Raw genomic sequence first — 60,690 nt, 5'->3', positions numbered from 1 at the left:
TGTCTTCATTGTTTTCCAGTCACAGTTTTAAATACAGTTTGAGGAATACAAAAGGAGATGAATATTAACAGTTTGTGGAACTGTGGAAGCTCCCACAGAACATGGCTTAAAAACCCCTGAACTAGAAACTCCCTAAGAGATTTTCCAGCACTGACATTCTAGAATTCTATGAAAGCCCTGCCCCGTTCCATGAGCGAACAGTGGGCTTTCTCTCTGGGGACTGGCAGGGGACTTCTTGTTACCTTCAGGACTGAGAATTGTACTGTTTGTTTCTTCTGAGTCAGCATAGCTCCGGCCAAATATCTTGAAAAGCTCTCTGTCATTCAGTAGCCTTCCCTCTTGGGCTGGGAGTTCTCTAGAGGAGGTGTAGTTTACTGAGGCATTGATAACTCAGTGTTTCAAAGCCAGGGCAGCTTCTTAGCAGGGAATGGCTCAGACTTTCTGTCAGCTCTTTCATTATTTCAGAGAAGGAAGAACTGATCCAGAGAGGCTGAGAGATTTAGTGAAAGTCATCAGCATCTTGATAGCAGGGCTGGGTCACATACTGACTTGTCCTGATGCTTTCCATGAACTGTGATAGCTTGAATTTAATGTACACTTTCTATGTGCCAGGCTCTGAGCTAAGCACATTACTTGCTAATATAATATCCTCCGGCACCAGAGGCTTTTAATCCATTCCAGAGACACAGGAGGAAAGGGATGAGGTCACGGGACTGAAAGACTTGGTATCTTAGAAAAGGTTCTAGAAAAACCCAGGGACCAAGGTATTATTTCCTGACTCTGACCACATTTCTGAGAGGAATGTTGTGGGGTTTGGGATGGCTGGGCAGCCTGTTGCGAGGGTGGTGGGGCTGGAGCAATGAAAGGGGATCAAAATAGCTGACCTGCCTCTGTGCGAGCATAACCCTGGAAAATTCCAAAGCTTCGAGCAGCCTAGTCTGGGCAGAGCCACGATCGAAGAAAACAAAGTCCCACCACCACTAGTCATTTAAAAGCTCTATAATCTTTACTTTATATCTCTAAGAACATTATAAAGGATCTAGGTAATTAATCTAATTAACTAATCCATTCCTGTCCCCTTCAAATTCTCTCATCATCTCACTCCTACTGCTCGACTGCTAGGAAAATACAAAACCCTGCATCTGGCCTTGTAAATTTTTGTCTCTTTCTTCCTATTAATGAAAAAAAGAAGAATTTTTTTAGAACTTTAACTTTGAAATAATCATAGATTCAGAAGAAGCTGCAAGGTAGTAGCAAGAGTACTCAGAGGTCCCTGTACTCTCTACCCGGTTCCCCCAGTGGTTACTCCTCATGTAACACTTTCATGTTACATCTTCCCAGCTCATCTAACCCTTGCAACAACTCTATGAGATGACTCTTACAATGATCATTTACACAGGAAGAAACTGAGTCTCGAGAATTGAAATACATAGCTCAAGATCCCCAGCAATTTGATGCAGAATCAGGACTTCGATTCGGATTTTCTGACTGTAAAGTTGGCACATGCTCACATGAAGTCTTTTTCTCCCTCCAACTTCTCCCTGACCCTCCCCAGGAAAGAGAAAAAGTCCAGAACAGAGAGGCCCAGCCCCCAAAGAATGCAGTTCTTCACATGTCTCAGGAGTGGGAGGGCCAACTGCAGTTTGCTAAAAGTTGGAGGAGCCTCCCCTACATAGCTTGGCTGTAGAGTCATCAGAATTATGTGCATGACCCAGACAGTGGCCCCAGACGCTGTTTCAGTGCCTTTCCAAAGCTGGGACACGTTTTCTGCTCTCCTTCAGGCTGCTCTTTGCCCTCTCCCGGGACTTTCTTCCTCTCTCACCCTCCTGCTCCACTGTTCCTCTGAAACCACAGGGTGATTCTCCTCTGCCACGTAACAAATACCATCTCCTCTTGTCTTAAAGCTATGACTAGGGCTCACGTTGTCTCAGAGACGTGAGAAGAGGTTAGCCACCCACTTGAGTAAATACAAGATCTCCTCAGAGCCAGAAATCTGACTTTTTCTCCTGAAAGTGACAGAGCCCCCAAGCCAAAGCAGCATAAGCCCCAAAGGGACTTGACGGGCTCCTGTAAACAAAAAGGCCAGGAGCAGGGCTGTCTACCATGTAGGGATCGCAGGCTGCTGTGTGTCACAGATGTCTGCATCCAAACACGTTTATCTCACTCTGTAAAGCAACTCGTTCCTCTGGCAGCCTTCCTGGTGCCTCTCGCTCCTCTGCTGCTCCCCTTCTCATCTCATGCCTGCAATCTGAGAAGACAGGGACAAAGAGCAAAGGCTCCTTCCTATCACAAGTTTCCCCAGAAGCTTCCAGGCACAGACCTGCCTACAAGTCATTGACCAGCCCTGAGTCACATGCTCTCTCTCTTCATTGTAAGGAGGTCTAGGAAGCTTGGTGTGTTGGCTGGACATAGACAGAGAGCTCCCCGAGCGAAGCAGAGGGTCTTCAGATTAAGCAGAAGAGCAGACAAATAGCGACGGCTGCCCTGGGCTGGTTTAGGGACTCAGACCAATGTCCCAGGATGGGTCTCTGTCTCTCTCCTGTTGGCTTCATGTTCATATGGGCCTCCCAGTGTGAACTTGGAGAGGCTGTTTCTACTCTGGATCTCACATCCACTACTAGTCCAGCCCAGGAGGAAAACAGCCAGATCCTTTGCTTCAGACCAGCCTTCCACCTCATGCTCCTCTGTGAAACAGTCACTATTATCATGGAGCCTGCAATGCTAAGTAACTTAAGTAATTAAACCATTCCTGTCCCCATCAAATTCTCTCCTCTCCTCATTCCTACTGCCCTACTGCTAGGAATTAGCCTAGTTTAATTAGCCTCTTTCTCTAAGCTGGACTGAGAATGCAGGAGAGGGTGTCATTACCCAAGAGGGAAATCAAGGCATGGTGCCCAAAGAATGGAGAATGGGTAGCCCCCCAAAACCCCAACAACTATCTACTGCTGATTCTTAGGCATCATCCTGTTCTGAGATTCTTAAAGCACTGAAGGTATGTCCAGCTTCCCCAAATATTTGATTAAAATTTCATATTTTAGATCAGTGGTTCTCAAAGTGTGGCCCCAGTGTTCTGGGGGTCCCTTTAAGGGTCCACAAGTTCCAAACTATATGCTCATAATACACTAAGATGTTATTTGCCTCTTTCACTATCATTCTCTCCCAAGGATCCAGTGGAGTTTTCTAGAGGGTATGTGATGTGTTGGCTCCAGATGTTGTTTTGCTCTAATACCTAATGGGGTGTGTGTATATTCTTGTTCTTTAAAAAGGTCTTAGTGTTCACTTCTAACACAGTGAATATTGACAAATATAACTAAATAAAACATTTATTCAAAGTCACAACAATTTTTTTTTTTTTTGGCCATGCCACACATCTTATGGGATCTCAGTTCCCCAATTAGGGACTGAACCTGGGCCATGGCAGTGAGAGCCCAGAATCCTAACCACTAAGCCACCAGGAAACTTCCTCACAATAATTTTTAAGGCAATAAATGGGTTCGAGACCAAAAGTTTGAGAATCATCCTTCATATTTTGGAGTGGCATATTCTGCTCCCCATCAGCTGTTTTAGATATTAGACGCACTTGAACATCTTAAGGAACAACAGGCACACTTATTAGTGTTAGGTAACAAATTTTAACCCATTCAAGACCATTTTCAGTTTAATTTTCTGTGTCACAGTTTCAGCTATAAGTAACAAAAACCAAATGAAAAAATAGCAATGCCTTAAATAACACAGAAATATGTTCTGCCCTCAAACAAACAAAATTTGGAGGCAAGTTATCAAGGACTGGAGTTCTGGCTTCTGTCAGGGCAGCCCAAGTGTGGGCTGGAAAAGAATTTCCAGACACACAGTATTTCAGAAGGGAGTGAGTTTATTAAGAGCAGGGAGCAGAGATAATGAGGGTGCTGCAAATGCATCAGGCTGACTTCCTGACAGACCAGGGAGAGCCAACAGGATGCTGTTAGAACAGAGGGCTGGCTCAAGAGAGGGCTGAGGCTTTTCTCGTGGGTTGCATGCTCAGTCGCTTCAGTCCCCTCTGACTCTTTGTGACCCTATGGATTGTAGCCCACCAAGTTCCTCTGTCCACAGGATTCTTCAGGCAAGAATACTGGAGTGGGTTGCCATGCCCTCCTCCAGGAGATCTTCCTTCCCCAGGGATCGAACCCACATCTCTTATGTCTCCTGCATTGGCGGGCAGGTTCTCTACCACTAGTGCCACCTGGAAAGCCCTTTCACAGGTTAGCAGCCAATTTTTATAGTCTCAAGACATAGAAAATCCCTGCTGGAAGGGTGGCATTAGGTGATTTGTTAGGGCACTATAGGGTAAGTACCTAGGTAGGCATTTTGGCCCAATTTAGGGTCAGGAAGCTTGCTGGTGATGATCAAGGGGGCTTTTGGCAACAGTTACAAAGGGTTAGCTTCAGAGGTAACCTTGGTTGTGGTCTCCACCCTGGTGGCCTTGGTGCAAGGCCTTGCACCTCTCTCCTTGGGATAGGACTCCACAGCTTCATGATCATGCGAGACCTGGATTCACTCTATTTTGCTGCTCTGCCACACTCCACATGGGCTTTAAATGTTGTGTTCCAAAGTGGCTGCTTAAGCTCCACCCACCCCAATTGCATGCTGTCAGCAAGACATTTCCCCAGAGTTGCATACGACACTACTGGGTGCATTGTTAGGCCAGAACTTAGTTACATGACCACATCTATCTGCAAAGAACTTGAGGAAATTCAGTTTTTAAAAGTCTGTTCATCACACATGCAGTTAAATATCAGTGTTTGTATTTCTGAGAAAGAGAAGTCTACAAAATATCAGGGATTAACTACCAGGTTAAGTTTTTTGTGTGTGTGTAGACTTTGGAATCAAGCTTCTCCTTTATTCTCTGTTTGATGTTCAGTTACTAAGTCGTGTCTGACTCTTTGTGACCCCATGGACCGCAGTACGTTAGGCTTCCCTGTCCTTCACTATCTCCTGGAGTTTGCTCAAACTCATATCCATTGAGCCAGTGATGCCATTCAACCATTCATCCTCTGTCACCCCCTTTTCCTCCTGCTCTCAATCTTTCCCAGCATCAGGATCTTTTCAAGTAAGTTGGCTCTTCGAACCAGGTGTCCAAAATATTGGAGCTTCAGCTTCAGCATCAGTCCTTCCAGTAAATATTCAGGGTTGATTTCCTTTAGGATTGACTGGTTTGATCTCCTTGCTGTCCAAGGGACTCTCAAGAGTTATTCTCCGTTTAACTGCAAAATATTCTGTGTTTCAAAATGAGCTGTTTAAAAACTGTGCCCATTTTCAACTATATCTATAAATTGATATTCTCTCAATATTATGGCATAAAAAATATATTATTCAATGAATTGGCTGTGAGGCTGATTGAAGTCTATGATTGAAACCTAAATCCCAGTTTTAAGTTTTTGTGATCATCAGTGCCTGCTCTTCATGTTGACTGGCTTTCACAAACAGATAAGACAATGTTTGTTTAGCTATTTATTTATTTTGGCCAAGCCACTGAGAAGGTTGCAGATCTTAGTTCTTTGACCAGGGATTGAACCTGGGTCCTTGGCAGTGAAAGTCCAGAGTCATAACTACTGGACCTCTAGGAAATTCCCAAAACAATGTTTAAAATCAGAAAATAAATTTACACTGATAAAACACTACTGTTATGTGTTAATATATTGAAAGTCTGTGTATAATTTCATTTGGAATTGGGGATGTATTATTAAAGAACTGATAGCAATGATTTTCTGAAGGTCCTAGGCCAACAGATGTGTTTTGTTTGGTGACTACTTTGTTCATAGCATTTTAAATTTGAATATCTTTTATAGACCAGATACTCTCCAGTTCAGTAAGGCTCCATCCCTCCCTCTTGTGTTAAACTGGGCTATTTAACCAAATCTACACATATGCCTGGAGGCATCTGAAATTTCTAACAGATCATACAGAAAGGGAAAGGTTTTGTTTAAAGTCCAATAAGCATTTGTTGAACTTGGGAAAAACCAAGAAAGCAGGCGAGCAGTCTACAGAGAATAATCACTAAAGTATGAATTAAGTACAAGTTGCATAAAAGATGATGGCATATGTTGAGGTCAGATGTTGGAGAGTCTTGAAGGAGAGCTGAGAAGTCTGCCTTAACTACATGGGAGATGGGAAACCACTGGATGATAGATAAATTTTAAAGGGTCTAGGATTGTTATGGAGGTACTGGGACATGCCTCTTTAAACCAAGGGTAAAATGATCTATTCTGGAGATGAGATAGGGCACGTTAGAGCAAGGCACATAGAAATGGCCTCTCGCTTTTTTGTTCAGTTTCTAAATTGTGTCTGACTCTTTGCAACCCCCTGGACTGCAGCATGCCGAGCTTCCCTTTCCTTTACCATCTCCTGGAGTCTGTTCAAATTCCCCTCTATTGAGTCAGTGATGCACTTTGCCCCCTATTTGCTGTGAAGTGATGGGACTGGCCTGGGGTTAGTGTTAATAGAGACAGGAGCTGGGTGTGTCTACCAAGGGAATTTGGAAAAGTCTTTTAGGAAAAAAAAAAGGATCAGATCCATCCTAGCCTCCTGGCTGTTCTTAATGGTCATTAGTATTCCAATGAACACTCATAGAAAAGAATTTGATTGATTTCTTGAGTGTTCCAAGCATACCTGCTTCTGTCATTCAACCCAGGGGCCATAAATTGAATGACCAGGGTTCCAAAGTTGGGTTTTCTGGGTCCAAAGGGAGACTGAGAGCAAGGGTCACAGATAATCAACAAGAAGGTTACACTCCAAAATAAATAAAATAAAATAAACAAAAGACAGTTATACTCCAGGAAGGCTAGGCAAGCTAGGGAGTTGTTTCTGGGTCTGGTGAATGCATGGAGTGGACAAGAAGCAGTAAAATGTTCCAGTTCCTGTGCTAAGGATCTTAATTGCTTTATGGGCATAGATACATTTATCCCTAACCCACAGAGAAGACTGAGGCAGAAAGGTTAAAACAGTTCTTTGGATGGATTCCTATTCATGGATTCCCATCGATGGGTTAGTTAAAAAGTCGCGTAGTGACATTTTACATTATCTCCCTGCAGAGGAATAGGAAAGTGTGGTATCTTTATTCTAGCACTTGCAGTGAGGTAACGGAAGCAGCGGGCTGGTACCTTTTGTCCCTCTGCCTTCACTGACCCTTTCCCCATTTTATTGCACCCGAGTTTTCCCCTGGCCCATCCCTCTCCCCACTCTCAGCCCCCGTGTGGGGAGGGAAGACTCTTCAGGAGAGTGCCCACCCCCCCCCCAAGCTAGGCACTCAGAGGATTGCATCTCCTGGTCCCAGAGGCAGCAGTTGTTCTGAAATGCAGGCAGTTTGGGGAGGAAGAGTCAGGATTTGAGTGGACAGGAGATCTGGGAGAAAATGGTCAGGCGCCTTCCAAAATGTGCCAATACGCCACTGTCTATTTTTCAGAATAATTGACATTCTCTTGTAAATAGCCAATTACAGCTAGACTTTAAGCTCTATGAAGGCAGAGGCTATGTCCAGGCTCATCCCAGCATAAATACCATCAATAGCAGGTGTTGAAAAAATCGGTTGTTGAATGACTGAATGAGTTGTTAGACACGTTGATCATTTACTAAATCACAGCACGACATAATTGGAGGGATCCTTGAGATCTTTTAGCCTGATTTCTCCCATTTTACAGAGAAAGAACCCAAGACAAGGGAACTTCCTGTGAGACAGTACTGAGTGAGAATTAGATCCCAGGCCTCCTGCCCTGAATCCTGGGTTCACTTTATAATACCAGAGCTTCTCCAGGTGGGACACAGACCACTTTCTGTCCTGAAGATTATTTTTTGCATGAAACTACACTGAATCCACAGAGTAAATAAACTAAATTCCTTTAAATATTTTTCCAAGCCTTCTGATCATGCAGAGGAGAAAGTCATGGTTTGGAGCTAGTAAATTGCTAACACCACTCACTTGCTAATAATCTTTTTTATTTTTATTTTTTAACAACAAGGGAGCCCATGTTAGGATCAGAACCTTCACAAGAAACAGAAACAATTTAGTTTAATTCAATATTGTTATCTAAATGTTTTGTGGGAAGTTTCAAGCAGAATTCAAAACAAAGAGAATAATATTATTAACCTTCTAAGTACTCAGCATCCAGCTCTAATCATTATCAAGAGTTCGTCAAACTTGTTTACATACCCAGCTCCATCACACACTTTTTCTTATGAGTATTTAAAAACAAATCTTGTATTTACATTATACCATCACAACCATAAATATTTCAGTATGTAAAGCTAATAGATAAGAACTTTCTTTTTGGTGGAGCCACAATTCCCTCATCTCACCTAACACAATTGAAAGTAATTCCTTAGTATATATAGGAATAAAACTACCATATGACCCAGCAATCCCACTACTGGGCATATACCATTAGAAAACCATAATTGAAAAAAACACATGTACCCCAATGTTCATTGCAGCACTGTTTACAATAGCCAGGACACGGAAGGAACCTAGATGTACATCAACAGATGAATGGATAAAGAAGTTGTGGGTACATACAATGGAATTTGTGATATATACATTGGAATATCACTCAGCCATTAAAAGGAACAAATCTTAGTCAGTTCCAATCAGATGGATGAATCTAGAGCCTGTTATACAGAGTGAAGTAAGTCAGAAAGAGAAAAACAAATATATTAATGCATATATATGGAATCTAGAAAAATGGTACTGAGGAATCTGTTTGCAGGGCAGGAATAGAGACTCAGACATAGAGAACTGACCCACGACACAGCAGGGGCAGGAGAGAGTGCCCCAGGGCAGGAGAGAGTGCACCTGGGACGAACTGGGCTCTGGGATGAACTGAGAGAGCAGCACTGAAATACGTATATTACCATATGCTAAACAGAGAGCCAGTGGGAATGTGCTCTATAACACAAGGAGCTCGAAGCAGTGGTCTGTGACAACCTAGAGGGGTGGGATGCGATGGGAGGTGGGAGGGGGGATCAAGAGGGAGAGGACATATGTATACCTATGACTGATTCATACTGATGTATGGGAGAGACCAAAACAACAATTGTAAAGCAGTCCAAGTGAAAATAAATACAATTTTTTTTAAAAAGTAATTTCTTATTATCGTTCAATACCCAGTCTGTGTTCAAATTTTCCAGATTATCTTAAAAATCTTTATTTCTATTTGGCTGATTTGAATCAAGATACAAAGAAACCCACACCCTATACTCTTCATACGTCCCATTAATCTATTGTAGTTCCTACCCCCACCCACCTTTTTTTTACACCATTTATTGAAGAAACCATTTCATTTGTCCTGCAGAATTTCTCACATTCTGGATATGGCTGGTTGGATTCTCAGTGTTTCTAAATATTCTCCTCTAATCCTTCATTTCCTGTAAACCGGTGGTTTGATTCAGACACAGATTGATAAGAGAATGGCTCCTGAGGAACAGAATATTAAAAAGTTTTTTAAATTGGTTCTCTAGTCTGGCTGGATTTAAAGGCACTAATGACCTGTTTTCAGTCCTAAAGGGGATACTTGCAGTGCCTGGCAAATGGTGGTACTATTAGCTGGCACTTCCCTGCCAATGGAGGGAACACGGGTTCGATCCCTGGTTGGGGAAGATCCCACACGCCTTGGTGCAACTAGGGCCATGTGCTGAAACTGCCCACACTTTACGGCTGGCAAGTGGCAGCCTCTGAGCCCACATATTGCAACCACTGAAGCCCACACGTCTAGAGCCTGTGCACCGTAACAAGAGAAGCCAAAACAATGAGAAGCCCGAGCACCACAACAAAGAGAAAGCCCTGCTCACTGCCACTAGAGAAAGCCCTGACACAGCAACAAAGAACCAGGGCAGCCATAAACAAACAAACTATCAGCCACAGATTCTCATAACCAAGTACCCAGAGAAGCCAAAGCTCTAAGTGATCAAGTATTTGCTGTCATAGAGCATCTTAGTGAAATGAAGGGGGATGATGCAGCTGATTGGCTGCTTCTAAGGGTGCTGGCAAAGACAAGGAAAGAAAAGTGATGAGCTCAGGGCTCTGAATGCCCAGCATTTTCATTTTTTATTTTTAAAAAATTTATCTCTTAGGCTCCAAATGCTAAGTGCTAACGGTATCAATATGATTCCTCTACCACATATAATTTCTTTACCTACTGTATCCAGATAATAATATCTGGATAATATTAATACTAAAAGTAAGTCTGTGGAATACATCTTGCCCCCCTTCCAGATATAATGAATATATATCTCATTAAGGATGAACAGCCAAAATACTATTAAATTTACTTGAAATAATGATTCTTAGGATGGTTATGCCACCAACTTGATATACAATGAGGTTCAGTTGTTCCTGTATCTTTTTCTTTTTAGAATTTACTTATCTCTTTGATACAATTAAGCATTTTAAATTAGGGCTTCCCAGGTGGCACAGTGGTAAAGAATCCTTCTGCCAGTGCAAAAGACATAGGAGACACAGGTTTGATCCCTGGGTCGGGAAGATCCCCTGGAGAAGGAAATGGCAACCCACCCCAGTATTCTTGCTTGGAAATTCCATGGGCAGAGGAGCCTGGCAGAGTACAGTCCATAGGGTCGAAAAGAGCTGGATACGACTGAGCATGCATGCACAGCACATTTTAAATTATGTAAAACATTTCATAGTTCCAAAGGTAGAATTCTATAACAAGGTATATTCAGAAAGCTAGCTTTTGCCTTTTTCTCTCTCCTTAAGGAAAACATTTCTGTTAAGTTTTGGTTTATCTTTCATTCATTTCTCTTTGAAAATATAAGCAAACACATATACACATTTTTATTTGTCTTTTGCACTCTAAACACTGTTTAGCACCTTGTTGTGTTTGTTGTTGTTGTTGTTGTTTTAACCTAATATGTCCTGGAGCTTGTTTTAGAGCTGCTGCTGCTACTGCTGCTAAATCGCTTCAGTCGTGTCCGACTCTGTGCGACCCCATAGACAGCAGCCCAACAGGCTCCCCCGTCCCTGGGATTCTCCAGGCAAGAATAGTGGAGTGGGTTGCCATTTCCTTCTCCAATGCATGGAAGTGAAAAGTGAAAGTGAAGTTGCTCAGTTATGTCCGACTCTTAGCGAGCCCATGGACTGCAGCCTACCAGGCTCCTCCATCCATGGGATTCTCCAGGCAAGAGTACTGGAGTGGGGTGCCATTGCCTTCTCCGTGCTTTATAGCATTATATAGAAATTACCAGGGACTTTCCTGGTAGCCCACTGTTTAAGACTCTATGCTTCCAATGCAGGAGGCTCTGGCTTGATCCCTGGTCAGGGAACTACTGTCCCACATGCCAGGCAGCGTGGTCAAAAAAAAGAAAAAAAAAATGTTCCTCATTCCTTTTTAGACTGAGTTAGAGTTTGACATCATCATTTTCTTAGCACTGTGTCAATTGCTTTCTGTGTATGACAAGTTTGTCAGTCAGGTTCCTGGCAGGAAACAGATGGCACTTTCAAAATGGGTAATCTGAGAATTTAATCAAGGGGCTATTTATACAGATGTGGGCCCATGTAGGTAAGCCACAGAGACGGTGCAAGTCCCCAGGGCCAGCAATAGCTTGAGGCCTGAGGAGGTGACGGGAGAGATGGTTACAAGATCAAGAAGGGGGCCTTGGATGGGAGCTGGGCCCCTGGGTTGGGGGACAGAGTCAGTTTGCTGTGATCCCCCAGGGAAGGAGCTGGGGGGAATCAACACACCAACCTCATTCTTCTTCCTGCTCTTCCCAGTCTCCTACTGTGCTCCCCACTGGCCCCTGCCAAGTGGAAACAGGCCACTGAGGTGTGCAGATGCGGAAGGCTGGGGAGTGGATCCCAGGGGCAAGCAGGACACAGCTGGCACAGCCAGGGATACTTTTCCATTTAAGTTTTACAAGCTCTCATTTAAATGAAATGCATTTGGGACTTCCCTGGTGGTCCAGTGACTGAGACTCCCAAAGCAGGGGGCCTGGGTTCCATCCTTGGTCAGGGAACTAGATCCCACGTGCCATAACTAAGAGTTCGCATGCTGAAACTAAGGATCCTGCATGCAGGAACTAAGACCCGACACAGTCAAATAAATAAAAATATATATTAAAAAATTAAATGGATCTAAGCTTTAAGCTTAAAGCTCAACATTCAGAAAACGAATATCATGGCATCCAGTCCCATCGCTTCATGGGAAATAGATGGGAAACAGTGGAAACAGTGTCAGACTTTATTTTTCTGGGCTCCAAAATCACTGCAGATGGTGACTGCAGCCATGAACTTAAAAGATGCTTACTCCTTGGAAGGAAAGTTATGACCAATCTAGATAGAATATTCAAAAGCAGAGACATTACTTTGCCAACAAAGGTCTGTCTAGTCAAGGATATGGTTTTTCCTGTGGTCATGTATGGATGTGAGAGTTGGACTGTGAAGAAGGCTGAGCGCTGAAGAATTGATGCTTTTGAACTGTGGTGTTGGAGAAGACTCTTGAGAGTCCCTTGGACTGCAAGGAGATCCAACCAGTCCATTCTGAAGGAGATCAGCCCTGGGATTTCTTTGGAAGGAATGATGCTAAAGCTGAAACTCCAGTACTTTGGCCACCTCATGTGACGAGTTGACTCATTGGAAAAGACTCTGATGCTGGGAGGGATTGGGGGCAAGAGGAGAAGGGGATGACAGAGGATGAGATGGCTGGATGGCATCACTGACTTGATGGACGTGAGTCTCAGTGAACTCCGGGAACTGGTGATGGACAGGGAGGCCTGGCGTGCTACGATTCATGGGGTCGCAAAGAGTCGGACATGACTGAGCGACTGATCTGATCTGATCTGAAGCTTTAAAAAATAAGCTTAAATAAAGCAAATAAGAGGATAGGTTTCAGGAGGACACCACAAGGGTGGTGAAGGTGGTGCCTTATGCCTGAATCTGGAAAACCCTGGTCAGGATGACCCACTGTCCCCCTCTCCCTACCCACCATCCCCCATTCCCGTATTTTAAGAGATAACCTCCTCTCTCCTGGCCATCCCTGGCTGCCTCTCTCTGGACCTTTGAGAGTTGCTGAGAAACATTAGGGGAAATGATGCTTTTCATCAAAGAGGAGAGGCCCTGGGAGGTCACAGGTGAAGGGCTCTGAGAGCTCCTGAAGTGGATCCCTACCCCCCCACCCCCCCACCCAACTCTCGCCCATCCCCTCCCCCCTCCCCCTCGGCCTTCTCCACTTGCCCTGTCCTGTCCTATCCCCACCCCTACTCCAGATCCGCTCCCTTGGCTGCTCTCCCTGGGAGCACAGGGCCTTCTTTCTTATCCTCTGACCAGCTGAGCTGTTGAGGGAAGATGGATGCTGCGTGTCCTTGGGGCTGAAACTCTAGGTTGGAAACCAGAGAAGGACCAGAAGGGGTGGAAGAATCCCCACCTGTATTCAGTCCAAGCCCCACCTGGCTCGGGGTTACAGCCTGAGGGCTGAGTGTGGACCTCAGAGAAGACTTCTCTAAGGACAGGGAGCCAGAAAGCTGTATGAGTCTGGGGTGGACGAGACGTAAGAGACCATTGTAAATGGAGTCAGCTCTCTTGCTTTATCTTTACCCTCCTCTTGGTATAATCCCATTCACTCAAATGAGTAACGGAGCGCCCCCTCTGGGTGGGGCGCAGTGCAAACGCTGGGGCACAATGAACAAGGCGTCATTCCCTGGCCCAGGAAACAGCAGAGTGCGGAGGAGAGATGAAAAAACAACTACACAGCCTGTAGGGGAGGTACCTAACCCAGTTCTCTGGAATCAGAGAAGCTTTCCAGAGGAAGCCATGTCTAGGCTGAGCATTAATGGAGGGTAGGAATGAGCAGTTCAAGTCCATAGAGAACTTGGTGGGGAGAAGAGGATACACAAAGGCAGCCATAGGTTCAAGAGATCCTGGTGGCCCACAGCAGTTACTGTGGGTCAGTTTATTAGAATGTGTGTTGTGTTGGGTGCGGAGGAATGGTATAGGAAGTGTTGAGAGATGAGACTGGAGGGTAGGCAGGGTCCAGGCTATGCAGGGACTCAATCTGCCTTAAGGAGCTTGAAGGGTATTCTGTGGGGAACGAAGTGTTTATGTAGGGCAGTGACATCATCAGATTCGCGTTCAAGAGTCTCTTCATGGTACTTTAGAGCTAGCTCTCAACTGTGCTTCCACATTTCCATCCTCACTGTTAATCCCTGGACCCTTGCAACAGCATGCTCTCCTCCTGAATTCCCAGCACATTGTATCTCTACTCTAGACTTGAATCTAACAGAACATTCAATTTAAAAATGCATAGGGACTTCCCTGGTGGTCCAGTGGTATCCAGTGTCAGGGGTGTGGGTTTGATCCCTGGTCGGGGAACTAAGATTCCCACATGCCTCATAATGCAGCCAAAAAATAAATAAATAAAATTTAAAAAAAAAATCAAACCAAGTTTCAGTGAGCCTTAAGATTTATTAGTGTAAATTTCTTTAAAATTGTATCATTATTCCTTAAACCTAATCATTGCACCTACTAAGACTGATTTTCTAAAAACTGTGATTAAAAAAAACATAAAATTCCTATGGGGAGTTCTTGAAAAAGGAAAAACCATCTCTGTTGAAGAAATGTAGGCGTTGTGTGAAACACAAGTGCTGTACCAGTGACCAAGACATGCAAGAGCCCTGTTCATGCAACACTTAGATTCTGGGGGAGAGGGAGATAGAGAACAAGCCCATGAATAAGCACAGGTGAATTTATCTTGTGATAAGGAAGAAAATCCCCCCAGGGTGGATGACAGAGTGACTGGAGATCAGGGGTGGGTTGTTGCTGTTCAGTAGCTCAGTAGTGCGAGACTTTTTCAGCCCCATAGACTGCAGCACACCAGGCTTCCCTGACCTTCACTATTTCCTGGAGTTTGCTCAAACTCATGTCCATTGAGTCAATGATACCACCCATCCATGAGATTAGGTGGTTAGTGAAGGCTTCTCTCAGGAATTCACTGAGCTGAGATCAGATGGCTGGAGGTAGTGTGTCCAGAGTTGTTATGGCAGTTCTTTGGTCATCAGACCCCAGGCTCTTTTTTTCATCTCCATCCCCTTAGCTAATGGCTTCCATTCTTGAGGTAATTTTGTGGTCCAATATAGCTGCTGGTGCTCCGGCCATTATGCCTTCATTCCAGGCAGCAGGAAGAATGAAGGAAGAAAAGGTGAAAAGGTGGACTTCTGCATGCCAAATCTAAGTATGACTTCAAATAACAACTCTGTCCTTTGGAGTCCTTTTTCATCCCACCAAGAATGAGTGTCTACCTCATGATAGGACTTCACTACTTTGGGAAGGAGAAGGGATGAACAGGGCCAGCTAAGTCTACTCTACATGCCAGTAGGGATCTGAGGAGAGAGCCCATGTTAAGAGCCTGCTGAGGACATTATACATAAGACATTTGGATTGAGCCACAAGAAGAGCTGCCTCTAGGATGTACGTGGCCTTGGCCAAATCTGCAGTGGGCGGGCAGGGTAGAGCCCCTATCTGTATAATTTGATATTTTAAAAGAGAGATGGACTACCCAGCTGAGTCAGATTCCTGAAAGGATCCTTCTCAAGTGCCATACACCTCATTAGCTAGAAAATGGCACTGGGGGAGAGAATTCTGCAAGGGTTTCCAGCAGGGAAGGGACAGAGTGATGTGCATTTTAAGAGCCATTCTAGTTGCTGTGTGGAAAATGAAAAGTGGTGAGGCTAGAATGGAAAAAACATCAAAGAGGGAGTCATCGATTTGGCTCCTCCTCCTGATGATATTCAAATTAACCATGTGATCTTGAATAAGTCTCTCCTCCTGCCTGGGCCTGAGTTATCTCCTTTCATGAACGGGGTTGAATGTGACGGGCCCTCAGTCTGCTTCTCCTTATAAGGCTGATGTACCAGAGGTGGTTGCCTGTGGACCTGGCAGCTCTCAGGGCACATTCCATGCCCTGGAGAAGCTCTCTGGGAGGCTCCCCCATCCTCTATCTCCCGGACCCCCACAACGTCTCTGAAAGGTGCCTCCCTTCAGGCCTGGGTGCCCAGGTTCTGGGAGGAGGGAGGAGGCCTGGTCACAGCTCCTGATTGTCTCTCAACCGGCCCTGGATCTGTTTGTTCCTGCTCATCTCTCTCCTCCATGTCTGCCTCTTCTCTGCTTCTTCTGGCTCCCTGCCTGCCTCCCACACAGACTTCTGACAGCCCCACACCCAGCCCAAAAGGGCTCCAGGCTCAGTGAGCACAGGAGCAGGTGTGAACCGTTCTTGATCCTGCCTCCACGGCCTCCCATCAAGTCTCACTTGCCCTACCTGTGCTGCTCTTACTGCCAGCCATCTCTCTTTGGTGGTTCCTTTTTCTCTCTCAGTGTCTTTTGGCCTTGCCCTCTGTGTCTATTTTAAAAGCACCAAACAACAGGCAATTATATGTCCATAAAAAATGCACTAGGGAAGTAATAAGTTGGTATAAAGTACCACTCACCTCCGTTTCCGCTCAATCCATCCCCTCTCTTGAAGCTACCACTATTTATGGTTTTGTGCGTATGCATGGCTGACCCTGTGCTCTGCTATTAGCTCTCCTCTCTCTTTCCTTCTCTCTCTCTGACTTTGTGTATGGGTTTGACTGGGTCCCAGTTCCTCTGCCTTGATCTCTTTTTTCTTTTGGCCATGCCACGAGGCTTGCAGGATCTTGGTTTCCCAACCAGGGACTGAACCCGGGTCCTGGCAGAGAAAGCACTGAGTCCTAACCACTGGACCACCAGAGAAGTCTCATCTCTGCCTTTAGCTCTTTCTGCTTCTCTGTGTTGCTTTTTCCTGCTGATCTCTCAGTGCGTCTCTCTCTCTCTCTCCCTTTCTCTCTCTGCCTCTCACTCTTTCCTTATCTGCCTCATTCTATTTTTTGCTTCTCCTGTCAAAACCAGTTTTTTTTTTAAGTTAAAAACTTTCATAAAAATAAAAAATGGGCACATGTCAATGATTTATTTAACCTGTTCATGAGGGAATAGTAGGGTGGTAAAGCTGATTCCAGGAGAGTTCAAAGAGAGATCATGTCTACATGGGCACTGAAGGAAAGCTGGAGAGTCTGCTAGGTCATATACAAAACTGGTTAATGTCCTACAAGGCCTTAAAACTCCAGCCTCTGGGGTTCTTCCTTCAACTGGACAGAAATCTATGGATTAATATGTAACTTCAGAGCCAGGCCCCCTAATCAATAGTAAACAAGCCAAACAACAGTACATCTCCTAGAGAAGGTGGTCCCTGGATGGGTGTGTTAGTCCAGGCTCTAGTCTAACATCAAGAGGACATGCAGTCACCCTCTGGTCTTATTTCTGAGTTTTGGGTCGATTTCTCCACATTTGTTTATCTGTGGGTGACTTTTCCCCTCTCTTCTCACTTCTGCTTCTCTCTTGATCATGGCATGCTCGGTCAATGTCTTTCTCTTCTCTGTCTGAGCCTGTTTCTCTGTCTTTCTTGGACTCTGTCCCTCTGTCTGGATCTCACAAACTCATCTTAATCGCCTTGACCTGGGAGTTAGCCACGTTGTGCCAGCAGCCGCACAGGAGCTGCAGGGAAGGGACAGAGCAGCCATGCCCCTGCCACTCTGTCTGAATTTCTCTTTAGCCTTGGAAGGACATCAGATGGAAATTCTGAGCCCCTGGAGCAGAGGAGCTGAGGGTGTGGGACGTGGCAGGAGAAGGGAGGGCTGGCCAGCTGCTGTGGGCTGGAGCGAGCTCCTGGCTTCAGCTGGCTGGGGCGGGGATGATTTCACACCACAAAAATGTCTGAATCAGGAGAATAATCCAACTTGGGATAAGGCTGGGAAGTGGGCCATTTAGTGGGGGAAGGCAGGGGGTGGAGATCTTGGTGTTGGGACCAGGGGCCAAGATGGGTGGCTGGCTCTGACTACTCATAGCTCTGGGGTGGGGCCCTTACGGTTCTGGGGTTTCAGGAAAGAAATGATTCCTTCTCCCACATTGCAAGTCAAAGGGCAAAGTCTGGCCTCCTGAGAGATAGCAGGGCAGACTCAGAGTTGCCACCCTGGAGAATCACAAGGCTCCCCTAGAAAACCTGAGAATCTGGGGGAGGGAGAGACACAGGAAACAGTAGAGAAAGAGAAGAGGAAACACTGAACTGAAAGTCTTCAAGGCCTTGAATTAAATGACATAGTGCTTTTCAAGAGTTATTTAGCTGCAGAACCTGATTAAAATATCCCAACAACAGCTCTCTTGGTGGGGGGGAAGTGTCTAAGGAGAGAATCTGAGCCCCCTCACCTTGATCCTCATCTCCCACCATTTGGAAATTGTGACCTAACCCGACAGCCTCATTTTACAAATGAGCCAAGTGCCCAGAGAAGGGAGATGACTTGCCTAAGTTATTTATGGAGTGAGGAACTCGGGCCCCTTGATGCCTGGTCCACTACTCTCTTCAAAAAGATGGGAAGGGACTACCTGGTGGTCCAGTGGCAAAGCCTCTGCACTCCCAAAGCAGGGGAATGGGATCCCACATGCTGCAGCCAAGACTTGGTGCAGCCAAATAAAGAAAGAAAGAAAGAGATGGGAAGAACAGAAAAAGAAAGTCAGTTCAGTTACTCAGGTGTGTCCAACTCTTTGTGACCCCATGAACCACAGCACGCCAGGCCTCCCTGTCCATCACCAACTCCCGGAGTCCACCCAAACCCATGTCCATAGAGTCAGTGATACCATCCAACCATCTCATCCTCTGTCGTCCCCTTCCCCCCCTGCCCTCAATCTTTCCCAGCATCAGGGGCTTTTCAAATGAGTCAGCTCTTTGCATCAGGTGGCCAAAGTATTGGAGTTTCAGCTTCAACATCAGTCCTTCCAATGAACACCCAGGACTGATCTCCTTTAGGATGGACAGGTTGGATCTCCTTGCAGTCCAAGGGACTCTCAAGAGTCTTCTCCAACACCATGGTGCAAAAGCATCAATTCTTTGGCGCTCAGCTTTCTTCACAGTCCAACTCTCACATCCATACATGACCACTGGAAAAATCATAGCCAAGAAATGTCTCTGCTTTTTAATATGCTATCCAGGTTGGTCATAACTTTCCTTCCAAGGAGTAAATGTCTTTTAATTTCATGGCTGCAGTTACCATCTGCAGTGATTTTGGAGCCCCCAAAAATAAAGTCAGCCACTGTTTCCACTGTTTCCCCATCTATTTCCCATGAAGTGATGGGATCAGATGCCATGATCTTAGTTTTCCAAATGTTGAGCTTTAAGCCAATTTTTTCACTGTCCTCTTTCACTTTCATCAAGAGGCTCTTTAGTTCTTCTTCACTTTCTGCCATAAGGGTGGTGTCATCTGCATATCTGAGGTTATTGATATTTCTCCTGGCAATCTTGATTCCAGCTTGTGCTTCCTCCAGCCCAGCGTTTCTCATGATGTATTCTGCATATAAATCAAATAAGCAGGGTGACAATATACAGCCTTGACGTACTCCTTTCCCTATTTGGAACCAGTCTGTTGTTTCATGTCCAGTTTTAACTGTTGCTTCTGACCTGCATATAGGTTTCTCAAGAGGCAGGTCAGGTGTTCTGATATTCCCATCTCTTTCAGAATTTTCCACAGTTTCTTGTGATCCACACAGTCAAAGGCTTTGGCATAGTCAATAAAGCAGAAATAGATAATTCTTCTGGAACTCTCTTGCTTTTTCGATGATCCATCAGATGTTGGCAATTTGATCTCTGGCTCCTCTGTCTTTTCTAAAACCAGCTTGAACATCTGGAAGTTCATGGTTCATGTATTGCTGAAGCCTGGCTTGGAGAATTTTAAGCATTACTTTACTAGCATGTGAGATGAGTGCAATTGTGTGGTAGTTTGAACATTCTTTGGCATTGCCTTTCTTTGGGATTGGAAAGAAAACTGCCCTTTTCCAGTCCTGTGGCTTCTGCTGAGTTTTCCAAATTTGTTGGCATATTGAGGGCAGCACTTTCACAGCATCATCTTTCAGGATTTGAAATAGCTCAACTGGAATTCCATCACCTCCACTAGCTTTGTTCATAGTGATGCTTCCTAAGGCCCGCTTGACTTCACATTCCAGGATGTCTGGCTCTAGGTGAGTGATCACACCATCGTGATTATCTTGGTCGTGAAGATCTTTTTTGTACAGTTCTTCTGTGTATTCTTGCCACCTCTTCTTAATATCTTCTGCTTCTGTTAGGTCCATACCATTTCTGTCCTTTATTGAGCCCATCTTTGCATGAAATGTTCCCTTGGTATCTCTAATTTTCTTGAAGTGATCTGTAGTCTTTCCCATTCTATTGTTTTCCTCTATTTCTTTGCATTGATCACTGAGGAAGGCTTTCTTATCTCTCCTTGCTATTCTTTGGAACTCTGCATTCAAATGGGTATATCTTTCTTTTTCTCCTTTGCTTTTCGCTTCCCTTCTTTTCACAGCTATTTGTAAGGCCTCCTCAGACAGCCATTTTGCTTTTTTGCATTTCTTTTTCTTGGGGATAGTCTTGATTCCTATCTCCTGTGGAATGTCACGAACCTTCATCCATAGTTCATCAGGCACTCTGTCTATCAGATCTAGTCCGTTAAATCTATTTCTCACACCACTGTATAGTCATAAGGGATTTGAAAAAGAAAGGGTTCAGATAAAAAAAAGGAAGATGGGAAATGAGAAGATGGAGAAGAGGGAGAGAAAAGCAAAGAGAAGGAAGCACAAGGCTAGGTCTCTCTAAAGTTTTCATAACCAGAAAGTAAGACATTGGTCTTTCTCCCAGAAGGATACAGAAGAGGGACCTTTGAGAAAGGTGAACCAGCCTCAGCTCCCATCAATAAAGCTGCCAGACTGGTAGCTGATAAGAGATACCTCTAGCAGATGGATTTTGTTTGAAGGAGAAAATATTTAAAAAGGGGGTAAGGGATCTGAGAATGGCAACCCACTCCAGTACTCTTGCCTGAGTCGGACACGACTGAGCGACTTCACTTCTATTTTTAATTTCATGCATTGGAGAAGGCAATGGCAACCCACTCCAGTGTTCTTGCCTGGAGAATCCCAGGGACGGGGGAGCCTAGTGGGCTGCCGTCTATGGGGTCGCACAGAGTCGGACACAACTGAAGCGACTTAGCAGCAGCAGCAAGGGATCTGAGAGCCTCTGGGTGGGGCATGTTCTCTCCAAGTTGACCAAGCCCCTCCCCCAGCCCCGGCTAGATCAAGCACATTGTCTAGAGGAACTTCTCAAACCTGTCACCTGCCTGCTCCCAAAGATGATGACCCTGTCTCCCTGGTAACGCTGGTTTCTTCTCCAGGGATGTACCAGGCAGGTGGATGGAGCCCCTTCCTCATGGCTGCCTACCTGGGGTGAGGAGACTTCAAGCTTCCAGGGAGTGGGTCTGACATTGTCCGGGGCTCACATTTGGCCCATGGAGCTCTTTCCTTTCCCACGGGGCTGGGTACAGCTTGTGAGTTTGTGATACTCTGTGTCTTGGGACAGATTGCTCTCTCTCTCTCTCTCTCTGCTCATTTTTTTCTTCACCGGTAAAGCCAGTGGGCTAAAAATAAACTTGTGCATTTCAGTTTTTTTATTAAGTAATGAAATCTTAGGCAATAGCCTGATATGTCAGACAGGTAGAAGTAGTTCTGCTCTAGGTAGCTAATAAGGACCTGCTGTGTAGCACAAGGAACTCTACTCAGTACTCTATAACGGCCTATATGGGAAAAGAATCTAAAAAAAAAAAAAAAAATGGACATATGTTTATATACAACTGATTCACTTTGCTGTACACCTAAAACCAACACAACACTGTAAATCAACTATACTCCAATAATTTTTTTTTTAATGTAGTTCTGCTCTGGTTGAAGGCAGAAATGGACTGGGAATCTGGAGATCTGCCCTTTTGGCTTTCTTTCTGTCTCCTTAAGGCTCCTCTATGAAACTCCCATAGAAGCCTGTGTGAACGTCACTGGTGTGGAAAGTCTCGAAGATTCATTACAAGAAGTTGCTGTCTGAGAACTGAAGCCAGGAGTGGGGAGAGATGACCTACTGGATCAACCCCAGAAGAGAGTGAGTCTGCCAGGCAATGGTGGGGGAAAAGAGACTTGGAGACAGGGGTAAGGGGTTAATTGGTAATTGGTTAATCCAGATCTCCCTTCTGTGTCCCCATCTCCTGAGACCCAGAAAAGAAGGATGGAGGCTCTAGGCTGTCCCCCAGCTCAGATGAGTCATAGCACCAGTTGCCACGTCGCTGGACTGGCGGGGCTGTCATTACCCCTGGGTCCACAGCTGCTAAAACTGAAGAGAGGCTTGGTTTGCCGGCCACGTCAGGGAACATGTAAGATCTGCCACGTTGCCGGACTGGGTTATAGGGCTTTCCCCCTCCTTCAGAAAAGATTTCCAGGCGTGTGGGGTTTCAGGAGAAAATTGGTGCCTGCGTGTGAGTGTTCCCTGGACCCAGACCAGCAGCTGGAGTGTTACAGAGCCAGGGATGGGAGGAGGCAGAACTAATCCATCGTCGAGCTCCTCCAACCCCACCCAGGGCTACGGGGAGATAGCTCAGTCCGGAGGGAGCCTGGCACCTTCAGTCATGGATACAGGACCTCAAAGACAGAGTAAAAGTCTATGTACTCTGTACATGAATCTTTTGACATTTAGAGAGAATTTGTCTACATTTCTGGGCTTCCCTGGTGGTTCAAATGGTAATGAATCCACCTGCAATGCAGGCAGATCAAACCTAGGTTTGATCCCTGGGTCGGGAAGATCCCATGGAGAAGGAAATGGCCACCCAGTCCAGTATTCTTGCCTGGAGAATCCCATGGACAGAGGAGCCTGTCAGACCACGGGGTCACAGAGTTGGATACAAGTGAGCAACTTGATGATGATGTGTCTATACCTCTAGCAGGAGGCCTTTCCTCAGCATGCTTTAATAGAGCACTATGCCAAAGAATTCATGAGCTTGGGTCAAGCCCCGGGTCAAGCCCCGGGTCTACCATTCACTGGCCTCACGACCCACTCATGAACAAGTTACTTCACCTTCCTGGACAAGGACATTGGATCCAACAGACATCCCTCAAAGGCATTTTCATGGAAACAGAGTTCTCTGGGACATATTCAGAAGTTCACTGAAAAGAGGGACACATAAAGGTTTTCCCTGGTAGGGGAAATAAGATCCTGAATGCCGAATGGCGCAGCCTAAACAAACAAACAGACCGAAAAAGGGTTTCTTTCCTGCAGAACTTCTCAGAGGCTTTAACATTGTCTTGTGCCTCAGGAATAACCATGAGGAAGGTGGCTGATGCCATGCTTCCCAAACTCACTTGAACCCAGGGTCCCCCTTTTTATCTGAGGACTAAGAGTATGTGGACATGCTTTGGGAAATTTTTAATGCTCTAATGATAAGATAGCTCACATTTCTTGATAGTGCAGGATATGAAACAGTGAGCCAAACACACTACATATATAATTTCATTTAATCCTTACAAGATCCTCATAAAGGCAGGGGGCTGGGAAGGGGGTGGATTGTACCATTACATTTGAGTAAACTGAGGTTGGAGCTGAAATACTATGCCCCAAGTTTTATTGTTTGTTTGTTTGTTTTTTTCCCCTTAATTTTTGGCTGTACCTCGCAGTCTGCGGGATCTTAAATTCCCTGATCAGGGCTTGAACCTTCACCCCCTGCAGTGGAAATGCAGAGTCTTAACCACTAGACCACCAGGGGAGTCCCTGCCCAGAGTTTTAGAGTTAAGTCACTTGCCACAGGATCCAGGCCCAGAGATCTGACTCCAAAGTTGGGCCTTTCAACTTTGCTCTTGTTAACTCACTCTCTGAAACCTACTCTCTCTTGAATCTAACACTGACTTTGTACTCAGGAGGGTCAGATGTATAATCATGCTTATTAAATAAGACAAGAAAATCGAGGTGCAGAGAAAAGATACACCACTCGAGGATAGACTACAGGCAGGGTCCTACTAAAGGCAGAACCTAATTGCAACTCAAACGCTGTTCATTGGTGGGGGGTGGTGGTTTGTGTCAACTTGAGAAAGTGCAGCCAACACATGATGAATGCTTTGCCACCTCAGTGGGGAAGAGGATGCCTCGGTAAGTTCTCCCTTGACCCCAGGTAGAGGCAGCTGGTTAGTAGAAAGAGCCTCAGACCAGTTTGGAGTGGTCATTTCAGCTTCACTGGGCCATTTGGGTGACCATGAGCAGAACATTCTGTCTGCTCAAGCCCTGAATGTGCTGAGTGAATCCTTACTTTTCTACCTGAGGGACTGACTGTGCTGCTCCCTAAGATATGGGAAGAAAAGTCCTTTATGAACTGTAGAAAGCTGAGGGGGAATGTGAATTTGTTGGTGGGAGTGCTGAGAGTACAGTGAGTGCTGACATGAAATTCCACCCTCCTCTCCCTTTGGCCTTGCCCTGGTCATCAGCCACTCTGCCCAGGGGACCAACAACCAGAGAACAATGGGCTCTTTGTGCCCTTCAGCCAATGGGAGGGCCGGCCCAGGGAAAGATACAGTAACAGGAAGACAGGCTGAGTCAGTCTCCCTCTGCCCGGGCTGTCTTAGTTTGGCAGGCTTGACCTTCAGCCAGATGCACAAATGGTGCGTGTCAGAGTTTTGATACATAATCTTAAGCCCAAAGGGATCAGGTGGCCCAGTCCCTGCCTCCAGAGACTTGGAGCAGCCAGAGTTGGCCTCCACTTGGGCCTGGAGACCAGGGCTCTAAGCCTAGCTTTCTATACTGTGACCTTGGGCTGTACAATCCTCCATTTCCCCAGCCATACAAGGAGGAGTAGGCCTGGATAGAGCTGAAGGGCCCTATCAGCTTTAAACTTTGAAAGACTAACAAAGATTCAGCCTGAGCTCAAAGGATGGGTGGGCTTGGGGCAGATAGGGGAAGGGAGGGAGCCTCACATGGCACAGGCAGGGTTGTGATTAGGGAAGCAACAGAGAGCTGGGGTCTGGAGTTAAGCTACTTGTGTAGATTCCTAGCTTTACAACAGTGGGACTTTGAGCAAGCTATTTAATTCTCTGAACCTTTCTTTCCTCATCTCTGGAATGGGAACGGTAATTGCACCTCCATGCATGCATGTTAAGTCACTTCAGTCGTTTCTGACTCTTTGCAAGCCCATGGACTATAGTCTGCTAGGATCCTCAGTCCATGAGATTCTCCAGGTAAGAATACTGGAGTGGGTTGTCTTTTCCTCCTCCAGGGGATCGTCCCAGCCCAGGGACTGAACCTGAGTCTTCTGCATCTTCTACATTGGCAGGTGGGTTCTTTACCACTAATGCCACCTGGGAAGCAATTATACCTCCCTATGGTAGACAAAATAATGCCCACCCCCCTCCAAAAAGTCCATGTTCTTATTCCTGTAACTATAAATATGGCCAAAGGGACCAACTTTGCAGGTGAAGTTAGGCCTTGGAGATGGGAAGATTATCCTAGATTATCTGGGTGGGCTCAATGTAATCACAAGAGTCTCTATAAGAGGGAAGTGAGAGGGTCAAAGTCAGTAAAAGGAGATGCAACACAGGAAACAGAGGTTGGAAAGATGTGCTTGGAGGATGGAGAACAGGCCATAGGCCAAGCAAGGCAGCTGGCTTCTAGAAGCTGAAAAAGGCAAGGACACAGATTCTCCCCTCAGGCCTTCAGAAGGAACACAGCCCTGCCAAGACCTTGATTTTAGGACCTCTGATCTCCAGAAATGTAAAGTCATAAATGTGTGTTTTAAGTCACCAAGTTTGGGATAATTTATTATAGCAATAATGGAAAACTAATATCCTAGCTAAGTGTGTATATTAAGGGAAGTTTAAAAGAGATAATGAACATAAGTGTTTTGCCCAGTGTCTGCTGAGAAAGATTGGAAATTGTCATCTCTCTTTCTAGTTTACTCATAATTGTTCCAAGGGGACCTGGTCTGCCCAAGGCCCTCAAGTTCCCACATACAAAACTTTTTTTTTTTTTTGCTCGCAAGGCCCACTCAGGATTTACAGCCTTGGAGCTCTGAACCACTGAGACGCTGACACTGCTTCTGATGTGAGGCCTGAGGGGACGTTTCTTGGCACCGCTTCTATTTACTTAACTTTCTGCTTGGTTGCCTTCCTTCTTGCTAGAAGTCAAATTGACAGTCGCCCCGTCTGTTTCCAGAGCTTGGACCTCTCGCTTCCTCTCTACGTAGTTCTGCTCGTACGTGGTAACGCTGGTGGCCCACCCGGCGCTGGTTCAGCTCCCAGAGATGGTCCATCATGTGGTCCAGGTGACAGAAGCTCTGGAGTTACGAGCAGAAGGGTGAGCAGGCTCTCAGTGAGCCTGAGATTCGGTCTCTGAGCCAGGCTCAGGAGACCTGGTCTGGAGTCCCATCTCCACTGAGGGACTGGGGCCTCAGTTTCTCTATATCTACAACCTAGGTTCTAATTCCCTATTTCCCCGATTCCTTCACAGGATGGCTCTGTCATTCACTGAGAAAGGAGATGAAGAACAGGGATGAAGCAGAGGAAGAAGGAGAGGAGGATGAGGAAGGCCATGAGGAGAAGGGAAATCTCTGATCTATAATTTTAGCCACATTTTCAGTCACTTGAAGAAGTCAGGGTCTTGGCACTTATTCTCCCCTTGCCTGGAACACTCCTCCCCCAGCCCTTCTCACTGACTCATCATTCATTTTTTTCCCCAAAATTGACCTCCTCCAAAGGCCTACCCTGACCACCCTATCAGTAAATAATTCTCCCATTACCTTCTCAAGTCATCCTGTTTAGTTCATTCATAGGACTGATCACAACCTGAAACTTTATTTATCACCTGCCTCTAGCTGTTAGAATGTAAAAGGCATGAAGACAGCCTTTGCCCTACTTATGGATACAGCCTCTGTGGAGTGGAATCCATGAATGAGTGATGGAGGCAGCTGACGTTCTGGGAGGTATGGGAGCCTGGACACCATGCACTTATGGGCACTGTCCTAGTTCTAAAGCTGTGCTGGGTGCTATGTCAAGAAGGGAAGGATCAAGGGAGCAGGGGTGGTACCTAAAGGAGCACAGCGGGTGAGAAGCTGGACAAGGTGATGGGCAGCTGGTAGGGACCCCAAGGGGCTGACTTCTCATTCTGCAAGGTGAAAAGCTGATCCAATCTGATGTGGGGCCAGCAACACACCCGACTAGGGAGATGGGCACCCAATGGCGGTGCAGTCCAGAGCCCACAGATGGCAGAGATGGAGGGGAACTTAGGAGAAGTGGAGTGTAGTAGGTTAAGCACTTGGGCACTGGTGTCCCTTATACCTGGATTTGAATCTCTGATTCAATCATGTACTTGGTGCATGAGCTTGGGCAAATTATGGATCTGAAATTTCACTTTCCACATCTCTAAAATGGGGATAATAGTTCCTATCTCATAAAGGTTAGGTCAGAAAATATGCACCAAGCACTTAGCTCAGTGCTTGGCACATAGAAGGTATTTAACAAATATTGGCTCTTATGACTACTATGGGGCTTCCCTGGTGGTTCAGACAGTAAAGAATCTGCCTGCAATGCAGGAGACCTGGGTTCAATCCCTGGGTTGGGAAGATCCCCTGGAGAAGAGAATGGCTACCCACTCCAGTATTCTTGCCTGGAGAACCCCATGGACAGAGGAGCCTGGTGGGCTACAGCCCACAGGGTGGCAAAGAGTTGGACACAGCTGAAGCAGCTGAGCACACACAGGACTACTATCATGCTGTCCAGTATACTAACCAAGGAAAAGGCATAGCTCAGACAGGAGCAGGGATGAGCCTGTGTCACTCAGCGACACAGGGTCAGAGCAGGGCCTGGCACCCAGGACCAGCACCCCTGGCCCAAGCGCACTTCTCTCTCTTCCCTTGGTGGTGGCCAGAGGACCAGCCTTAGTCCTAATGGTCTCCCTCCCTAGGTCCAAGCCATCTTGCTTCAGAGGCTCCTGTCCCCCCAGGGTGCTAGGGAGGACCTAGACAGAAAACCTCCTAAGTTTTCCTCTGAGGAATCCAGGCTCAGGGTCCCCCCACAGAGAGCCCCCAGATGGGATCTTTGTCCCAGAGCTTTGGCCTAGCCCCAGTCAGCTTTCTAGCTCCTGAGCTGAAGGCCTCGTGAGAACTCCAGCCAAACACTGGGAATGGTTCCATCAGCTCACTTTCATCAGAATCATTATCTTAGTTTATGAAGAAAAACACAACGTTTAAGTTAATTTTAGTCTCCATGATCCCTGGGAGCTATAGCAACCAATCCTATAAAAGCACACATCTGTCCACAGTGCAAACAGATATCTGAGGAATCTGCCAGCACCCTGTACTAAACAGCTGAGGCAGAGCTCTTGATCTGTGCAACTGGGAGAGGTCTTGGTGGTCAGCTGGTGCAGAAATACTTTCATGGATTTCTGACTCGTCCCTTTCAAAACCTGAAGGAAGCCATGGGCCTTCTCTAATGAAAAATGCACAGACACCCAGACTTTCTCAGGTTCAAGAATCTCCCCCTTCCCTTTTTTTAACTTTGCATTTTATAATGGAGTACAGTTGATAACAATGTTGTGTCAGTTTCGGGTATACAGCAAAGTGATTCAGTTATACATGTAAGTGTATCTATTCTTTTTCAAATTCTTTTCCCATTTAGGTTGTTACAGAATATTGAGGAACATTCCCTGTGTTATACAGTAGGTCCTTGTTAGCTATCTGTTTTATATATAGTAGTGTGTCTATGGGAGAAGGCAATGGCACCCCACTCCAGTACTCTTGCCTGGAAAATCCCATGGACGGAGGAGCCCGGTGGGCTGCAGTCCATGGGGTCGCTGAGTCAGACACGACTGAGCGACTTTACTTTCACTTTTCACTTTCATGCACTGGAGAAGGCAATGGCAACCCACTCCAGTGTCCTTGCCTGGAGAATCCCAGGGACGGGGGAGCCTGGTGGGCTGCCATCTGTGGGGTCGCACAGAGTCGGACACGACTGAAGCGACTTAGCAGCAGCAGCAGCAGTGTGTCTATGTCAATTGCAATCTCCCAATTTATGCCCCCCCCAACCCTTCCCCACTGCTAACCATAAATTTGTTCTTTAAGTCTCTGAGTCTGTTTTGGTTTTGTATGTAAGGTCATTTGTATCATTCTTTTTAGATTTGCATATAAGCAATATCATATGCTATTTGTCTTTTTCTCCCTGACTTTACTGCACCTGAAGACCAGTGAAGACCAGCACTGGGCACTATTGCAGGCTGGAACCCTAGTAAAAGACAGCTTCCACTCTGACTGAGAACCAGCTTTGTGCTGGCCACTGCTCTAGACTTGGAGCATTGCAGCAGATAAGACACGTGAAGTGCCTGTTCTCAGGCAGTGTCTGTCCAGCACAGGTGGACAAACCACTCCTGATCATGACAAGTGCCAGGAAGGAAGCAAAGCAGGGCAAGGTGCTGAACTAAGCCTGTGAGAGCCTCTCTTAGGAGCTGACATTAGGACAGAGATCTGAAGGGCAAAAAAACTCCAGGCACAAGAAAATCAGATGGGAGAAAGTTCCCAACAGAGGTGAGAGCAAGTGCAAAGCCCCTGGGGTGGCAATAATGTTTCAGTCATTGAGGAACTGAAAGGAAGCCAGTGAGGATAGAGTAGAGTGAAAAAAGGAGGAGAGTGACAGGAGGAGAGGATGGCAGAGAAGGCAGAGCCCATATCGTGCAGAAGTTCATGAGAATGTTCTCTGCCTTCTCCCTTTTCATTTTATTCAAACCCAGTTCATGCTTTGAGAGCTACCTGTTGCAGGAAGCCTTCTCTGCCTGCTCCAACTTAGAAACCCTGCCACTCTAACCCCCCCCAGGATAAACCTCAGAGTCTGAACCACTCATGTGAGTGGGTGAATGCATAAGGCTTGGATCTCAGCAAGATCCAAACACCTTGACGACAAGGACCAGATATTAGTTCTTACACTTCTCCAGATGTGAGCTGTGCACTCATAAATATTCATACACTCACTGATATTCTCATAAATATTCAACTAAGACCTGTCATACCAAGAGTTCATCCACATCAAAGTGAACCAGGTTGGGACTTCCTGGTAGTCTAGAGTCTAATCTACTTGCTAATGCAGGGGACACAGGTTTAATCCCTCATCTGGGAAGGTCCTACATGCCGTGGAGCGGCTAAACCCGTGTGCCACAACTACTGAGCCCATGCACCTTGGATCCTGTGCTCCTCAGCTAGAGAAGCCACCACGATGAGAAGCAAAAGCACCACAATGATGAGCATGCCTCACTCATCGTCAGCCAGAGAAAGTCCACCTGCAGCAACAAAGACCCCGGGCAGCCAAAAATAAATACCTAATTTAAAAAAGAAGTGACCCGGACTGAATGTAGAATCCGCCTGCCTACCCCACTTCTAGACAGGTGATCTTGGGCAAGTAACAGCCTCTTAGCACCTCTGTTTCCTGATTAGTAAAATCAGCATAGTAACAGTATCTATGTCAAGGGTTTGCCGAGAAAATTCCAAGTCCCAAGTAAACCTTGGTCATTGTTATCTCTGTGATCGTAATATGTATCAGCAATCACCTTATCTATTCTATACTGATGACACAGATTTCCCCAGCTAGATGGCCAACCCCTTCTGTGTCTATCGGTGGCACAGCTAAGAGTTTGAGTGGTTATTTTTAGACAGTATCCCGAGCCATCAGTGATGACGCCATCAATGGCAGCTTCTTTAGTCTGTACAGAGGCAAGTCCTGGCCTTGCCTTTGCCACAGATACAACCCCCTCGCAGGGCTCTGCCCTCCTCAGCACTGCATGATGCCAGGAAGCTCTTGTAAAGATCATCGGTCAGATACTCCAGACACCTGGGCCTCGATATTCCTCTTGGGAACCCTGGGTGGGTGATCCCTTGCCTCCTCTAGGCCTCAGTTCCCCTCTGAATGAGGAGGGGACTGTTCTAGGTGATTCCCCCGGCCTTTCCAGTCCCAGCGCTCTGCTCGGTCAGTCTGTCTCGGCAAGAGCTCCAGAACCCATGTGGCGGGCGGGGTTGGGAGGCGGGTCAGGACAGCCCACCGCGAGGAGAGGAGGAAAGACTTGGAAGACAGAAACAGCTTTGGCTGTGAGGAGAAGGGGAGGGGTGGGGAGGGGAAGGAGGAGACACAGGAGGAGGAGGGACCGCGGGGTGGAGGGGGAGACAGACCCAGCCCAGAGCTCTGAGTGGTTTCCTGTTGCCAGGCTCTAAGCCCCTCACATTCCTGCAGACCTCCAGACTGCCCGGAGCTTGCCTGCTGCCTGCCTGCCTGCCACTGAGGTATGTCCGACCCCTGCCCTGCCTGTCCCTCCTCTAGGTCTGCACCCCCTGCACCCTGGCCCACTCCTCACTTTGTGTACAAGGAAAAGAAGCTGTGTTGGGAGGTCTCCGGGTGCAGGGACTCCATCCTTGCTCTCCCGAAGGGCAGGGGACACGGACTTGCTGCCTGTTAACTCCTCAGGTGAAACTGAGATCATGTGGTCTCCCCTTTGGGTTTGCAGAAAGTAATCCGAATGTCTCTGAGAGAGTATTTCCTCCCTGTCCCTCTCTGCGCCTGTCTCTTGGGTTTCAGAGGCTGCTTTTACAAATGGGGGCCACCTCTTCCTTTCCTGGGAATATGATCTGGTCACAGCTGCAAGAGGGATGGGCCACCAGAGTCTGCCCTGCTTCCCATTCCAGGAGGAGAAACTTTCTAAACTTGGTTCTTGCACTCTGTTTTCCCAAAGGGACTTGGCCTGGGTGATAAACTGATCTTTGGAGGGATAAGAGGGGGTCTTCACCTTTCATCAGCACCTCTGTGAAGGCTCCTGTTGCCCTGGAATTTCTCCGCTCTCAACCTCCACCCCCTCCAACACACACACACACACACACACACCCCGATTCCGGTGCCATTCAGCCTGAAATAGCACTGTCAGACAATCAGCCCGGGGTTAGGCATTGTTCTCATCCCGGGCTCCCCAGGGTGTAAACACAGGAAACTCAGCAGTAGTAGCCCTCCGTGTGTCTAGATTTGAAGACCCCTGATATCCAATAAGGTCCAGAGAGGCGCAGGGTCCGATGGGAGACTGGGTGTGGTGGCGGTGTGCTGCAAAGAGTGGGAGGGAGAAGACAAGATGGAGAGGGTTTCAGGGCGACCTTCTCACACCTTTGCCATGAGAAGTTCAAACTCTACTCTAGGCTGCTGTTAGGTCTTCAAGTAAAGCCCTTCCTACCTATGGCTTCACTGGCTGGTTCATGAGCAGGCTTTCTGAGTCCGTAAGGGCACCAAGGGAAAAGGGGGGCCTTGGGGAAGGCATGTCTTCCAGGAAGCCCAGTCCACCCAAAAAGGAACAGAGGGGCACATGTTTTCTTCCAGAAAATGCTATTCTATGCAGAACACAAAGAGAAAGGGTTTTTTCTCTGCAGTTGAATTTCTGTGCACCCCAAGTGCTGAGAGAGGATGAGAAGCACATCCGAAGTAGGGGGGCAGACTGAAGACATGCATTTTACATGTGATCTTAGGTAAATGTCTCCCTTGGACTTAGTCTCCCTGTTTGTAAAGTAAGAGGAATGGACTCAATGATCTTTGGGATGCCCGACATCCCCTGAACTTTCCAATGAAGGTCTCTTAAAAGCAGAATTCATGGACTAGCTTTTGGCTAGGTTTCAAGGAAATTGCAAGCCCCTTAAAATTGTATATACAGTTGTGTGTGTGTGAGAGAGAGATAGACACAGAGAGAAATAGAGACAGAGTTAGTGGCAATATCCAAGAGGGTGTTCACAGCCTTCAGTCTTAAAAATATTCTCAAATGGACATCTGCCCCTCCAAGTAGCCAGAGGGCATGACGTGGGAGATGGAGAGGGTGGGGACTGGAAGTGAAGGTGTATTTGCAGAAGGATGAAAAGCTTTGAAATGGGAGTGGTTGGGGGGAAGAGAGAGTTAACTTGCAGCCATCAGCTGCCACATCGACAAAGCCGGGAGCTGGAGTTGAGGGAGGGAGGAGGAGGGAAGGGAGGGTGCCTGGAGAAGGAATCAACTTTTGAAACTTTCTCCAAGTCCCACCCACCAAAAGGCTCTTCTTTGCTATGACTCACTCTAGGAGGAATGCAAGTTGCCACGGTAACCTTTTTTTCAGGGTCTCTGCCTGCTGGCTGGGAGGGGACACTAGAAACAGAATATCAGGCTCTGTAGGTCTGAATGTCCCCCACTCCACTCCATCCCAAGAGGGCAAATTATAGGTCCTGCCCTCCCGATCTCCCAATCTCCCGGGACCCCAGGGCAGCTGTGGGGCTATAAGATGCTTCCTGCTTCCTGGGATAGGCTACTTGAAGACCCAAGTTTTAAAACCACCTCTACCTCAAAGGTGCCATTTGACCTTGAACTAATGGCTTCTTCTTTCTGAGCCCCAGGTTCAAGGAGAACCAGGTCCTCCTTGGTTCAAAAAGTGATAACACCACCACCTCAAAGGGATACTGTGTGGACAAAATGGGGATGATACACAGAGAAGCGCCTGCTACACTGTGGCCCTCTCACCTAATGAGATGGGTTTTTAGAATGGATGAATTGATGGCATCCAAAGACTTGGTGACATCATTTCCTGCTTTTTTGTCCAGCAGCTTCATTATCTTAGGGTTTGGATATAACTTCCCTTTACTAAAAGTGGTGACACGCACATTTAAGCAAAATAAATATTGTCCAGATTCTTTTGATTTGGGCACCTTCATATTTCCCAAGAGTGTTGCACCCTCCAGTGTCCAAGGCAAAGGCAGAGGTGGAGCCTAACTCACAGTGACATTTGGAAAGACACTTCCCCTCTCCTGACTCAGTTCCCTAATCTGTTAAATGGGGAGTCTAACCTAGGGTCTCCAGGTGCCCTTTCAGCTCTGAAGTCCTGTGAACCCAACTGCCAGGTGCTGCTTTCATTAGAAAGAATAGTCAGCCCCCTGGCTGCCCCCTTTAACAGCTCCTGGCCCCCTAGTTGAAAAGGAAACAAGAGAGGAGGGGCTAGGGGAACTTGGATTGCATGATAGTCCTGCTAAAATCTTTATCCATCTGTAGAGACTTGTCAACCAATTGTGTGGCTGGGGTTTGCTATTCACAAGAGCAGTTTTCCTTGCTAAAAAATAAGCTATAAATAGAAAAGATGGTGGAGGAAAGAGCTGAGGATGTGAGGTAAACAGGAAAATATTTGATTTTTGACGTTATTTAAACAGGTATGTGTGCAGGGATAAACAGGGACAGACACAAACCCACGAGGATGCCAAGTATATAAACATTGATTTCACCGACAGGCACCCACTGGCACAGCTGAAAATAAATGTTTCAATACATGAGCAGACACAGTGGGTCATGTACTCACGGCTCTCTCTGAGGAATACCTTGACTCACAGACAAGTCTCGGATGTCCATCTGATGCATATGCAAACTCTGACCCTCACCTATATGGGCTGAAACCCACAGATGCTGAGTCAGGTAGACAGGCAGCATCACATACAAAGCTTCACACGGTGGTCACTGGTCACTGGTCAGTGACTGGTCACTCAAGGTCACTGGTCACTTATGCAAATACACAATCGTCATTTGTAGCCACACACAGACATGCACAGCCAGACCTAACTACAGGTCATGGCGGAGAGATAGACGCCTGAGTGTTAGTCGCTCAGGCTGACTCTTTGCGACCTCATGGACTGTATGTAGCCCAACAGGTTCCTCTGTCCATGGGATTCTCCCAGCAAGAATACTGGACGGGGTTGCCAGTTCCTTCTCCAGGGGATCTTCCCAACCCATAAATTGAACCCTGGTCTCCTGCACTACCCGCAGATTCTTTACCATCTGAGCACCTGTTGTGTATTATAGACAGAAATTGAGACTCAGGAAGGGAGAATAACTCAAAGTCACGCAGCAAACTGATGTCTGAGCCAAATTTTCAGACATCTGGAAACATCCAGATGTTCATTTTGGCTTTTTTTGTTGGTTTCCTTTGAGCAGTTTGGTACTCTCCTGACACTCCTCCCTGTAGTCCACAAGCCCCATGGATAACAAGTGATAAGAGCTACCTCTTCCTCCTTTGCTGGCTTGCCATGGCCTGACACAGCCCACATGGCTTTGTCATTAGGGCAACAGGAGGTGGCTAAGAGGTGACTGCAACCAGTGACTTGACAGAATTATTTAGAAAAACAGCCTCCTTCTTATCCAGGAGATGTCTAGACAGGACATTAACTCTGCACTCACTTGTCAAGTTATAGACCTTGATGTCTGTAGGCAAAGTAGAAATGGAGATACCAACTCTCACTCTAGCTGGGTTGTTTCAGAAATGTGGTATTAACCCATTTCATATGAGGATCTTTCTGGCCCCTTATGTGTTAGTTATGGCCATAGGATCCTAGACTAATCAAATGAAAAAATAAACAATTCCCCAAACATCTTGATATTTCTGAATATCTGGAAGTTCAGCCCAGATACTAGCTTGCCATGTATGACCTCAAGTGAATTATTTTCCCTCTCTGATCCTCAGTCTTCCTATCTCTAAAATCAGAAGTATGGCAAAGAGGTGTTGCTTGGCGTGATACCACCAATCCATTGGTAGCAGCTGCCAAAAGAACTGTGTCCAGGATTTGAGTCCAACGAGGAGAAGGGGACGACAGAGGATGAGATGGCTGGATGGCATCACCATCTCGATGGACATGAGTTTGAGTGAACTCCGCAAGTTGGTGATGGACAGGGAGGCCTGGTGTGCTGCGATTCATGGGGTTGCAGAGTCGGATGCGACTGAGCGACTGAACTGAACTGGACTTTAGGGGGAAAGGTCATATGATTGATTAGTAATGTCTGCCACATGCACAGGAGGGGCAGGTGGAGCCACATGTGCCATGGATTTGCTTGCTATCTTTAGGATGTGACAGCCTGGACACTTTGATGTTATTTCTCATCCCTTCCATTTGTGGTCACCCAGATGCACCAGTGGTCGCTAGGGGGAACCAACGGGGAGAGCCTAAAGCTCCACCCTGGGGCTTCTAACCACAGCAAAACGTGGCATCTTAGATGTGTTTATGGAACATCTGTCAGACTGATACCAGTCTCATGCTCTGGGGCTATTTCTGAGTTGCCTCTGAACCTCTTCAAACCTGTGCTTAAGCACCCTAAAACAGGGGTCCTCAACTTCCAGGACCTAATGCCTGATGATCTGAGGTGGAGCTGATGTAATAATAATAGCAATGGGGTCGTACAGAGTCGGACATGACTGAAGCGACTTAGTAGCAAAAGCACAATGAATAGAATGTGCTTTAATCACACGCTCCACTCCACCCTGGTCTGTGGAAAAATTGTCTTCCGTGAAACCGGTCCCTGGTGCCAAAAATGTTGGGGACTGCTGCCCTAAATGTTTTCCTTAGCTTCTTCCCTTCCAGCAAGAATTGTTAGAAGTGGAAGCAGGGAGTCAAGGGCCAAGCTGGGAAAGGTGGTCCTCTGATAGGCTTCTGACTCAGCTGACTTGGAACGTCAGGGCTGAAAGGAACCTTAGGGACTATGGCCTCAGGGTCTTCAAACTTTTCTCATGAAAGAACTTAGAGGCTCTCCAAGGCATCTCAGGGAGTGTCCCAGTGCCAGCCCCCATCTCAACAATTTTTTTTATTAAATTTCAAGCTGATTCATTGAATAGATAATAGTGCATTCATATGTACAACAAAAGTGAGCGGCTCTTAGTTATTTCAAACTTGGACTTCTGCAGAAGACTTCATTGAGAGAAAGGCTCCCTGGCTTGTATGACTCTGAACACCACTGATCTAAAACAACCTCTGCATTGTGCAGAGGAGTGGCACTAGGTGAAGTCCAAGGAGTAGAGGAGCCTATCCTAATTTGAAGGGTGAGCTGGGGGCAACACTGCCAAGACTCAATGCCAGGGCTCCTGACTTCCACGTCACCTCTGAGTGGCTGTGTGTGCTCCCTGGGGTGTGAGTGCCCATGTGGCCACACTGGCCACAGTGGCACCTCTCTGGACCGTCTCAGGCCTCCTTCTGAGTCCTGGCATTCTGGTGGGCCTGGCTCACTCATGAGTTCCTTTATTAGCCTCTAGACTTGTTTTCCTCTCTTTGGGCTTGTTTACCAGGAACATGTGTTTTGGGAACCCTTGTTAGTAAGCCAAATGGTGGAAGCAAGATGCCTGCTTTGCGTCAGCAGCCCAACTGAGAGGGCAGCCTGGGGCCTGGCTTCATCACTGTGCCCTGTGGAGGCTGGGCTGGAGTGCCCGAGACCAAAAGGAGCAATGCCTCCTTTGTTCCAGCCCAGCACCTGTTCCCCCTGGGCCATGGACAAAGAGCTAGGATTCTTGTCCTGGATTTTCAAGGGGAATGGAGATTCTGGGATCTTTGTTTTTTAAGATACTCTTCTGATGCTTATCTCTTGTAATCACCCATGAGTCTTTCAAGGTAAGTATGTTATTTTCATTTTAAAGATGGAGAAATAAACTGAGGCCCAGAGAGGGAAAATCACTTTCTGAAAGTCACACAACTGCTATATGGCAGAACCAGGGTTTGAACCTGTATATTCTGTCTCCAGAGCCCCTGGGCTTACCTCTCTGCCATAATGCCTCTATAAAAGTTGATAACCACTCTGTCTAATATGGGCTTCCCTGGTGGCTCAGATAGTAAAGAATCCACTGGCAATGAAGGAGACCTGAGTTTGATCCCTGGATTTGGAAGATCCCCTGAAGAAGGGAAAGGCAACCTACTCCAGTGTTCTTGCCTGGAGAATCCCATGGACAGAGGAGCCTGGTGGGCTATAGTCCACAGGATTGCAAAGAGTTGGGCGTGACTGAGGGACTAAGCAAGCTCTGTCTTAATACGGTAGCCACTACCCACATGTGGTTACGTAGAATTTAAGTTAATTAAAATGAAATACAATGAAAACTTCAGCCCTTCATTTGCACTAGCAACATTTCAAGTGTTCAATAACCACTGGTGGCCACTAGCCATCATGTTACACAATGCAGATATAGAATATTTTCATCATCTCAGAAAGTTCTATTAGACTGCATTGCTTCATAAACTCTTCTACTCAAATCAGATTTGATGACTGTAATCCAGATTCTGTGCTTCATGTGCTTAGGGGTCTATGATTCCAAGATCCACAGTCTAAAATTTAATGATTCCAAGATTTTTTCCCTAGTGCTGTCCTTCAGCAACCCTTCAGTGTCCAGAGAGAGCCCACAGGAGGCCCTTTATGTTTCAAGGGAGATGAACTTGGGTGGGGTGGGGGGAGGTGGCTGTATTTTTCCATCCCCAGACTCTTTCTAAAGGAGGAGAGGTGACCTCAGCTTCGGGTCCTGCTGGCAGCCAGGGACGGGTTTTCAGCCGTCTCCAGAGCAAATAAAGGCAAAAGGAAAGGACTGGATGTTCGGAACAGGAGGCAGGGGCAGTGGCGGGGTGGGAGTGAGCTAAGTCTGCATCTGACGACCACTGGGCCAAGGGAAACACACCTCCTGCTCCTCCGCCCACCCCCCCAGTCTCATTTCCTCCAGGGTACCTTGGGCCAGTTCACAGCCCAACTGGGCCCCATCAGGTGAGCACCTAGCGGAGGAACTGCTGCCAAGGGAAACAGCAGGTGAGGCAGAGGGCAGGCCAGAGGCGGAGGGGGGCAGCCTTGGTTTTCATTCAGCCCTGCCACCCACTCCCTGGGGCTCTGGGCAGGTTTTTTCCCCCTCTGGGCCTCAGCCCTCTCTTCTGTACTATAAGGTAGAAAGACATGCCTTCAGCCCCCAGTGGGATGCCAGATTATGAAAACATTCTTAAAAGGATAAACACAGGCATCATTACAAACTAAAGAGATACAGAGTTTTTATTTAATACTGCTCATTTATACAAAGGTGTTTATATTTTCACCAGGTGGGCATGCCAGGCCTAGGTGTGATTGGCACAGGATGTGTGCACAGCTGATCATTTCTGGATGCTGGGGTTTGGCCCTGTGTTCTGGCCTTGCTAGGGTTACTGATGCATGCCCTGACCTTTGCAGGATGGGCACCTGGCCTCTTTGACCAGTGGTGGTTTAGAGAACCTCAGAGAAGGAGCTCATGGGTATGCAGGGAGTATGGTCATACATTCAAGAACCGTCCAATGCTGCCCTTCCCTCCCATCAAACAATCTGGATAGAGAGGATGTTGGGATGAGGGAAAACTGGGCAAACCCCCAAATTAGGGAAACAACTCCTCCTCCAAGACTGTGTGTCCTTTTCTTAACATCCCACTCTTCTCCCCGATCCCCACCCCAGTCTCAAAGAAAAACTCTATGAGGCCCAACCCAAGTCCATGAGGAGGAATTTTGTCAGCTTGGAAGGGGCCTGAATGTTGTCTGACTTCCTCCCTCTCCACCTCAGACCGCTCATCAGAACAGCGGGACTCACAGCCCTCCCATGCCGTGGTGCCAGTGTGTGGGGCCTTTAGAAATTTTAATGCACCGTGAGATCTAGAATGACTTTTCTCTTCTGGCTGCAGCACCAAGGATGGGGGTGGCAGAAAGAGTCAGTGTGCCACTGGGAAAGAGCAAGGCTGGTGAGGTAGGACAGACAGAAGAGCCGACCCATAGATCTTTCCCTGGTCACAGAGGAGGAGCAGTTCCTCTGCTCGGATGAAGGACACAAACCCTGGAGATGCTAATCTTCCTGGCTCTCCAACCTGAAGCTTATTGCATTTCCAGCCCTAGCTGGGCTGCTTCTCTAACAGTATGACTTGTCTGTCATTGGAGCCCAGACAAGGTGACTTTTTAAATTTCTGTTATGAGTCTCTGACCCTTCAATTTCTAACGATCTCAGACAAGCCGTTCATTCATGCTTTCTCTCCTGTTCCTTTCATCCAAAGCCACATGCAGGCATTGTTTTGCTTTTGTCTCCAAGCGGGGAAGCAAGAAAGGAGATTTTTCTACCTCTAGGCTTGAGAGAAGTGGAGTGGGGAAGATAAGGATACAACTCTGTGTGTGGGGGGGGGAGGGGCGAGGAACATTTCCAAAACCTCCTGGAAAGGGAAGACTGCATTCAGATTGGAGTTGGGGACACCGTGAAGCAAAGCCAAGCTCCCAGGTTGATTTCTTCAAATTTCTGTTGGTTTTATTTCTTATACATGCCATGGAATACTGAGGTTTAGTGTCTATTTCAACCCCAATAGAGGACCATTATGAAGTCTTCCCTTCTGGTGCCTCTTTCTGCTATGCAAATACCATAATTTAAGTGAAGATGGGGATAATGGAGGGGATGATGTATGTCAAGACCAGCATGTGCTTGGGACAGTTAAAGGGCATCTCAAGGGCTCAGGCTACCACCTCAAAGCTCAGCTAGTCGAACCCTCTCAAGTAATAGAAGAGGGAAAGCATGGTCTAGAGAGGACGAAGGATTGAACCAATATACCAAGTTAATATTGAGACAGAACCAGAATCCTTGGGATTTAGCTCCAAGCTAAGTGTTTCTTCCATGATGCCACGGTACCTCCCACCTAGGTGCTTGGTCAGTTGAGAAATCTTGGAAGGAGCCAGGGACAAATGGGGGAAGACATGGCCACAGCCCACATTACTAAAAGCTGCTTAGGAGCAGGGGAGCATGCTTGCTCTGTGTGGCACAGATGGATGATCACAGTAGACCAGGAGAAGCTTGAAGGGAAGCAAGCTGAACAGTAGAAGGAAGGACTTTCTAAAGCCATTTGGAAATGGAAGTTCATTGAGTTAGGACAAGAAACAAAACATCCCCACCGCAGTTCCTTGGTTAGGGACAGCATTCTGGCAGCAAATCATCAAAGACTCTGCTCCAAGATGCCCTCCAGTCATTAGATTGTTAGAGTCAAGAGCTTAGCATCTAGAGGAAGGTTTCAGCAGTGACCAGGGTGGGAGAATTTTCTAGAGAACTTTCTAGATCTCAGTTAACATCTTTTAGCTGTGAAGGGGAAACAGAAGGTAACACAAAACATATGCAAGCATTTGGGTAGTTTCCACACAGAATCCAGAGAAGTGCCATCCCTCCTGGGCAGAATGGAGGAAAGTATGCCATAAGTCTCCACTGGCTATACTTGAAAACTATTGTTCTTTGTTTTAGAATGTAGGCCTCATTGTCTCAAATTGGCAAGGGGTTGCTGCTTATTAAATTCTCTTATTAAAGAGGGGTAGGGAGAAGGATCGGAGGAGGCAATGGCACCCCACTCCAGTACTCTTGCCTGGAAAATCCATGGACGGAAGAGCCTGGTAGGCTGTAGTCCATGGGGTCGCTAAGAGTCGGACACGACTGAGCGACTTCACTTTCACTTTTCCCTTTCATGCATTGGAGAAGGAAATGGCAACCCACTCCAGTGTTCTTGCCTGGAGAATCCCAGGGACAGGGAAGCCTGGTGGGCTGCCATCTATGGGGTCGCACAGAGTCGGACACGACTGAAGCGACTTAGCAGCAGCAGCAGCAGGGAGAAGGAGGTCGGGGAAAGATGGGAGAGGAGGAAGAGGAGGGGAAGAGTCTGGGGTATAGGAAGAAAAGAATCCTAGAACGTCAGGGATTGAAGGGCCCTTGAACAAGATCCAGTTCAACATTGCCCAGACTTGATTAATTAACCAGTTGTCTTTGTCCAATCACTGTTTAAAAATTTAATTAAATGTACTGAGGAAAGGGACAAGATCCCTACCGTAAATGGAAAAACCTGCATACTTTTGTCATAAATAGAAGGAAACTGTTAAACTAGACACAAAGGAGCCAGAACAACTGTACTGAATTCCAGCTGGATGTCGTTTCCTGCAGAGGCTCTGAGCCAGAGGCCTGCCCTCTGTTCAAAAGGGTGAGAGATGAGTGTTAGATGTTAAAGACTTGTTAGCACCAAACTGAGACTTTCTCATACCATCAGGATTAAAAGAAAACCAAGTAGAAGCAACTTTCTCCCTGTCTTTCACTATCGTTTACCATGGACCATCTAAAATTATTTTGCATATCACAGGAATTCAGTGTCAGGAGGAACTCTCCATCAAGAAACCTTGCCCTCACTGAATTATTCATCTCTCTTCTCCCCACAAGGTTCCCAGCACCATGAGGACCTGGATCTTCTTTCTCCTTTGCCTGGCCGGGAGGGCCTTGGCAGCCCCTGTGAGTACCTGAAAGTCACATCTTCTTGGTCTTACCTCCCACCACCAGCGCAGGGGCATTGAATCTACCAGCCCTGGAGGTTCAGAGGAGACAAGCACTTCCCCATCTTGAGTTGTCTTTTTTTTTTTAAGATTTTTTTCCCTTAAACTAATAAGCTCAAAATAAAAACTGAATGAGAATCATTGGGAGGAGATTCCAGGGAAGAGAGATTTCCATGTAATGTGAAGTACTTGTTTAGCGATCAGAGCTTCCCCAGAAAGGGACTAGGATTGTTAGAAGGAAGTGAGCTCTTTATCTTATAAAGACTTCCAGAAGAGAAGGGGATGCTGATGGGAGTGATGGGAAAACAAGCCCCAGCCAGCCAGGCACCTCAAAGTCATGTGCTATCTTGCTTCTTCTCACTCCAAATTGACTCCAAGAAGGAATTGCCAAATAATGATGATGATGATAGTATCACACTTGTGGGGAAGATACTGACATCTGTGAAAATTCAGGGTTCATCCCCTATGGGTCTCAAGTGTTCCCATCTGAGGGGAGTTGGTCTGCATCAGACCAGTTGGTCTCCTATCATTATGGGAGTCTAAGCTACAGAAATGCTTTTTGGGTTTTGATAGACACTCCAGATATAACTATACAAAGCGCGGTGCTCCAGAGCCCCACAGGGCCTGTGTGTTTGGCTTCTCCTGTGCCCGAGTTGTCCACCCATGGCAGGCCCTGAGGCACAGCCTCGGGGGGTCTCCCATGAGCCTCTCTCCTAGCTCCCCAGCTTCAGTGGTCTAGGCTGAGGTATGTTTGTTAGTGGTGGGAAGCTGGCCTGGGCCCCAACCTTTCTGAACCCCATTTTCACCTCCCAACAGCAACAGGAAGCCTTGCCTGATGAGACAGAAGTGGTGGAAGAAACCGTGGCCGAGGTGGCCGAGGTAGGTGGTGGGGGCCCCAGACTCCTCTCTGCCAACATCCACTCGCTGGGGAATCCAGACAGGGGCTGTCGAAGCAGGCCATTGTTCCCCTTCCCACATGCATGCACAGCACAGATGTAAATCCTGTGGATCCTCCAATGATGACACATGCCTGAGTTCTCCCCAAACTCTCCCTGCAACCTCATAGGTGGGAGTTATGATTCTGAATTTGTTTTTTACTGTTTGAATTGTGTGGCATTTTTTTTCTCAGATGGTCATCCACAGTTTCCCCAAATACCCACTGATGAAAGGGAGACTACCCTGGTGCAGCTGGAAGGGGAGGGAGCTTGGCAACCCCTCTTGCCCTGACACCCCTGGTGGCCTCTAGGGCATCTCCATAGAGTTCTGGGCCCTTGAGGTAGAGTGGGTCCATAGATTCAGTCTCAATTCTGGACCTGGCATTTGTGCCTCCTGGGATCTGAACCCAGCACCCATTTCAGCATGTCTATCCCCATCCCCTGTGGGTACCCAAGGCTTCGGGCAAGTCCCCTCCAGCCTTTGCCCCTTTCCTCCAGGTCTGGGGGTGGGGTGGGGCATTTGACTCACTCTTCTCCCTCCACCCCAGGTACCCGTGGGAGCCAACCCTGTCCAGGTGGAAGTAGGAGAATTCGATGATGGTGCCGAGGAAACTGAGGAGGAGGTGGTGGCTGAGAGTAGGTCCCTTCTCCTTGTCTTGTTACACCAAGCTTTTGCCCTCTGCCGCCCGGGCCTGGGGTGTGGGCCAAGCCTGTGTGAGGTTCCTTCCCAAGGAAACGCAGGGTGGGGTCCTCCCTATGGGAGGGGCTGTGAAGGACAAACTGCCTTGACTGAAAGATTGGGAGTGTTTTCTGGAATCTGGAAAGATCTATTTATAGCCAGGCTGTGAGTGCCAGGAAGGGAAGTCTCAAGCTGGAAGTGGCCTTGTACCCTTGCAGCACTTTAATCTAGTTCCAGAGTTGGGTTTCAGGTTCCTACTGAGATCCCCAGTCCCGTCCGGTCACTTGATGGCCCCAGACGCTTTCACACTTATAAGCTTATTTAATTTTCACATGGCCATGAGGAAATAAGCCTGGAAGCCTGAAGCTTATTTAATTTTCACATGGCCATGAGGAAATAAGCCTGGAAGCCTGACACAACTCCTATAAGGCTGTGAGAACCATGACCTGGGGCTTCTGGCTCCCGCCCACAGTCCAGCATCCCTAACCGGCAGAATGGAGACTCACCGCACTCCAGGGGCTAAAGCCCTAACTCTGGAGGTGGACCAACCAAGGTCTGCCTCCAAACTTTCTGCAATGTCCTCTGACAGCCCTCAAACCTTCTCTCAGCCCAGCTTGCTCATGTCTTCTGTGGGGAAGGGTGAAGACAGTAGACCCTCGCCCCAGGGTTGTCGAGGGACTATGAGATAAAAGTAGAGGCACCTTTGCCCAGGATCTGGCAGGTCAGGCATCTAACAGAGGAAGACTACAACACCATAGTCAAGCACCAGGAGGAAAGGCTAGATGAGCTCTCATCCTCAGGGCCTGAGTATCTACTGGAGCAGAAGGGCATCTACTGAGTCCTGTTCCTTCCCCTCCACGTCCCTTATCCGGTGTTTACGAGACACAGGCAGACTCTATTGTTCAGTTTGGTCCTGGGGCTCTGTTCCCTTTTCTGCTACGGACACTCAGGTCTGTTTTGCTGGGCTGCATAGCTTCCTGGCTCCTTGACAACAGCTGACTTTCCAAGTCATCCTAGAAAGTCTATTCTAGAAGTCCAAAATACCTCACTGTCACTGATCCATGAACAGCCGAGAACACAGTGGTTGCTTCTATCCTCGGGGGAGCCATATGGCATCCAGTGCTCCTGGGTCCCAGACTGAATCCCCAGCCCCCGCAGGTGTGCCTGGCCCTGACCTCAGACCAAATCTCTAGTCCCCAGACAGAGCCAACTGCTCCCCGACAAGCTGATTTCAGCAGAAGAGAAGGGAGGGCGCAGGGCTGCCCAAAGGTCGAGTCGGGGGCCAGAGCTGAGGACTTCTGTCCAAGGATCCATGTGGGTTGGGTCGCGATGGATGTGCTAGCCCGGGTGAGACTAACCACGTTGCCCTCATGCTCTACCAGACCCCTGCCAGAACCACCACTGCAAACACGGCAAGGTGTGCGAACTGGACGAGAACAACACCCCCATGTGTGTGTGCCAGGACCCCACCAGCTGCCCTGCCCCCATTGGCGAGTTTGAGAAGGTGAGGCCCAAGGGACAGGGCGGGGGGTGAGAACTGTGGTCTTCAGGGCGTCTGCCCAGAACACTGCCAGCCTGGGGGGTCCCACAGGGCAGCTCCAGGCTCAGAAGTCCCCTAGCTAGGTCTAGTCACAGCAAGAGACCCAGCCAGAGAGGGTCTCTGTCTGGGATGCTCCAGCAGTCACTGGAGAGTGACTGTCACTGGACTCTCCAGCAACGGGCAAGAATTTACTCAGCACCACCAGCTTCCAGCCCTACTGAGACTCAGAAGGGAACACACACGAGGGACTTTCTCATGTGGGAGAATCTTGGCAAAGCATCAAGTCCAAACATGTGGGTTCTGGGTCACAGCAAAGGTTGACATCAAGTGTGAGATCTTAGCTATGTTCCTGATCCTCTTCAAGTTTTCTCACCTCTAAAGATGGACCAGAAATAGACTTTATCTCATAGAGCTATTGCAGGGATTTGTCAGATAATGCCTGGTACTTAGTAAGTACCCAATATGTACTATTTAAAAAAAACTTTCAAAGCTGTCCATTCGGTCTCCAATAGGACTCATTTGTCCATCCATCCAAGTAAATATTTATTGAGCACTCATGCATATCAACAATTTTGCTAGTGGTCACCTAGCTCAGGGCCACAAATTGAGTTCCAGGATCATTCCCACAACCTCCACCTGATCTCTCCATCTTCAACCTCTCCCCAGTACAACTTACCCTTTGAGGTCCAAATTTTAGCATCTTCGTCAGCTCTTCTCTCCTCCTCACCCCTTCACCACCTATCACACTGGTCACCAGTGCCCATCAGTAATCCCTCTGCAGTGATATGTAAGCAGTAAGTATGTGCAAGGTGTTCAAGACAAGGCTTCTCTCCTCCTGACACAACTCCTTCCTGTCACTGCCCTTGTTCAGCCCACAGCATCTCTGCTCCGCCATCCTCATATGCAGAGATTCACAAGAAGGACCAACATAACTCACCACATCTTTGCACTCACTGCTAATAGTTAAGGATACGTAGCTGGATGAAAAGGGAATTGGATACAGGCTGAATGTGGAGGGATCCATGCACAGTCTTGCTTATTCTCCCCCTGCCATGAAGGGTCTCTTTCCCCTGCTGCAAAGATGAACTGCAGCCTCATGCGAGCAAGGCTTCTGCCCAACGAAGCCCATTACAGACTCAGCACCCACTGTTTAGTTGAAGCCTGGCCACGCAGGCATCCCATGCCTGGCATATACCCAAATGCCAGACTCCGAGCAGGAAAAGAGATGTTCAGCATGAACCATACTATTTGTATGAGCAACCCAGGCAAATTGAGACACTTGCATCATCTGTGGACAGTTTTCTAACAGTGCAGGCAACTGTTCACCAGCCTCGCTCCCAGACACCAGCCAAGGGCCAACATCACAAGAAGGCCTTTCTAAGGATAACAATCCCAGGCCTGCTGTATTAACTCTTCTGCGTACTCTACCTTTCCCTCATCCTCACCTTCAATTCATCTTTTCTGTGTCTCCCAGGTTTGCTTTCCCATATCTCAGCCCTGACTCTGTCATTCCGCTGCTCAGAGACCAGCAGCGGCTCTCAGCATGGGCTGAACATTGACTTAGGAGCCTAAAGAGTGGCTCCTTGCCAGGGCCCCACCCCTAACTCACTGTGTGGACCCCGGGCTAATCACGTTCCTTGCCTGGTCCTCAGTGTCCCCATCTCTGAAATGGGCACGGATGGCAGTACTGGCGAAGGGCTTTGGGAATGAGGGCGAGGCGCTCTGCTTTTCCGACAGGTGTGCAGCAACGACAACAAGACCTTCGACTCTTCCTGCCACTTCTTTGCCACTAAGTGCACACTGGAGGGCACCAAGAAGGGCCACAAACTCCACCTGGACTACATCGGGCCTTGCAAATGTGAGTCTCTCCGCGGGCCCCGCCAAGCCTCCCGTCTCGGGGAAGAGGCACCAACCTGGCACTGATGCTGGTTCTGCCACCTCTGTGCTGTGTGATCTTGGGCACCTCTCTTCCCCTGTCTGAGCGTCAGGGATCCCAGTTATAAAATGAGATGATTGTTTATGAGCTGATATCTATACTCAGGACCCCTCCAGGGAAGGACTGAGCAGTGGAGGGAACACAGGATCAGGGCAGATTTCTGGAGCCTCTCACTAGCATCCGAGACAGCTCGCTTCTTTTCTGTAATGATAAGGAAGTTCTTCTACAGGTAGAACCACAATCTTTCCTGCTTCAAAGTTGTGAAGCAAAAATGATGTTCTTCCTGGGCCTAAAAATACTTGGATTTGAATGCTTTAAAATCAAGGCAATCCTGTCAGTTCCCTTTAGGCCCTGTTACTCAATATTGTCATATCCTAGGCCCTTTTACTCTGCTACATTCCCATCTGCCTGCGTAAAACATATGATTAAGCACCTGCTTCTAGAAACCTGGGAGCCAGGTGCTGGGGGCAGGGATGCCAGGGTTTGCCTGGCCTCTGGGGAGTGATCCCAGGTGCAGACTCAGCTGGCCCAGGCTCCTGCTCCAGCGTGTCTGCCTCCCTGTCATCCGAGACAGGCAAGGCCTCCTCTGCTCCCCTCCAAGACAACATCCGCACGGTGTGTCTGGTACATTCTGGCACCAGATGACACCGGGGAGGGCCACTCACCTGTCTCAGATGTGCAGAGTGCAGAAAGGTGGAGGAGCGGGAACCAGGTTCTCCTGTGGTCAGCACCGCTCTTCTAGTTACAGGGCCCTGGATGTGAAAAGAGACGGCTCAGGCCTGGGGAAGGAGGGCAGGGGAGGAACGTTGGCAGGAATCCTTGGGCAATGAGACTGACGTTTGTGCCAGTGGCTCTTCTGTTCTCTGGGGCGTATCGCTTGCTCCGACTCCTAGTGTTTCCCTCTCAGATGCTCTCTTCCACTCCCCAGCTGCTGGTGAAGAAGGTCATGGTCCTAACCACAGAGGGGACTTTCCATAGGCCCAAGGATGGGGGAACGATGGACCCCTAGACCCCCTGGCACCCACATGCCCTGGTGCTGGATGAGGCTCTGATAATGTGGCCTTAAGCAAGCCCTTTCTCTCCACACTGATCTCTAATAATTCCAAGAGGGTGGACTTAGATGAAATCTCCAGGACCGACATTATGTCACCTTGAGTTCCAAAGACCAGGATGCAATCCTATCACTAAGAATGTTCTGGTGATTAAGCATACCTGAACCCCCAGCCGGCTAAGCCGGGCCTCTGAGTGAATGCTGTTCCTCAGTCTCCTAGCTTCAAACACCTCTCAAGGGTCAACATCATCATGGTGGGTCCTGGCCTCTGTTTTCAGGGCCCAACATCCAGAAAAGCAGGAGTCTCTGGAGCAAACCATTTTCCTCCCCAGATCAGATCAAAGTCAAGGGAACTGGGGATGTGCCTTTGTACTTGTCCATTTGCAGAGTATTCTCCCCACCCCACCCCCCCCAATCTCCTTTGTTCAAAAGGTATGTAGAAAATGCAGCCCAGAGAGGCTGAGCCCGGTGCCAAGGCCACAGACTGAAGCAGTAGCAGGAGAAGGGCGAGGGTGGGGAGAGCGACCTGGCCAGCACATTGGCCCTCGGGCAGGGAGTCAGGGTCTGTGCTGACCATCCCTGTGTGTTGACCCTAGACATCCCCCCCTGCCTGGACTCCGAGCTGACTGAATTCCCCCTGCGCATGCGGGACTGGCTCAAGAACGTCCTGGTCACGCTGTACGAGAGGGACGAGGACAACAACCTCCTGACCGAGAAGCAGAAGCTGCGAGTAAGGGTCTTTTTTCATTCTGTCTCAGGGCACTTGCTCGACCCTGAACTGGCCCTGACCTCGGGCCCCAGGCTGGCTGAGATCCCCAGTCCCATTCCCAGATCTAGGCCCCCAAATGTAAGCCCACATCCCTGCTCCAACGAGCACCTCTGTCCCAGGCTCCTCCGTGCGGCCTTTGAAAGCTCCTAGAACACATTCAGGGGCTTCCCAGGTGGCGTAGTGGTAAAGAACCCACCTGCCAATGCAGGAGACATAAGAGACATGGGTTCAATCCCTGGGCTGGGAAGATCCCCTGGAGGAAGAAGGCATGGCAACCCACTCCAGTATTCTTGCCTGGAGAATCCCACGAACAGAGGAGCCTGGCGAGCTATATACTCCATAGGGTCAAAAAGAGTTGAACATGACTGAAGTGACTTAGCATGCAGGCAGAGCACATTCACATCTTAAAGCCTCTGAGGAGTCCTGATATGAAAGGACCTGCTCACTTTGTTTAGCTCCATGCTAAGTACGAGACATAAACAATTCTATTCCTTTTTCTTTCTGAGTCTGTGGACTTTAAGAGACATATCAAGCACTAGGAGTACTGATAAAATACAGCTCCCTGGGCCCCACCTCAGGCACAATGAACCAGTGTCTCTGTGAAGGAAGGCCCAGGAAGCTGCATTTTGACACACTCCCCAGTCATTCTGATTGAGATGGCCCCATGCCTCCACTTCTGTGGATGAAATAATGCTGGTACTCATCTAACCACTTCCTTCCCTCATTTGGTCTTTTTTTTTCCTGGCCACACTGCTCAGCATGTGGGATCTTAGATTCCCAACAGGGATCAAACCTGTGCCCCCTGCAGTGGAAGCACAGTCTTAACCCCTGGAGCACCTTCCCTCATTCTGAACCCTGACTTTGGCTGGTCTCTGCCTACTCTGGCCTCCTGTCGGGGGGGTGGGACCTTGACTGGCCCCGACAACCTCCCTGGACCCTTTGTCACTCAGCATCTCTGCTCCCACAGGTGAAAAAGATCCACGAGAATGAGAAGCGCCTGGAGGCTGGTGACCATCCCGTGGAACTGCTGGCCCGGGACTTCGAGAAGAACTACAACATGTACATCTTCCCTGTGCACTGGCAGTTCGGGCAGCTGGATCAGCACCCCATTGACGGGTAAGACCCCAGAACCTCAGGATCACAGAGGGGAGCTGCCTCTAGTTTGGCCCTGGAGTGGGCAGTCGCTGGTCAGGGCTGCTAGGTGCACTAGATGTGGTCAGAAGACTTCTGACCAATGGCCTCTGCTGCTCCCAGCCCTGGAGGCCCATAGCTTGCCTAAGGGCTGCGACAGGAGAGGATAGGTGTAGGAGAAAGAATGTAGAAAGGATTTAGTGCCATGAGACATTCCCTCCTTACTGCCTAAGAGGCAGAAGCCATCAGAACTGAAAACCCCTCCTTAACCCCGTGAGTGCCAGCCTTGGGTATCCATTCAGCAAGGTAGAAGGAGCTGGGAAGGAGCGCCAGACTCCGTGGGGTGGCAAGGCTGAGGTGGGGCAGCAAGTCCCTGAGACCCGGCCCCAATGGGGCAAACTGGCTCTGGAAGTTCTTAAGACCATCAGAGTGCCCATCCTATCTCCATGGCAAGCCTTTGGTTTGATCACTCCTGCCCCATGTTGAAATGAGTTAGGAAGTGCTGTGTAAACGCCCTGTGGGATAGGCCAGGAGTTGGTCAGCCAACCAACATTTATTGAGTGTCTATTACATGTCCAGCATGATTCCAGGCAGGGGATTTAACTGTAGTGAGAACTGCCACGTAGGCCCTTGCCCCCATGGAGCTCACCCTCTGGGTGGTGATCTGTTTCTCACAATGGAAGGAAAAAGTAAGGAATGTGCCCGGAAGTTGCAGGTGGTGGCTGATGGTCTGCAGCTGAGCAGGACCAGCCCCTCTCGCCCCGCCTTCCCTTGCTGTGTGCTCCTGGAGCAGCTCAAGAGGAGGGCCACTCTGCTTGCACAGGATGCCCAGGGCTGTGCCCCTCTGGGAGGCTCAACCCTCCCTCCTGGTCCAGCCTACCCTGTGGGTGATCCTGGGGGGCTGGGGTCTCCTGAGTGCTGGGAAACTGCCTGTAGCTTCTCTCCCAGGCTCTTTCCATGGCTGGGATCCATCTGAGTCATACCGTGAAGGGGAGGGGAGAAGTAGGAACATCTGGACTCAGGCTGAGCAAGGAAGGGGCCTGGAGGGAGGCTTCCAGATGGGGCTGCAAGGACCCTGCATCTGGGAAAGCAGCCTGGTTCAGAGTCTCCGTCCTTCCCCTCTCCTTGTCCCAGAGCTGCCCGGTGACCTTGCCTGAGTCCCTGCCCTTCTCTGGGGCTCGCTTTCCTCACTGATATACAAAGAAGGGGAAGGAACTTCAGTTCAACCAATCCCTTCCATGAGCTGGGCCAGATAGGAGGGCCTGGGGCTCCTTGGGGAAGAGTGTTTTGAGGACAACTAATGGAGGGCTCTGGGGAACAAGGGAAAAAAATCCTACATGTGCTCTGGAGTCCAGGCCAGCTGGGAGGACAGGAATAGGAGATGGGGAGAGAAACCAGAAGGCCTCCCTCTCACAAGGGACACAGTACATAAAAGATAAAGTTCTATTCACCCTCTGCCTGCCAATTCCAGTCCCTTCCCACGCTCCCTCCCCAGAAGTCGGCACCCTCTTCCTTTTTTTTTTTTCCAGCCACACATCTTATGGGATCATAGTTTCCTGACCAGGGATCAAACTGGGCCCTTAGCAGTGAAAGTGCAGAGTCTTAACCACTGGACTGCCAGGGAAACCCCACCCCTCCTCTCCAACTTTTTCAGCACTCTCTTCATTTTGATGCACCTCTTTTTCATCTCTTTTCCGAGCATTTACAGATGTATAAATGTGTGTCTGCAGAAATCATGCATTGTTGTTTCATACCAGATTTTGATCTACCAATAGCAGAAATGCTGAATATCTTAAGCATCTGTGCCCTCAAGTCTTAGCCAATTAGGAAACAATGAAATGCACCAAGAGACCTGTGTTATGAACCCACAGACCTCAGACCTGGAAGGGCCTTTTAGACGTTATGATCAACTCCTCCCCCTTTGATGGAGGAGGAAACTGACGGTCAGAGTGGGGCAGTGCTGTATGCTCAGAACCACAGCAGGTCAGTGGCAGAGCCCATGGAACATCCTCTCCTTCAGCCCCAAGGGGCAGGCTCCCTCCCTCTGTCTCCCCAAGCAGGGCTGTGGGGCTCGCTCAGCCTCAGCCTCTCCCCACCTCACCCCTGCAGGTACCTGTCTCACACCGAGCTGGCCCCACTGCGCGCCCCCCTTATCCCCATGGAACATTGCACCACCCGCTTTTTCGAGACCTGTGACCTGGACAACGACAAGTACATCGCCCTGGATGAGTGGGCCGGCTGCTTCGGCATCAAGGAGAGTGAGTGTTTGAGCAAAGGATCCACTGTCCGAGAGGACAAAGACTCCCTCTTTGCTGCTGTCTGTGTGTCTGTCCTTCCTGTCCGTCTCTTCTCTGTGCCTGGTTAACTCCTGTCTGCTCTCCCTGCCTGGGTGGGCCTCACTCTTTCAGGTGACTTCCTGGTCCTTCTCTATCCATCTGCTGTCTCTCTCTCCCTTTTCAAGCATCAGTACTCACTCTGTGTCTAGCACTGCTTTGGGAACTGACAGGCACCTACAGGAAACAGCACGTGTAATTTGGCAGCACAAGTGACAAGGACCAGCCAGGGATGGGGGAGACCGAAGTTCTCAGTCATAGACTCCCTTGGTGACCTTGGACTGGTTACCTGGCCCCCGGCCCCCAGGATGGGTGGGATCCGCCAACTCCTTGGGAAGCATTTCCTCATTGACCCCGGCCCCCAAGTCTAATTCTGCTCCTTCTTGCCTTGCAGAGGACATCGACAAGGACCTCGTGATCTAAAGCCACGCCTCCTCCTGCAGAACCAGATTCTCTCTCTTTGACCTTCCCCCTCCTGTTTTCCCCAATGTTTAAAATGTTTGGATGGTTTGTTGTTCTGCCTGGGGTCAAGGTGCTAATATAGACTTAAACGAATACATTAACGGTGCTAAACATAGACATTTTAACCCAAGTCACGACATTCTTAGCTGTAACTCAGCTCTCACAGCCTCTTGCTCACCCACGAATGGTCCCGTTTTCCTCTTGCCGTGTGCACCTCCACCCATTGTCTTGGTGGCACATGGATGGAACACTTGATCTGCTCGAGTCTGCCTTCAACACACATTGCATCTTCAGATTTTCTACTTTTCTGTTCGAAACTAATATTCACCAAGTCAGACTTTGTGTTAATTTTATTTCAGGGTATTGGCTGCCAGGGGGTCATCCCTAAGCGGCCTGAAGATGGACAAAGGGAAGTAACAGACACGTGATGTTGGCAAGGATGCTTCTAGGGCTAGAGGATCAGTGGTTGGAGAGACCTGCAGAATCCACCAGCCAGAACTGCAGATAACGAATCTTGTGGTCAGGGGCTGTGACTGAGAGAAGGAAACTGAGGCTGTGTTCTGAAAGTACATAAACTCTCACATAAACCCAGTTCTTCACCATCTCCCCTCCTCACTTTGCAGTGCCATTTCTTTTTGCATTAGGCAATTTGCTCAGACTTTCCAGAGCCATGGCCCATCCGTTCTCTGGAATCCCCTACACCTCTGAGAGGTGGATCACCACGTCCTGCAGGGCTGCTCCCCTCCAAACTACCTTTAGGAGATGCAGGACAGGGAGGCTGTTTCAGCCAGAAAGACCAAAATCAAGAGCGAGGAGCAGAACGTGGTAAAACAGAAAAAGGGCAGGTGGCAAATTGGTTTTCTTTTGGGTTTTCTGTTTTCTTTTTTTCACATCTGGATGGCTGTCACCAGAGATCTTTCATTCAGTTGCTAGCATGTTCCTCCTCTTCTCCCCTCCCCACTTTTTCTTTCTATTAATCAAAAGAAATTTCAAAATCAATGGGATGGTCGGATCTCACAGGCTGAGAACTCGTTCACCTCCAAGCATTTCATGAAAAAGCTGCTTCTTATTAATCATGCAAACTCTTGCCATGGTGTGAAGAGTTTGACAAATCTTTCAAAATAAAAAGTACTGATTTAGAAACTGCCTCCCTGAGTGACTTTGCATGTGTCCTAGTGACCTCATTTCCCTGACATGGAGATATGTGGACATAACATGTCCACACATGAATACATAGATGCAAAGCCTCGCAAATGCATTATTACCCTTTTGTACACACAAGCTTACTTATACACGGGAATGTATGGTGCCTATAAGCATGGATTTAGCTTTTAATTTTATGACCTGGGGGCTGACCTTTTTCATGATTGCATTTCATTATCAGAGCACGGGGCTAAGCAACCAGGGAAAGCACCAATGAAAGCAATGCCTTCGCTAAGCATTCACTCATTCATTCACCCATCCATCAAGAAATGTTTATGATGTACTTACTATGGACTGATCCCATTCCAGGTACTACAGACACAGCTGTGGCAAAGCAGATAAAGCGTTTGTTCTTCTGGAACTTACAGTCTAACGAGGAATGGGTTTTAAAAATGCCCAACTAAATACAAATGACAATATGTGATAGGTGCACTGAAGGGCTCCCCTGGTGGTTCAGACAGTAAAGAATCCAACTGCAATGAGGGACACACAGGTGTGATCCCTGGGTCGGGAAGGTCCCCTGGAGAAGGGAATGGCTACCCACTCCAGTATTCTTGCCTGGAGAATTCCATGGACAGAGGAGCCTGGCAGGCTACAGTCTATGGGGTCACAAAGAGTTGGACTGAGTGACTAACACTTCCACTTTTCACACTGAAGGGAGAATATAAGAAACCAGCAGTGTATGTCACAGAAGGAATCAGGATTACTCTTGTTCCACGGTAATCACTCCCCATGCCTGGCTATTTACATTTAAATTTAACTTAAAATTTAAAATTCAGTCCCTCAGTCACTCCAGAAACATTTCAAGTGCTCAACAGCAAAATGTGGTTAGCAGTTACCCTACTGAACAGGGCAGATCCAGAACATTTTCATCATCACAGAGCGTTCTATTGCACAGGGCTGTTCTAGGGCTTCCTTGAAAAAACCTGGGTCACAAAGGAAAAGAATGATGTGTTTGGAGGGGCAGAGGTGAGAGAGGAGAAAGGTCGGGGAAAGGGCATTCCAGGCAGGGGAACAGCACAGGCAAAGGTCTTGAGTGGGTGGGGAACATGACGAGTCCCCCTGCGTGGCTGGTGTCCAGGCTGAGGGCTGTCTGGTACTGGATGAAGCTGAACAAGTGGGCAGAGGCCAGACCCTGAAGTCTGGTAGGCCATGTGAGGAGTTTGAATTTTATTTTTTTGTTTGCAGTGGAAGTTGTAGGAGGATTTTAAACCAGAGAAACAGAGACAAGATTAGACTGCCTTTAAAAAGAACGCTCTAGTTCTGGAAAGGCCCACCGCTAAGTCCACTGAGCATTTTTTCAAGGCCCATGCATGCCCATCATGCTGGTGTGATATTTCAGGCTGGTGTTCTGAGGCTCACCTTTGAGACAGAGAAATAGTTCCAGGAAGTGTCCGTTGCAATGGGCCACACACAGAGCGAGGTCTCCAGATGCCAAGTCTAGAGTTGGTTTATCCCTCTCTTACATTATTTTCAAACTGCTAACAATTCAAAGTCATTTAAAAAAATCATAAAACTCATAAACTTGTATTATGGTGTTGCTTGTTCACACAATGGCAGGCAAGAACTGGGCAGTTTAATCCTGGCCATTTGCGGAAGCAAGTCCAGCCTAGTACCATCATCTAGAGGAATCCAGGCAGAGACTGACAGGGTGCATTTCGGAACTGGCTCATACCTTCATCTATGGTGTTTACCAGATGCCCGCAATAACGTTTTATGTTCTCCTGAGTAAGCACAGGCATGGCCTCTGCTGTCCTGGAGCTTTCATCCTGGCTAGGCAGACTGTGCACAAGTCAGACCGTTTGAGGCAGAAACATGTGCTGCAAAGGCCATAAAGCAGAGAGCTCTGACGGAACCTGGCTTGAATGGGTTGTTCCTTCGGGTAGGGATGGAGCTGTGACATTTCCCGGAGACTGTAGGATGCAGTCCTTGTGCCTGGGGAGATCATCTGTATAATACACAGCTCTCGCTCTCAGAACAGCTCTGCTCCCCATACTCACAGAGGAGGAAATTGAGGTTCAGGGAGGCTGAGTGACTTGCTCATTTTTCATAAAATGGGGGAAATTGGAAACCAGAGCTTCCCCCCTCCACCCATATCTAGAATTCTCCCTCTAGGGAGTTTTGCTGAGTTTTCAAGGGAAAGGCAGCATCAAGGAGCCCTCGGAGGACAAGAGGGGTGGCAGCAACGCTGAGGAGCGGAGTTGAGGGGCCTCAGAGTCCTTACAGGCAATGTTCTCATTTTCTCCTTCCATCAGTGCTTCGCTCCCTGTAAGTCAAATCTCTTAAAAAAAAAAAAAAAATTAACGTTTAAAGGAAATCATCTCATTACCCTGAGAGAAAAATCAGTATCATTTACTATTGACATAAATAAAATTAAAAAAAAAAAACAGGAAAAAAAAATACAGTGGAAAAAAATGTGATGCAATTACAAATATTCCCTGTGCCTGAAGGATGCTGTTTCTTATTAAAGGAAGAAAAGACTTTCTCTTTGATAATCCAATGGTCCAGAAGAGAATTGAATTACACCTAATTCAATGCCAAATTGGTAAGTCTCCTAAAATCATTTCCAGTCCTGAAGTGGTGGGTATCTCTCCCTTTGAGCAATTCCTCTTTTTCTTGAAGGGGTTGGGGGTCCTTTAGAGATCTTCTAGGTCTTCTCTCCCAACAGCTACAGAACTGGTCTGAGCCCCATTTAGCCCAATGACCAAACGCTGAGCTTGTTTCCTCATCTGTAAAATCCTGATGATAATGGCCCCTGCCTCATGGGTCATGTATCTGGCAGAGAGGAAGACGATGTTGATGGCAACATTCCCGACTTAAACGAGAGGGGCCTGCACTTTCCCTACTGCCTAGATGAGTCCTTTATCCCTGGTGCGCTCTCATTTACAAAGTTTCAAGACCACATCCTCTTTGTGAAGGTGCTCAGGCATGTCACAGTGGTTAGGCTGTGCTGGGCTGCCTGGTCTCTACACTGGTTTTGGTTTTAGAACTGCAAGGGTTAAAATATGTCCAGCCGGAAATAGAAATAAGGGAACCCTCATGAGGCAAAGGGGCCCTGAAGAGGGAGTTAAAGCCTAGTTTCCAGGACAGTGGTCTTTGCCTGGATTAGGGCCTTCCCCTCAGGGGTCCAGCCTCTCCTTCTAAATAATGGTAGAGGGGCAGCTGGATAAGATGGTCCCATCCTATGAGCTCTCCCCGTCTCTCCTTCTGAACCAGCGGTACCAGGGATGAGTAAAGGCCTGGGGACATCGAAGCCTCACAACCCGGTTTCCAGATGGCCCCCACAGAGCCAGACGGACCGAGCAGTCTGCTCCCTGAACCGTAATCCCCGAACCCGAAGAGGAGAGCCAGGGCGCCCTCTGGTGGAGCCGGGGAGAAGAGCTCCCGGAACTGTGGGATGCCTCTGAATTGACTACCACAGCATCCAAGTCCTAAGAACCCACAGAAGTCATCTAGCCGAGGCCCCCTCATCTTCCAAACGTGGAAACGGAGGTTTGCAGGAACAGAAGATACTGCCTAAGGCAAGACTGCCAGATAAAACACAGGACTTTCAGTTAAACTTGAATTTTATATAAACAATTTTTTTTTAGTGTATGTCCCGTGGAATGTTTAGAACATACTTCTATTAGAAAATTATTCATTACATACTTAAAACTTTGCTAAATCTGGTGACTCAACTTCCAGTCCACTCACTGAGTTAATGTCTGAGCTGGGAATGCAGCCCAGACATGGGTCAGGGCTCTTGAAAGCAGCTCTGCCCAGCACAAAGAGCCATAGGAAATGCTTGCTGACATTATTCTGGGGGAAAGCAAGTTGTAAGGATATCAGAATCCGACTTAGATGATGCCAGGAATGTTTCAAACAGAACAAGGGAGACAGGTCTTCCCCACTCCATCCCCCCTCTTCCCCCAGGCCCCGGCAACCGTTCAAAATCCACCTTTTCCAGGTTTTGGTCATAGAGTTTGCTGACATCCCTGTGACCCATTCTGATTTACAAGGTTAGGGAGGAGCCTGGGATCTGCATTTCTGAAAGTTCCCCCAGGTGCCTCTGATGCATAGCAAAGATTAAAACCTTCGGAGCTGGCTGTAAGAAGAACAGAACACTGCTTGATGGAGCAGATTTTAACCAAGATATGTCAGTGATTGTCAAACTTCACTATGCATAGGAATCATGGTGGGTGAGGTAGGAAGAGGGAAAACGGATTGTTAAAAATGCACAGCTCTTTGTCCAGAGATTCTGAATGAGTAGACCCAGGCTAGGGCCTTGGAATCTGCACTTCTGACAAGCACTCAGGTTTCACCTGTATTTATGATTACTGAAGCAAGCATGGACAAGTGGTAAAGTTCTTAAAAACAGATGGTGAGCATAGAAATATACATTATTCCACTTGTTAAAACTTAAATATTTCACTAAAAACACTTTTAAAACTTAGGAACATTTTAGGGAAACTGTGATGCAAGTGGTCTGAAGACCACACCCTGAGAAACACTGGCTTAGGAGGCAAGAGAGTAAACAGAGCGTCCTGCTTCAACACATCCAGTATGTGCCAATCTCCCCACCCCCACCCTGCCATGTCTAAGAGCTGGGAGAGTCAAGGAAGCTTCTGGGAGGAGATGGGCAGGGGCTGGTCTTGAAAGGTAGATAAGACTCAGAGGAGTATTAATAGAAGGAAGTATTTATGGGCAGGAAGCAAGCAGTCTGAACAGATGAGAAAGTAAGTGCCAGGAGAGAGGGTTGTGTCTTGTTTACAGATGGTGTCTAATAAATGATCCCTCTAGCCATGCCCCCCCTTCACGGATCACTGCCTTGTCGTATTGAAGGGGTTTGCATAACTCAATGAAGCTATGAACCGTGCCGGGTAGGGCCAGCCAAAATGGACGAGTCATAGTGGAGAGTTCTGACGTGATCCACTGGAGGAGGGAATGGCAAACCACCCCAGTATACTTGCTGGGACAGCCTCTGAACTCTGCCAAGAGAATGCATGGTCAAAACTGAAATCAAACTGGTTATATTCTTTAGAGCTGAAGATGGAGAAGCTGTATACAATCAGCAAAAACAAGACCTGGATCTAACTGTGGCTCAGATCATCAGCTTCTCATAGCAAAATTCAGGCTTAAACCAAAGAAAGCGGGGAAAACCACTAGGCCAACCAGGTATGACTTAAATCAAATCTCCTATGAATATGCAGTGGAGGTAACGAATAGATTCAAGGGATTAGAGCTTATAAACAGCATGCCTGAAGAACTGTGGATGGAGATCTGTAATAATGTATGGGAGGCAGCAAACAAAACCATCTTGAACAAAAAGACAAACAAGAAGGCAAAGTGGTTATCTGAGGAGGCCTTACAAATAGCTAAAGAAAGACGAGAAACAAAAAGCAAGGGAGAAGGGGAAAGGTACATCCAACCAAATGCAGATTTCCGGAGAATAGCACAGAGAGACAAGAAGACCTTTATCAATGAACAGTGTATAAAACTAGAAGAGAAAAACAGAAGAGGAAAGACTAGAGACCTCTTCAGGAAAATTGGGAGTATCAAGAGGACATTTTGCCCAAAGATGGGCACAATAAAGGACATAAGTGGTTGAGACCTAGTAGACACTGAAGGACTCAAGAAAAGATGGAAAGAATACACGGAAGAACTGTACAAAAAAGATCCAAATGAACCAGATTGCTACGATGGTGTGGTCAGCCACCCAGAGCCAGACATTCTGGAGAGTGAAGTCAAGTGGGCCTTAGGAAGCACTGCTGTGTTGGATGTGATGGAATAAAGCTAATAAGTTAGTGGATGTGATGGAATTCCAGTAGAACTCTTCAAAATCCTAAAGAATGATGCCATCAAGGTGTTGCATTCAGTATGTCAGCAACTCTGTAAGACCCAGCAGTGGCTACAGGACTGGAAAAGGTCAATCCTCATCCCGGTTCCCAAGAAGGGTAGTACTAAAGAATGTGCTGACCACTGAACAATTGCACTCATCTCCCATGCTTGGAAGGAAAGTTATGACCAACCTAGACAGCATATTAAAAAGCAGTGATATTACTTAGTCAACAAAGGTCCATCTAGTCAAGGCTATGGTTTTTCTAGTAGTCATGTATGAATGTGAAAGTTGGACTATAAAGAAAGCTGAGCACCGAAGAATTGATGTTTTTAAACTGTGTTGTTGGAGAAGACTCTTGAGAGTCACTTGGACTGAAAGGAGATCCAACCAGTCCATCCTAAAGGAGATCAGTCCTGGGTGTTCATTGGAAGGACTGATGTTGAAGCTGAAACTCCAGTACTTTGACCACCTGATGTGAAGAGGTGACTCATTTGAAAAGACCCTGATGCTGGGAAAGATTGAGGACAGGAGGAGAAGGGGATGACAGAGGATGAGATGGCTGGATGACATCACCAACTCAATGGACATGGGTTTGGGTAGACTCCGGGAGTTGGTGATGGACAGGAAGGCCTGGCGTGCTGCAGTTCATGGGGTCTCAAAGAGTCGGACACGACTGAGCGACTGAACTGAACCCATGCTAGTAAGGTCACGCTTAAAATCTTGCATGCTAGGCTTCAGCATTATACAAAACAAGAACTTCCAGATGTCCTAGCTGGGTTTAGAAAAAGAAGAGGAACCAGAGATCAAATTGC

The 60,690-nt window shown here is 47.7% G+C and overlaps 1 protein-coding gene and 1 long non-coding RNA gene across 2 annotated transcripts; both read left to right on the top strand.

Annotated features, from left to right (window-relative positions):
* Positions 1–21,183: 21,183 nt before the first annotated feature.
* On the top strand, positions 21,184–27,690 carry LOC129642254 (uncharacterized). Its single transcript, XR_008709574.1, has 3 exons — positions 21,184–21,301; positions 21,886–22,004; positions 26,382–27,690. It is a non-coding gene; the product is annotated as an uncharacterized LOC129642254 (long non-coding RNA).
* Positions 27,691–30,755: 3,065 nt separating this feature from the next.
* SPARC (secreted protein acidic and cysteine rich) lies at positions 30,756–54,005 on the top strand. The gene is made up of 11 exons (XM_055558950.1): positions 30,756–30,774; positions 31,139–31,188; positions 41,912–41,980; positions 42,838–42,900; positions 43,505–43,592; positions 45,018–45,139; positions 46,913–47,033; positions 48,759–48,892; positions 49,899–50,047; positions 52,172–52,320; positions 52,790–54,005. Exons 3-11 carry the CDS (start codon positions 41,924–41,926, stop codon positions 52,816–52,818), a joined length of 912 nt encoding a protein of 303 aa, XP_055414925.1. The 5' UTR covers positions 30,756–30,774; positions 31,139–31,188; positions 41,912–41,923; the 3' UTR covers positions 52,819–54,005.
* Positions 54,006–60,690: the final 6,685 nt, after the last annotated feature.

The sequence above is a fragment of the Bubalus kerabau genome, chromosome 1, assembly GCF_029407905.1.
Source record: "Bubalus kerabau isolate K-KA32 ecotype Philippines breed swamp buffalo chromosome 1, PCC_UOA_SB_1v2, whole genome shotgun sequence".
Classification (NCBI taxonomy): Eukaryota; Metazoa; Chordata; class Mammalia; order Artiodactyla; family Bovidae; genus Bubalus; species Bubalus kerabau.
Note: the sequence above shows the minus strand (reverse complement) of the source record. Positions and strands in the feature narration are given on the sequence as shown.

Coding starts and splice junctions, on each gene's coding strand:
- SPARC (XM_055558950.1), top strand. CDS start 41,924: ATGAGGACCTGGATCTTCTTTCTCCTTTGCCTGGCCGGGAGGGCCTTG. Junction 43,593..45,017: donor GGAGGAGGTGGTGGCTGAGA/GTAGGTCCCTTC, acceptor ATGCTCTACCAG/ACCCCTGCCAGAACCACCAC. Junction 52,321..52,789: donor CTGCTTCGGCATCAAGGAGA/GTGAGTGTTTGA, acceptor CTTGCCTTGCAG/AGGACATCGACAAGGACCTC.